A 72,089-nucleotide genomic window follows, 5' to 3' on the forward strand; every position below is an offset into this window, starting at 1 on the left:
CCTCTGAATGATTAACCCTGATGAGTAGCAATTGGTACTAGGTGGTAACTTTGAAGTTAAATTTGTAGAAGCCATCAGGTAGGGCTATTAGGATACCTGTCTTTTGTACTCCTGAACTTCTGTAGTCTCATTCTCAACTCTAGTTGAACATGCCATGATAATCTTTGTTAATGTTGTCCTTATGACAGGGGCTTTTTCTCATCCCCAGCTAAAAAAGCTTACTATTTTTAGCTGTTGTTTTAAATGAGGGTTGTAATGAGCAGAATCTAGAATACCTCATGTAATGAATGGGATTGGACTAGCTCCTATTTACCATTAGGCTACTACAAGACTGCCCCTCCCTTTCAGGCATTGGGAACTATCTTCCATGACCATTAAAGCTTAGGTTTCAGGATAGATCTTTAATGGGGTTGTATGGGCCATTTTGGCTATTCCTATGCCATCGTCATTACCTGACAACTTCTGATACTGTCAGCCAAACTGTTCACTGCCAGCACTGCAGTTCCTTTTGTAATCTGCTTACCCTATTATCAATTGCTCCCTTATTTCACCTGTCCTCTGTGCTTGTGATCTGTCAGCTGGGGTATTTTTGGACACAGATTTAACAGTATTTCAGAATGACACTAGGCCCTCAGTCAGAAATAGCCTAACAATTATTGTGAGTGGAGTATCTCTACACCTGCAACCTGTTAGTGTGATAGACTGCTAAACAAGCTGTTCTAAGTACCTGCCCTAGAAGGAGACCTATCGCTGATATATTTTTTTAACCATCTGTTGAGGCTTGATGAAAAGGGAAGCAAAACTTGTGGAATCCACCAGTTTCCTTCTTTGACTTATTCTGTATTAAAATTGTAAGGACACTGCCACTTGCTAGCCTCATAAGGTAGCTTTTCTAGTTGCTGACTAGATTGAGGTCTAGAATACCAACCTTTTCGTTTTCTCACTGGTTGGATGAACTTGTCTGTTTCAGTTTTGACTTTTTTTTCCTGTTAAGCGTTCTTGGTCTCAGTCTGACATTTTTGAAATAGTTTTCATGAAAATGGATATGATTGTTGTGCATATCTGTCTTAATGCTCATACTTATGTGCATGCCGTTATGTAACATTTGTATTTTCTGAAAGCATTTCCTGTACACACAATCTGGTGTTATTTCCTTATTTCTTCATTTAGCAATTTGTGGAGACTTGAAATAAAAACTCACATTGAATCAATTAGTAATTATATTCATACATGTTTATATAGTATTGTTATGTATTGTGGGAAGAATCCAGAGAAAGAAATATTTTGGGAAATATTAAAAAGGCAGAATATATTTCCCCAAAGGATCTTAAAGGCAGAACCCCTCCCCCCAAAGTCTCTCTGCCCCAAACAGAAACCAGGTCTGCAAAAATGCAGATGTGATAATCTTGTCAGAAAGATTGGAGCCAGGAAGCTTGGATTAGAAAAAGATCCATAGAATCAACAGTCCCTCACACCAAATAATCCAACAGTCATCAGCCACAGTCACAGCCCCAGAGAACCAGGATATGACCTTTGGGACATAATAGGATTAACCACCACATCAGAATACCAGAAAGGCACCCTCAGACTCAGGTCAAAGTTCATGCCACAGGAACAACTCCAAGAAGGTATAAAAACCCCAGACTCCCAGCTACATGTGGTCAGCTTTCCCAGAGCCATCTTTCTGTCTGGCTCTCCTCTTCAATAAAGTACAACCTTCTTTCTAAAGCAGTCTCTATTTTGTTTATTCCCAGCTTGGACTCGACTCTGATGAAGATTTTTCTTTCAACAGTATGTTTCTTTGTATAGACATATGTTTATAATGGGCAGCTTGAGCTTCATAACTATCATAAGTGTCTATTAGAATGGTGAAAATGCTGTTGTGCATAAGATCATGATGCATGTGACATCATTTTTCCCCTTGCAAGTGCTATTCTGCTATGCAAGTGCATATTAGAATTTATCCTAGTAAATAAAATCAGTACATCAAGGCTAACCATCTACCCTCACTGACAAAAAGAAATAAAGGGCAGAATGTCCAGCTAGAAATCTTTCTTCCATCCTATTCCCAAATTCAAAGTTCAAAGCACTCCCGCTAATATAAATTACAATGCCTGCAAAGCCAGTGAACATCAAGTCATTAGCAATAAAGGGAGAGGAAGAAAACCTTGCCAAACCAGTTCTACTGTTAAGGCCACAAAGACAGTATAAAATAAAATATTGTTAGATTATCATTTATATATGCTATTGAGTTCTATGTTTGATTATTTTAAAATGTCGAATAGTCAGAAAAATAAAATAGAAATATGCCTGGTCTATGAATGGAAGATAAATATGTAAACATAACTCAAGATTCAGCCCGATGTTGGCAAAAATAGGAATAGTAATGCAGATTGACCTTTTTCCTCACTAAATCTAGTGAAAGAACTGTCTGTATTTTCTAGGGTCTTGGAATGTCCTTCAGTTGGAGATATAGTAGGTTTGCATTGCAAGAGATAAACACACACTATTTTCAAATTCCTTGTTTGCAAAACTAAAGCACATGCATTTTTCCCTAGCATAAAATGTGTTTTTAGTGGACAGTGTTATAACCGGGACTGTGTTATTGCATTTAAAAATATATATCTGGACTTCAGTGGTTTAGGGATAAGTATTACTGCCTGCCCTCCCTGCCACTATGCAGAGTTTGGCAGCTATTGTTGTTACCTGCCACTGAGATGTGTACTTTTTATATACAAAAACAAAAGAATAGGATATATTGAGTGAAAAGAAAGAAAAAAAGCAACAAAAAGAAAAAGAGAACTACCAAACAGTTCTATTCCATCAAATCATTTTCTAACTAGGCTAGAAGTTAACTCTGAGTGCCAAAAAGCCAGGTTCACTATTTAAAGCATGCTTATACATTGGAGAAAACATTGGTGCATGCTTCTGCATTGGTGCTTGACTTCTGAATGAACACAAGATGACTACAATCTCAAAAGAACTGGATAGCCAGGACCACAGGAAAAACAAAAGAACATTGGTTAAATTAAAATTAAATCAAATCAAGCCATTATGTTTATTTCTCAGGCAATATGAGCCCCCTTCTGTCAGACTAACATTTTAAATTGGTGGCTTGGCTTGCGAAGATTTGAGAGGCTGCATTTAGGGCTTCCACTCTTTATAGGAAATCCTAGTCCTTCAGGTTGGGCTTGCCCTCTAGCCACAAGTTGTTCTTACCTATCCTTGAATAAAAATGAAGGTTTCACCTCATTCCAGACCCCAAACAGCATTTTTTTAAAAAAAGTTTTGCACTCTTATCAGAAGCACGAAGGCATTTCTGGGTTGAAAGGATTAGATGGTGACATCACTGTTGCCCAGGGGCACCCAGTTGGTGACTCCTTTCATGTCCCCGGCAGGAGATGGAGGAAAGGACAAGAGCTCGCCCTGCCCCATGGCAGCACTCAGATCTCGAATGCAGGCTTGCTAACCTCCAACCTAGCATCCTAGCCACAAGAGCCACTGTGCTCCCAACACCAATTGCCTGTCTATATACATGAAAATTAGCAAGAGGAGAATTCTCAATATAGAAAATGAGCTTGAAAGGTGACTATAAAAGTTAGGTCATTTAGAATAAAATTGCATTTGTATTTATCAAGAAGACACAATGCTCTAGATCACGGCATAGATTAAAATTTATACTGGCGCAGTTCTGCTCTTATAATAGCCAACAAGGGATGGAAGATAAATACATTTCCATCGTATCAAGTTTATGCCATAAGCAAAATGCAGGAAGGGTGGCGGGGGGAGTCCTGCTGTTCAAATAAACGGACATGAAATCCAAGAAATTACGGGATACTTTGAGGTTTTTATCATCTTCCTGGCTACCTTATTCATATATTGTGAGATCTAGATGTCATTATAGTCTTCACTTACTGATTGCCTAGTTCATCCACCATTGAAAGTTACAGGAGACCTGAAAAAATAGATTTATGACTGGTCTTCAAACTTGCAGTCATTGCAGCATCTCCATAGTCACAATTCATGCACTTGGCCACCAGCATGCATTTACCACAATTGCAGCATTCTGCGGTCACATGAACACTAGTTGCAAATTTCGCAACCAGCTTTTGACATGGAAATCAATGGGGAAGCCAGCAGGAAGTTTCAAACTGCAAGCATGTGAGATCGCATTTAATGACCAATGGAGCACTGGTGATCTGCTTAATGACCACAGCGGAACTGATATTACAAGTCAGGCACGGTGAAGAGGTTGCTTCACTTAACAAGTGCACCCATTGGTGACATAATTGCTGGTCACAATTGTGCTAAGTGAGGACTCTGTTTTCCATTGGTTACACTGTTGAATTGTCCGTAACTTCTGGTCTTTTTTTAATGGAAATGCTACAACAGTGCATTTTGATGTCTAATACTGGAAATAGCATTAATCTGCATAGCAGGACATACGTCTCGGAGACCTAAAACCAGCTTATTAAATTGTGGAACAAATTGTTATCAGAAAGGACAGTATGATATCTGAATTCAGGTATCATAGCTCAGTTCTAACTAACTGCTCTATCCTATATATTCCATGATTAGTTTCCCCAGACCTACCACTTTCTTAGATCTTTTTCCAAAAATACATAAATATGAAATGCAGAGATAAATCCAAACCTTACCTGCTTATGGAGATACTGCCAGAGGGTTAGTTCCTCTGTCTTTCTAAAAGCAAAATAATTCCATTTTCTAACTATTTTGCTCTGCCTGTGTCCTCCTTTCCTCATGTTTTTGTTTTTATAAATTAGTCTGAAGGTCAGAAAAGTATGAGGAGTGGCTTATGCTGGGAAGTAAATTATTACCCGGCTATTGGCTCTGAGGGAATGAAAATTGAAGATAATGGTGATGGAGGAGGATAGTTGTTCTCACTGGAAGATTAGAGGCCAACTCAGCTTTCCTGGGGAAATGAAAAATACTTAAGAAAGGTTTGCTTTCTGGAAGCAATTCACATGCTGGAGCTGAGCTATTAAGATATGTGCTTCTTTATAAATGTCACAAAATGGCAGTCTAGAACAGGGGTGTCAAACTCACCACGTCACCTGAGTCTTGCGACATATCGTGACTTTTTTTTCCTTGCCAGAGCTCGGGTGGGCATGGCTTCCACATGACACATCCAGCCCGTGGGCCAGCAGTTTGACACCCCTGGTCTACAGCAATGTTTCTCAATCTTGGCAACTTTCAGATGTATGCACTTCAACTCGCAGAATTCCCTGGCTTGGAGCTCATAACAGAAAGTTGCCAAAGTTGAGAAATACTGGTCTAAAGAGTCTGAATACAAGTAAGTCTCAATTAATGCAATTCATCCCATGAAACGTTCACATTATTCGAATATGTACTATAGGTTTTTGAGACAGTAATGGGTACAAAGGCTGTACCATGCCACCCTACAAGCAGAAATACTGTGTTATTGTTTTGACAAGCAATGATAAAATCATCCATACTAAATTGGCTTTATAATGTGTTGATAGGTTTTCTGTTTATTTAACCTGTGATAAAATTGAGTCCAGGTAAAAAAAGAAAGAAAAACACTTTCTGCCTCAGGTAAAGATAAATACTGCTCACACAATATCTAGAAAGACTTACATCTTGAGGAAATGTTGACGGTATCCTGTACTTCAGCATTCTAAATCAATACCTTAACTAAAACATATCATTTGAGATTTTTAAATAGAACAGAAATGTCAAGTCCACATTTAAGAATGAATTTGCAAATACTAGTAAAATGTCATCTGTATTTTATTGTCATTTGCTCTTCTTTCAATTCCTTACAAAATATGCATATTTGCAAGACTTGTAGCAAGTGAGGCCAGCAGTTCCAGGCCAGATATGACTATTATACCAACATGTAACAATTGCTTATTCTGAAAAGCACTAAGAAACATTCTGCCAAGTACTGTATCCATTAATTTGGAAGAGCAGAAGGAAGAAACCTCGTAATTTAAAACCCTCAGAATATGTGTCTATATCTCTGCACTAGCAATGGATATTGAACTGTTCTATATGGCTTCATTCTTGTAGGCAATAAAGTCTGTAATCTAGCCAAGTACTGAAGAATTATTTTAACCAATATCAAGGAATCAAGCTAAGTTTTTGTTGTTGTTGTTAGCTGCGAAGTCGTGTCCGACCCATCGCGACCCTATGGACAACATTCCTCCAGGCCTTCCTGTCCTCTACCATCTTCTGGAGTCCATTTAAGCTCACGCCTACTGCTTCAGTGACTCCATCCAGCCACCTCATTCTCTGTCGTCCCCTTCTTCTATTGCCCTCGATCTTCCCCAGCATTAGGCTCTTCTCCAGGGAGTCCTTCCTTCTCATTAGGTGGCCAAAGTACTTGAGTTTTAGCTTCAGGATCTGGCCTTCTAAAGAGCAGTCAGGATTGATCTCCTCTAGGACTGACCGGTTTGATCGCCTTGCAGTCCAAGGGACTCGCAGGAGTCTTCTCCAGCACCACAGTTCAAAGGCCTCAATTCTTTGGCGCTCAGCCTTTCTTATGGTCCAACTTTCACTACCATACATTGCAACTGGAAAGACCATAGCCTTGACTATACGCACTTTTGTTGACAGGGTGATGTCTCTGCTTTTTAGTGTGCTGTCTAGATTTGCCATGGCTTCCCTCCCCAGGAGCAAGCGTCTTTTAATTTCTTGGCTACAGTCCCCATCTGCAGTGATCTTGGAGCCCAGGAAAATAAAATCTGTCACTACCTCCATTTCTTCCCCATCTATTTGCCAGGAATTGAGAGGGCCAGATGCCATGATCTTGGTTTTCTTAATGTTAAGTTTCAACCCAAGTTTTGCACTCTCCTTCTTCACCTGCAACAAGAGGCTCTTTAGTTCTTCTTCACTTTCTGCCATTAGAGTGGTATCATCTGCGTATCTTAGGTTGTTGATATTTCTTCCGGCAATCTTAATTCCAACTTTTGATTCATCTAGCCCTGCCTTTCTCATGATGTGCTCTGCATATAAGTTAAATAGGCAGGGCGACAGTATACAGCCTTGCCGGACTCCTTTCCCAATTTTGAACCAATCAGTGGTTCCGTGTCCAGTTCTCACTGTTGCTTCTTGACCCGCATATAGGTTTCTCAAGAGACCAATAAGATGGTCTGGTACTCCCATCTCTTTAAGAACTTGCCACAGTTTGTTATGATCCACACAATCAAAGGCTTTAGCATAGTCAATGAAGCAGAAGTAGATGTTTTTCTGGAACTCCCTAGCTTTCTCCATGATCCAGCGTATGTTGGCAATTTGATCTCTAGTTCCTCTGCCTCTTCGAAATCCTGCCTGCACTTCTGGTAGTTCTCGATCCACATACTGCTGAAGTCTAGCTTGTAGGATTTTAAGCATGACTTTACTAGCATGAGAAATGAGTGCAATGGTGCGATAGTTTGAACATTCTTTGGCACTGCCTTTCTTAGGAATTGGAATGTAAACTGATCTTTTCCAATCCTGTGGCCACTGTTGAGTTTTCCAAATTTGCTGGCAAATTGAGTGTAGCACTTTTACTGCATTGTCTTTTAAGATTTTGAATAGCTCAGCTGGAATACTGTCACCTCCACTAGCTTTGTTGTTGCTCAGCTTTTCTAAGGCCCACTTCACTTCACATTCTAGGATGTCTGGCTCGAGGTCAGTGACCACCTCATTGTGATTATCAGGGACGTTAAGCTCATTCTTGTATAGTTCTTCTGTGTAATTTTGCCACCTGTTCTTAATCTCTTCTGCCTCTGTTAGGTCCCTGCCATTTTGGTCCTTTATCATGCCCATTTTTGCATTAAACGTTCCCTTCATTTCTCCAATTTTCTTGAAAAGATCTCTGGTCCTCCCTATTCTATTGTTTTCTTCTATTTCTTTGCACTGTTCATTTAAGAAGGCATTCTTATCTCTTCTAGCTATTCTCTGGAATTCTGCATTCAATTGGGTGTATCTTTCTTTTTCTCCCTTGCCTTTCGCTTCCCTCCTTTCCTCAGCTATTTGCAAAGCTTCCTCAGACAGCCATTTTGCTTTCTTGCATTTCTTTTTCTTTGGGATGGTTTTGGTTGCTACCTGTTGTACAATGTCGCGAACCTCTGTCCATAGTTCTTCAGGCACTCTGTCTATCAGATCTAATTCCTTAAATCTATTTGTCACCTCTACTGTATATTCAACAGGGATATGATTTAATTCATACCTGACTGGCCTAGTGCTTTTCCCTACTTTCTTCAGTTTAAGCCTAAACTTTGCAAGGAGAAGCTCATGGTCTGAGCCACAGTCAGCTCCTGGTCTTGTTTTTACTGACTGTATAGAGCTTCTCCATCTTTGGCTGCAGAGCATATAGTCAATCTGATTTCTGTGTTGACCATCTGGTGATGTCCATGTGTAGAGCCGTCTCTTGGGTTGTTGGAAAAGAGTGTTTGCTATGACCATCGTATTCTCTTGACAGAATTCTATCAGCCTGTGCCCTGCTTCATTTTGCACTCCAAGGCCAAACTTGCCTGTTATTCCAGTTATCTTTTGGCTTCCTACTTTAGCATTCCAATCCCCCATGATGATAAGAACATCATTTTTTGGTGTTAGTTCTATAAGGTGCTGTAGTGCTTCATAGAACTGGTCAATTTCATCCTCTTCAGCACTGGTGGTTGGGGCATAGACTTGGACTACTGTGATATTGAATGGTTTGCCTTGGATTCGAACTGAGATCATTCTGTCATTTTGAGGATTGTATCCCAGTGTTGCTTTTCCTACTCTTTTATTGACTATGAAGGCTACTCCATTTCTTCTGAAGGATTCTTGCCCACAGTAGTATACCTGATGGTCATCTGAATTAAATTCACCCATTCCTGTCCATTTTAGTTCGCTGATACCTAAGATGTCAATGTTCAGTCTTGTCATCTCTTGTTTGACCACGTCCAGTTTTCCTTGATTCATGGATCTTACATTCCAGGTTCCTATGGAGAAAAAATCTTTACAGCATCGGACTTTCCTTTCACCACCAGACACATCCACAGCTGAGCGTCCTTTCGGCTTTGGCCCAGTCGCTTCATTCTTTCTGGCGCTACTAGTACTAGCCCTCTGCTCTTCCCCAGTAGCATATTGGACGCCTTCCGACCTGAGGGGCTCATCTTCCAGCGTCATATCGTTTTGCCTTTTGGTACTGTCCATAGGGTTTTCATGGCAAAGATACTGGAGTGGGTTGCCATTTCCTTCTCCAGTGGATCACGTTTTGTCAGAACTCTCTGCTATGACCTGTCCGTCTTGGGTGGCCCTGCACGGCATAGCTCATAGCTTCATTGAATTACGCAAGCCCCTTCGCCACGACAAGGCAGTAATCCATGAAGGGGCAAGCTAAGTTATGATGCACCAAATTCATTATTTACTACCAAATCCAGATCAAGAAGCCTGACAGTATCATATGAAGATTAACTATTTGGTAAATCATGATTGCAATTCACTTTCAACTATTACTTTCTATTTGAGTGTGTGTGTGTGTGTGTGTATGAGAGAGAGAGAGAGAGAGATTCTTTTTAACCTTATATATATATATTATCAGCATTTCAAATCACTACCAATGGGAGATGAACTATTAACACAAATAAGCCCTAAGGATTTTACCTGGTTCAGAATGTTAAAGTTAAAATGAATGTGATTGAGTGCTGGTTACGTCTGTAAATTTTCCACCTTTCTGTTATGTTCTAACATTGCATTTGAAAATAAGTGCAAATGGGATTGAAATATGTGATCATTTCTTACTTGCAGGTCTAATTCCACCTAGTACTTCTAATATACACTCGTGGGATAACATTTCAAGACCACAAATAGACCTTGGATTAAGGCTATGTCATTTCAGATCATATGATGATCAAATATCGCATTGCTATTATTTCATCAATAATTTAACAATAGTTTAACAATAATTTCAAGAATTTCAATAATTTCAATAGTTTAACAATAATTTCAAGAATAGAAGTGCAGTAGTGTGTGATTTTATTGAAAGCATGTAGCACATAACCTATTAATAACTTTAAAATCTGATCAGACTCCATCTAATCCAGAAGTGAAAAATTTGTGGCCCTTCAGATATAACAGAATTATACTCAGCACTCTTGAATACTAATTATGCTTATCTGAACAGCCAGGAATCACAGTTCAGCTACATTTTGGTAGTAATAAATGTTTTCAGTAGTTGGCAGTGTAATTGATTTGCAGGCAGTCTTTGACATGAATTCTTCCAATATTACTGCTTTAGATTATAGGTGTATCTTGAAGATGCTGCCAGGTATGCAGATATACTAATATCCTTGGACCCCGATTGTATAATCTGATGGGGGCTGTCTGTCAAAACATAACTATGTCTAAGACACCTGCATGGTGGTACTGGCTCTGAAGAATAAAAATGCTGTCACCATTTAATTTTTATATACGGTAAATACAAAAATCTTTCTAACCCTCGTACATTCACTATGTAGCAGATTAGCTGAAATGGTGGTTGGCTAAAATGAGCTTTACATCTGGGCATATTAAAAGAAGTTTTCCCAATCCCAATACACTTATATTTGGCATTAAAGTCCTACTTGCTAGAATTCTCAAGTTGATTTCCATTCTGTAAGTTATCTTCAGTGAAAGCAATGAAGGCTTAATTTGAACCACCTGCAGAACAAACTTATTGTGCATGAGGCCTTGGACTCATTTTTATTTCTAATTATAGTTCCATAAGGGAAGAATAAACAATGTAACAAGATAATAGTATAGAAATAATCCTTGTTTCCAAAAAATATAGTCCATGTGAAATCAGAGGGTATTCTAAAGCTGCCAAATTTATGTATTATGTAGTTTAAGTTGTTAAATGATCAAACTTTGGAACTGCTACAAATCTTCAAATGCATAATAGCCAACATTAAATGTTCAAGGATTTTACTTTGTGTGTATGTCGAGATTCATACAGAGTAACATACAGTAACTTGGCAGTTTAAGAAAAAAAAGTATTTTATATTTTTGTTCATCTTGTTTTGTTTAGGGGAAAAAAACGTTCTCCTGAAAATGTTCCTTTTTCTGGCTCTTTGTAACTACTGTTTTTAATTCTCAGATATTTTGGCCTCCGAGTGGGAACACAGTAATTGAAGAATCATACAATGCAGTCTGCCCCAATCTAACAACCTCCAAGTCTTCTTTCTATAACCATAACTCCCACCTTTTCAGGCTAGCAAAGTCACTTGAAGGGTAATATAGTGCATGAAATCACAGTCAGATTTCACTTCAAGTTTACTCAGGTACATACACAACGTGTCTATTATTAAGTATGCTCCACCACATCTGACATGGAAGGCATGTTTCAAGTCCCCTTCTATCACTGTCAACTTACTGCACCCAGGAGTTGTACCTTTTGTATAGCAGCACTTCCCCCACAGAGGTGCTTCTTTTGCTCCAGTGAGCTGAATTCTACCCTTTTAAACATGTAATAATTCTATTAATTGTATTCATTTTGTTCGTTTTATTTTACATACATTATTAAATAAATGTTTCATAAAATCTGAACAACAAAAACATCCATTTGACATCATTTGAATAATTCCATAATAACAATAATATAATAAATTATTGTTATTGTAATACATTGACAAAACATATCACATCTTGCTTTTTCTTTTAGATTAACCTTCTGCATAATCAGGACACAGTGTTCCAGAATAGCTGCACTAGATACAATTATAGTTATTTCCATAATGAAAAGACAAAAGTGCAAATATCAAAAGACAAACTGAACAAGTGCAAATGAATGAAAGTGCAAAAAAGCTTCAATGTTATGAAAACATTTTTTCTAACAACATTATATTTGCCTATTATAAAGGCTACTGCCTTAAATAAAGGATTCTGCAGGATTTGCCATACAGTGACTGCCACCTATCTGATATTTCAACTTCTCTCATCTTTACAATAATTCAGCAGCCCGAGAAATATGAGAAAGCAAGAAGGTAAAGGTATTTTTTTAACTTTTCTGCTTTCCATTGCACTCAAGCCCAAAATAAGCCTAGATACAGTAGTAAAACTCACTTTGCAATTGGAATTTGGATATCATGTTTTAAAAGTGCTTAAGTTAGAGAGTCAAGACTACTGTAGATTAGAGGGATGGGAATAATGAAGATTGCAGGAGAAATATTTTTCTTCTATCTGAGACTCATATATTATATGACTCAGGCAAGAAAGCAAAGAATCATATGGTTAAAACAGGACCCTGTACATTCTAATGCATTATGACTCCTCAGGATTTAGTGGAAATGTAAATATCGTTATGATTTTTGCTATGTGAAATAAGTCTTAGCTGCCCCACATTTAAGATAAATGTCTGATCTCCAGATAAAGAACTATAAAGGAATGTCAGTGCGATAATTGCTCTTAAGAAGAGTTTCAGATTATCAGTTTTTTTTAATAAAGGTAATATATTTCTCAGTTTACTAATCTAACAAAACATTTTCTGAGTTTTTAAAGTAATTGTTTGTGGCTGACAACACTTAAGCCATTTAAACCCCATTTTTCTGTTTTTAATGCATTTTTGGGTCTGTCTTTTCCTCTAGTGAATAACCATGATAAATAGAATCAAGTTCCTGTACACTAGTTTGAAAAGGAAAAATATGAGTGAACAAGCACATGATAAGTTGATAGCCCAATTTTGTAATGGAACTACTCAAGTACCGACTTGGACAGGAAGCAGTAGATTGAATTTAATGCTCCATTTCTACAACTTGCCACATGTACTGTAAAGAGGGTGAAACAATTGCAAGGGCCCATACATGCTGTAATTACAGATGAGTAATAACATCACTCCAACATATGCTCAAACATTCATGTTGTGATGAATTTGTTACCTGTGGAACCTGTGCCATAAACTAGAGTGTTGTATTACCATCCAGTATAAAATAAAATCAATCCACTAGGTTTTAGTAGCTCTCTCTTTTAATTTATAATTTCTCAACAATTTATCCTAGTCTACTTTCCACAATATTTTAATTATGGAATTGATGCAACTTATGTTTGTACTGTACATCTCCAATTATATCCATAATTAGTTAAGGTGATCTGATCCCTGTTAGTTCCTAATAAACAAAAGACAAAGAAATTGATCTGTGATAAATAATTCCACCAGTAGCAAAGCAATGAAATAAGAAATAAATAAATAAGGTTGTTATGAAGCCTCCTGGTGGAATCAGTTAAACTATCATCACCACATATGGAAGATGGTCTCAGCTCTTGGGCCTGATGTCTGCTTGATTGTCTTGCCTGGTCTTAGAAGGTATGACCCAAAGCTTACAATGGAAGCACAGTTAGGAGACAGACATAGAATCTCAGGTTGCTGTGGAGTTACTTAGCTCGGGAGACATTTTAGCTGCCACTGGCTCCTTTCAAAAAAATAGAAGCCATTATTAAGATGCTTGAGACATAATAACTCCTAAGGTGCCTGATGCTGAGGAAAACATGGTCTATTGGAATGAGGTTTTTAAGAATTAGCCCGACACTTCGGTAGTATCTGGATCTGCAGACATCTCCTGATGCCTAACTAAATTCAACTGCCCAATGTTATTTAAGAAAAGAGTATGAAAGGACCTGCTAGACCAGTGATCATCCCAGCCTGTACGAGCTATTCAGAGTAGTAGAAGCTCTCCAAACCTTCTGGAAGAAGTCTTCATTGACCTTGCTCTTTGGCAATTCAATATAATTCTGATGAGGCCAAGCTATTTTTTTTACTGACATCTGCTATCTTTTAGAGCTAATCCTCTATAACAAAGTATATATAGCATAAGTAGGAAACCTTTTTGGACTGGGGGCTATATTTGGAATTTTGAGAAATGTCATATATAGAATCAAAATGGCTCAAATATATTTTGTGTATTCACAAAACTGCTGCCACAGCCAGCATGACTAATTACAAAGTAACCATTTGCCAGAACCAAATAAACCCTCAAAGAGGCTTTCTACCATACTGGTAGCATCCTGGATGCCGTAATATTACTTGTCTTGCTTAATAGTGCTCACCTCTTTATCAATTAAAGCCATTTTCTCTCTCCTGTACAATCACTCATGAAGAAAAGCACAATCACCTGTTAATTAAACAAAAATATTGCAGAAAGTCGAAGAGGAAATAGAGTTTGAAATCTAAAGACATTTTCCCTGAATCCAAACTCCAAGATGAAGAATGTTTTGTACCAAAAACCATAAGTAGCCATATATTGCAATTGATTATATACATAAGATCCATCAGAAACTGATTTCAACTGAAAACAATAAGATTTCAGGGTAAAAAATGGCAGATTAAAGATGGCTCTGTGAAAAGCAGGGCTGATGACACAGTGAAAAAAAGTCAGTAAGTAGACTGGCTGTTTGAAACCTCTCTGGACAAGGAGAGGATGGGAGATTGCCCACATGTGCTCTGAACAGTTGCTCCTCATGAAGAGACTGCAAGACAGCAGTTCCCAGTGGGTTTTTAGCAGTGGGAGATGACAGGAATAGCCATCTTGCTTATAATCAGAGTTGGTGCATTTTAAGTCCTAAATTTGAAAACTTCCTTTAGTAGTCACAATGAGAAATTGCTTGTTAACTACTTTTAAGCTATCAGCAGCATTTCAACTGAAAAGACTGAAAACAACAGATGATTCGTTCAATCCTTAATAAAAAATTAATAAGATTATGATTTTTTAAAAATTGAAATAAACAGCAAAAAGCTAAATAAGACTGATCCTAGAAAATTTTAAACAGGTTAAGGCTCCAGATAAATGTGGAATAAGATTTTGGAATTAATTATAAAGAATCGTTCCCATGGGAAATAGATTTGACTTTTCAGGGCAAAATAAAAATAAGCAATTTTAAAAATTGGACATTAAAAGGAACTAAAAATTTTAATTAAAAGAAAAAATAAACAAGCCTGATGAACCATGAATACTGGGAATGTGTAAAATGGTGCAAAATATTTCCACATTTAAAATACTGAAGCACACTTTTGAACAATGGAATCAGAAGTTAGTTATCACCAATGTCAATAGTGATGTTTGCTTTTATGGACAGGCTGTGTCCCGGAGATTAGTTTGGGGGCTGATACAGGCAAAAGAAGAAAAAAGACCCATATTTGGGTTGACACAGGGTGTTCAAAAAACACTTAAGACATATACGTATACGTATACATATACATATACATATATATACATACACACACACACACACACACACACACACACACACACACACACACATATATATATATATATATATATATATATATATATATATATATATATATATATATATATATATATATATAATTTCAACTGAGCCAAATATATCTAAAATTGTTGAAGAAGCAGAATTGGACTGCCTACATTTGACATCACTTTTGGTGGCACTATGGTAGTAATACCAATTCAATCAAAAAGGGCTTAGCATTACCCAAGCATTTTTGAACCAGCGTCCCCTTGCTCAGTCAGGTTCAAAGATGAATCCTTTGTCATTCTCAATAGGCCACCCATACAGTTCTAAATTTGTGTCTTGCTGTCAAATTCAGGAGAAATGCACTTAGAAATTTAACAACAGTTACTAAGAACAGAGTAATTGCTTTTTTCTTTTTTGAAGGATTTACTTCCTACAAATAGCTGCCTTATGTAATAGCACAGCAAACAAGATTTAATCATGATTATGTCAAAAACAGGACTTCAAAGTCTATATCCTTTGTTAACAATCATCTAGGTATTCCAGGAGGGTTCCCACCCCCACATGGATAAAAAGTTCTCTTTGGATATAGAAAGAGTTTGGCACATTCATCATTGGCATTTTTAAAAGGGTTTGATAAGAGATGCAAAACCTCTTTCTTCTTGGCATCGTACCTCTTAGAAACTAACACATGATGTTCCGAGTAAGTAAGTAAGTAAGTAAGTAAGTAAATAAATAAACAAACAAGCAAATAAATAAAACCACTCATTATGAAAGGGGAAAACTGAGACACATGTATGTTACAAACAGCCAATAGCCAATATTTAAAAGGAAAAAAGGCAAACATGTTTCATAAGTTTAAATGCTGCATTTCCATAGATATTTTGTGTTAAAATTAAAAAACTGATTTCAGAGACCGCATTAATATCAAGCCTGTTGATGGCATATACATGATTAAAGAAAATCTTCCATAAACTGAAGTGGAAGAAAGGGGAAAAAAAGTGTGTCCTTAAGGAACTTCATCAGATCTAAGAAGACATAAGAAATCTTACTTTGGCCACTAAAGCCTTAGTGCAGCCACCATAATCAGTGCAATAATTCTATTATCCAGGACCACTGACAAGTTCATACAAGACATAAAAAATTGAAAGGAAAAAATCCCAAAACACATCAAATTCACTGAAGTTAGAAGAAATCCAACAGGACCATTCCAAGATATTTGAGCACCTAACATGGAAAATTCGTATGGCTTTCTAACCTTCTTCACAAAAGTAAATGGAACAACAATAAATTAAAATCCTGTATTTTGATGAAATTTAAACTCTACTGTCTTAGGCCATCTTCTTCCCTTGCCCTAAATGACTGGCATTACAACTCCTACTTATCCATGTAAGCACAGCATAAATGGCCCAACAGAATGTCATATGTTAGTCATTATCAAGAGGACATAGAACTCTATGCAGTTAGCAACAGAATTGTTGATTAATTGAATGTTTACAACATACCTAATACTGTTAAGGTAAAACTATAAAAGTTTAAACTTTAAATAAGAGCAGTTTCTAATCTATGTTGTGAAACAACAAAATATAAATATTTGGCACATGTTGAATAGTGACTGATGGGACAAAGTGGATGCAATCAAAGAATCCGAAAATTGCATTGCACAATATTTTTTCTTCATTTCAAGTATCTCATGGCCAATATGACAGGATAAGGTCAGCTAGCTCACATAACAATTAGTTATTCTTTGACTGAGAGGAATGTTTTCACTTAGTGCAAAGTATTAATATTGTCATTTTGCTAATGTTTTCCATATGCCTTCTATCGCTCATAGTAAAATTTCTGATAATTAAGAAACTGACTTTTGCCCAGAAAAATCAGATTTCAAAATCGCTTCCAAATACTGTACATGATAGCAATATATTCAGAGCAGTGGGTATATTGCAAAACAATAAATACTAATCCAGGCACACTGTGTAATGTTCAAGCAGTCAGAGATGATAGGTGAAAGCCACAGTAGATTAAATTCAGTAGCAAATCTGGTCTCAAACCCATGTTGTGTGAAATCATAATCAACAGGAGAACTTAGCAGGTTTTCTGGCATCAAGCAAGTCATTCCCAGGAATTTCTCAATTAAACATTATCAGGACAGAATTCAAAAAGGCTGAGATAAGGAGGGAGGGAGGGAGAAAGGAAGGAGTTTTGCAGGTAAACAAAAATGAAGAGTCAGAGAGAGCAAGTTGACAGGATTTTACAACTGCAGCAGTTAAGAAGGTCTCTGTTCATCCAAGACAGACAGACAAAAGAGTCTGGCAGTTTCTGTATGGAGGAAAGTCAAAAGCTGTGCTGGCTAGTTCATTTTAAGGTATCATCAGCATTTTTGAACATAAGAATGGCATTGTAGATTTTAAGTGCTGGACCAAGTTTTACGCTCATGATCTTCACAATGTCAGCCTGAGTCAGCAAAAGGAAGGCTTCACCATCAATCATCTGTGGAAGAAATGTCTGTTTAAGTGTAATGCATTTACAGCAAGATTAAACATCCAATGATTTAATCTCATTATACTGTTGGCAGAAGATGCAAAATAAGACAATTCAGAAAGGTAAAGAAGTCCAAAAACTTCACTGCATTCAGATTTACTATAAGCAGATGGAAATGTAACAGTAAGACCTTTTAAATGCAACTTCAAAAAGGATTCAATAGTGAAACATTTTATGTTTATTCAAGATCACATCATTAAAAAGTTAAAACAACCCAACGCAATCTGAGAATACAGCAAAATAACTTCTGTTATTATGTTTAAACACAACAAAACTTTACTCCTGGGCACAGAACTTATGAAGTAAATAGGTGATTGCAGGTTCCTTACCTTTTTAAAAAAATTCTTTATATAGATAGTCCTCACTTATCAACCACTTGTTCAGCAACCATTTAAAACTGCAATGGCAGTGAATGAGTGATACTTACAGCTGATCCTCAATGTTCTGGTCACTGCAGTACCCCCTCCAGTCACATGATCACGTGCTTGGAAACCAGTTTGTATTTACCATGGCTGTAGCATCCTATAGTCATGTTAATACTATTTGTGACATTCTTTGCTGGCTTTCCACAAGCAAAGTCAATGGGTAAGTCAACAGGGAAGACTGCAAGTCATCCTGCTAAGTGCCCTCCAGTCTTCTTACTCCACTTGCCAAGGAATTTTTTATTTTATGAGAGTATAGAGCGTTTGATGCAGGGCTAAGGCATCAGGCTAGAAACAGTCCCTCATTAGACACGAAGCCATCTGGATGACCTTGGCCCAGTCACTCTCTTTTAGCCCTAAGGAAGATGGCAATGGCATACTACTTCTGAACACACACAAAATAGTCCATTACTCTACCTCATCTCTGAAGAGTTTTGCTTGATCCTCACAACCTGTTAATGTCTGTACAAAGCTGAAAACCTTTGGAGAAAAGACAAAGACAATAATTAAAGAAAAGAAGAGAGAAAAAGAAAATGGCAGTTTTCTCTATACCAACAATTCCTAAACCTTTCTTTATGACCTCCTTCACCATTAGAAGCTCCTGAATCTGACCTATTAACCAATAATTGGCAATACACTATCCCACCTCCAATGGGATCTGGAAGATACTGTACAAAGTTGAATACAAAATTATTTAAATTTATCACATTAAAATAAGGTTAAGGCTGTTTAAACAATATTTTGGACACGCTTACCTCATCAATTGTCCATTTGGCCACTGTGGATGCTGTGATCCCAGCTACTCCAGGCAGAAGCTTACAATGCTGTTCCCAGCAGAGGGATAAGGAACGGTCAGGATGCGCTGACAAGGCTGACATAAACAGAGACTGGTGCATACTATCTGATGAAATGGCTGATAATAAGATTTATGACAAGTCAAATTACATTGGGAAATAGAAAAAGAAAACTCAAAAAAAGGCAGGAGCAAATGTCTTCAGTAACACTGTCAAGAAAAATGTGTAGATGCAACAATCAAAGCTGAATTCAGCTCATGGGTACCACCATCATTCTGAAGTATGGTGAAACTGGCTTCTTGTCCAAACTCTATGATAACTTTCCCCTATCCAATATGTTGAAATTACACTACCCAGAATTCCTGATCCCCTTATATGATTTGTCTCCCCTTAGTGATATGTTATTTCTGACTTTTGATGGGATAATTAACAAACAGAGCTGATGAACAATTTTAAGGTCCTCCTGGACATTCGCCTCCTGCTCAGTAAGCTGATGGTAGTCTTGGGTGGGGAATATCTGTACAGATGTATCTGTACTAACTGCATCAATTCCTGAACTGGGAAACCTTGCCCACAGTCACCCGTTCCTTAGTCACTTTCTGCTAGATTACTGTAACATGCTGTATATGACACTGGTCTTGAAGACCACCCAGAAAATCCAACTTTTTCAAAATGTAGTGGCAGACACACAGTGTTGAATGTCATTCAGTTTGCCTATACTATACCACTGACTATACAAGATGCACTGACTCCCAATCTCTTTCTAGATGCCAATCTAAGGTGCTAATTATGACTTTTAAAGCCTGCAGGACACAGAATCTGATTATTTGCATAACCCTTCCCTGACTATTCCACCCGTTTGAGTAGGGTGGATATGTTTGGGTCCCCTTCTTGAAATGGCTTAATTGGTCTGCAGTTTCTGAGGCACTGGCTTAGAAACTGCAGACTGTGAGTTCTAGTCTCACTTTAGACACAAAGCTATTTGGGTGACTTTGGGCCAATCACTCTTTTTCAGCCCTAGGAAGGAGGCAATGGTAAACTACTTCTGGAATCTTGCCAAGAAAACTGCAGGGAGTAATCCAGGCAGTCACCAGTCATCAATGACTTAAAGGGACAATAAATAAATAAATAAATCAAAGTGGGAAGTAGAAAGCATGCATTTTTCACAGTAGCTCCTGTCCTATGGAATCCCCTTTCCTATAGGATCCATCAGGAACCAAACATTTTTCGCTCTCTCTACCCAGCAGGCAAATAGAAAGAAAGGGGCTCTCTCCTCAGAGATCAAAATGGATTACCTACAAACTCTTGAAACTAGCCAAAACTCCAGACTGCCCACCTATATTACAAAAGTGTCTCAATAGCATCAACATTTTTACATTAACAGTATCATAATCTCTTCCACATTATATATGAATAGGATTTCCATCCCTACATATATATATATATATATATATATATATATATATATATATATATATATGCAAATTATTCAAATTGCTAATAAAGAATTTGGGAGGCTAAGATGATCATTTCGAACTATTTATGTTCTCATCAGTTAGTCATACCCTTTATCTGAGATTCGAACCCGGGCTGATTATATATATCAGGCAGTGTTTTTTAACCTCCTGAGCCACGGGTTCCTTCTCTCTTATATTAGCTGGAAGGCAAGGCAAATGTATGTTTAAGTATTTGTCAAGGTTTTTTGAGTGGACCTTGCTAATTAACTCTTTCATTCCTGTTTTGGCCCGGCTCAGGGCTTATCCGCAGGAACTAGTCAACTTATGACAGCTCATTATTTGTGCAAATTATTCAAATTGCTAATAAAGAATTTGGGAGGCTAAGATGATCATTTCGAACTATTTATGTTCTCATCAGTTAGTCATACCCTTTATCTGAGATTCGAACCCGGGCTGATTATATATATCAGGCAGTGTTTTTTAACCTCCTGAGCCACGGGTTCCTTCTCTCTTATATTAGCTGGAAGGCAAGGCAAATGTATGTTTAAGTATTTGTCAAGGTTTTTTGAGTGGACCTTGCTAATTAACTCTTTCATTCCTGTTTTGGCCCGGCTCAGGGCTTATCCGCAGGAACTAGTCAACTTATGACAGCTCATTATTTGTGCAAATTATTCAAATTGCTAATAAAGAATTTGGGAGGCTAAGATGATCATTTCGAACTATTTATGTTCTCATCAGTTAGTCATACCCTTTATCTGAGATTCGAACCCGGGCTGATTATATATATCAGGCAGTGTTTTTTAACCTCCTGAGCCACGGGTTCCTTCTCTCTTATATTAGCTGGAAGGCAAGGCAAATGTATGTTTAAGTATTTGTCAAGGTTTTTTGAGTGGACCTTGCTAATTAACTCTTTCATTCCTGTTTTGGCCCGGCTCAGGGCTTATCCGCAGGAACTAGTCAACTTATGACAGCTCATTATTTGTGCAAATTATTCAAATTGCTAATAAAGAATTTGGGAGGCTAAGATGATCATTTCGAACTATTTATGTTCTCATCAGTTAGTCATACCCTTTATCTGAGATTCGAACCCGGGCTGATTATATATATCAGGCAGTGTTTTTTAACCTCCTGAGCCACGGGTTCCTTCTCTCTTATATTAGCTGGAAGGCAAGGCAAATGTATGTTTAAGTATTTGTCAAGGTTTTTTGAGTGGACCTTGCTAATTAACTCTTTCATTCCTGTTTTGGCCCGGCTCAGGGCTTATCCGCAGGAACTAGTCAACTTATGACAGCTCATTATTTGTGCAAATTATATATATATATATATATATAACATTAATGCCAAAATACACAGATCAAATTTTAACAAAGATGCTGTTTAAAACATAATTTAGAATTCTATCAAGTTATTCAGCTCAAGCTGTACTTTTTATATACGAAGACTCACTCAATAATTATTTTGCTACTCTTGTAATATTGTTCTTATAGAATAAGCCCTTTTTTGCTTGCCACTTATACAAAAAACAAACTAACATGCACTTACTTTGGAAATCTTCCTGCTGGATTTTCCTGTATTTAGGAGGTCGCCCTCTAGAGAAACAAGAAATGCTTTGTAATAGGTCATTGACTGGAAAATGCATTATGGTAAATCCTACTAACTAAACCTTAAATCATATATTGGTGGGGACAGAATCATGTGAAACAGACATCAGTGGAACAAAAGTAGCTTGGAAAATTGCTATTCAGATAGCCTTCACTTACTGACTGCAGTTGGGATAGACAAATCCATTGTTAAGCAGCACAGTCTTTAAGTAAAATGTCATGTAACTACATGGATTCATGATGTCAGTTCTGTCTGCAGTTGTGAAGCAAATCATTGAGGTAACGTACTGCCAGCTTTCCCATTGATTTTACTTGTTAGAAACTGGCAATTACATGACCATGAGATGCTGCAACCATCATAAATGTTTGCTTGGTTACCAAGCACCCAAACTGAATTACATGGCCGCAGGGATGTTGCAATGGCTGCAACTTCAAGGTTGTTGTTCAGTGCCATTGTAACTTCGAACAGTTACTGAATGAGCGGTCAGTAATCAAGGACTACTTACTGTATATTCGCAAATTTACTCCCAAGAATAAGATGCATGCATTTCAAGAATTTATATCTTTTATCAAAAAAATATTTCTCAATGAATTCACAAGAGAAGAATGTTGTGTTTGTTTTAAGATGATAGATCAAATATCATGTCCAGAAATTTGCCTGGAATATTTAGCTGATATTTTTATTTTTTGTTTAATTGCTGTATTTATTGCATTTATATTTATTTATTTATTTATTTATTCAATTTATATACCGCCCTTCTCCCGTAGGACTCAGGGCGGTTCACAAGGTTTTTTTTAAAAAAAAAAACAATACAATTACAAAACTTAAAATCAATTAAAAAGATTATATAGACCTTGCAATAAAACCCCAGTTAAAAAACAGTTAAAATCCCAATTAATATGCTCAGACCAGGCCAGAGAGCTCAAAGAGCCAGGTCTTCAGGAAGGTCAGGGGCAGTCCTAAGCTCTACAGGCAGCTGATTCCAAAGGGCAGGCGCACCCACAGAGAAGGCCCTCCCCCTGGGTATTGTCCGCCGGCATCCTTCCTGCCATGGATAGTGGAAGTATTAGCTGACCATAGTTTTGAAAAAATGCTGGATCTAGATAGTACCTGGGTGGGAGATAACTAAGGAATAGGCTAGACTGAGACATCAAAAAAGAAAAGACAAGGGTAAATCAAAATAATTTTACTGACAAGTAAATGAGTGCAACTACTATGAGTTGAGTTGAGTTTGAGTGTTTTTTTTTACTTTTTCTTTTGAGAGCTCGTGATGTATACACAAATGGGATCTCTCCCTTCATTTTCTCTTCAGAGCAACTTATGAGATATGTTTCAGCCCTACTAGGCAGATCAAATCAAGAAACTAACTCCACAGGAAGACTAAAACTATTTTTATCGAGAATAGCTACAATTACAGAACCTTGCAAATCTGACTGTGTTGTACTTCATCTTCCTTCAGTGAATAAGGGAAGTGTCTGTCTGTGGACAGCCAAGAAAAATAAACAAATGGATTATCAAACAAATCAACCCAGAGTTTTCACTTGAGGTACAAATAATCCAGTTCGAATTAATCAAAACTTTGGACACATTATACAAAAACTTGCTCTATGCTGAGAAAGGTAGAAGGAATGAGAAGAAGAGGATGACTAGCAGCAAAGTGGATGGACTCAGTTGCAGTGGATTTGGATGCATCATTGGAAAGCCTAAAAGACAATTAGGGATAGACAGTTGTGGAAAAATCTATTTATGTGACTGCTAAGAGTCAACAATGATTTGATGGTCCATATTTAATCACACTGAGAGCAAACTATTGGTATATGTTCAAGTGAGAACTTGAACCTGGATTTCCATTTATTATATTTCCATTGGCTATGTCAAATATTACTGTGGTGGAGGGTGTATATATTCTTTCATCATATTCAGTGTGGTTCTTTCCGAATGTGCCGCATTAAGATTTATGAAGCTAAATCAATCCCTTTGTTCTATGCCAGACATGTCAAACTCGCGATGTCACATGATGTCACGCGACGTATCAGAGATTTTTTGCCATTGCCGGCAATGGGGTGGATGAGGTTTCTTCATGACACGTCTGGCCCGTGGGCTGGCAGTTTGACACCCCTGTTCTATGCATTTCCTTGTACACAGCTTTAAGACAAAGTCACATGCCTGTTAATCTTCATTTTAAAGCATCTTTTCCCCCACAGCTGAAGGAAGCACATATAGGGATCATCTGCTGTTTTCTATCTAGCCTCTTCTGGGCTTAGATATGCTTAGCTTTTAGATGACGATGTATTATATTAGTTTAAATTTATGCCAGGATATGTTCTATTTTAATTTTTAATGCCACAGATGATTAGGACCCAACTCACAGATCTCTGCACTCAGAAGCAAGTTATTCTGCATAATATTAATAAGAACAGATTGTAAAAAACAGAGATTAGTTTAGAAGATGACTCACAATCCAACAGTCAAAGAGAATAATATATAAAAATAGATATAATACCTGAAGAAGCACAGGATTAGTAGCAAATCATGCACAAACTATGAGGAATAGACATAAGGCAAGTACTTAAATATGATTGGTTGTACATTACAATGGCACCCCTCAGTGTGATCATCCCAATGGAATAACCCTGGCTGTTCCTTTACCTTCCATGATGGCGAGACTTCTTCTTCTGGGAATAAACAATTAGGTTCCTCTTTCGAACAGAGTTTTCAGTGTCTGAAAGTTCAGCCTTTACCTTTCCCTGGTTTTTCTCTGCCAGGGGACATCCTGAGATGCAGTAATGAGCTGTAAATCTCCCAGTCACATGGCCTGAGCCATCACAACCAGGTGTTGGACACTTTCTGGAAAATAGAGATTTAAAAAGCACATGGTTATATATGTTAGCAGATGCTAAATAATAATGACATCATACTATCCTGCTCAGTATTTACCTACCAAGTCAAATGAAATGTAGCAGCTGTGAACTGAACCTGCTCAATTTTGAAAGTTTCAATTCCTTTTTCAGCCTGTTGCAACCAACAATAAAAACATAAATTGCCACAAAAGACTAGTAGCTGAAATGATCTTGATGAAGTGCATTTTATACAGGCTTCACATAGTATGTTAAATTGATTTATTCCAGGCAAGCTGCACAGACACTGAAGTAGCAGTTGTTCCTCAACAACTCTTAATGGAGGGTGGCCTATGACAATGCCCCGTGGCCAACTTGCCACGGCCAACTTGCTGCAGGATAATTCGCCACGGCCAACTTAACGCAGGAGAACTCGCTGTGGGACAAGAGTTACACTAATATCAAAGAAATGGTGGAATAGAGTCATTAAAGAATGCAAAAGGAGGGACAGAATGAAATGTGAATAGCAAAAATTAATTTTTTTAAAATAGTTAAATAGAATTGTTAAATTGTCCTGCAGCCAGCTGCCCTGTAGCAAGTTGGCCATTGCGCGTTGGCTGTGTTAAGCTGTCCCATTTTGCTTAATGGCACTTTAAGACCATAATCAACAGGATGTTGCACCTTATGATGAGAGCTCACCTATGAAAACTGTATTTGGAACTCTTGGTAGCTGGCAGTGTTTTACAGGACAAAGTTGGACAGCTTCCATTAGTAGAAGAGATGGGTTCCTTTGGCCCTGCTCAAAAGAGAAGAAATAATTTGAATCTCAGGCACTTTAATTTAAGACACAGGCAGTTTCCATCTTCATGAAGTTACAATTAATTTTCATTCTTTAAACAAAATTTGTATACTATAGGTTTTTCTCTTCCTGTCTCCAAACAAATATAGTTTAAAATTTGAGTTCTAATTAGTAAAATTTGCCTCCTTTCTATGTTGCATAGTGAAAATATTTTACAGTTGAATTTCAGAAATACCCAACTATACCAACATTCAAAACTGTTCAGTAGATATTTCTCAAAAGCAGGAAGTTGTACTACTAATCCCCATCTTTCATTTTCAATGGGTCAAAGGAAGTAGTTATGTATTACACATTTGGTTTAATGCTTGAAAGCCATTCTTATAATGTGGCTTATGTAAACATATTGAAGTACACTAAATATTTAGTTAAAACAATGAGTTAAAACAGCAACCTAATCCAACACTTTTACAGTAATTTATCGTTAAAAATCATCAGAATTATCTAAACTAGGATCCATATAGAACTACCCTAAACCTTTGAAGAAAGACTACTTGAAATAAATAGGTTTTAGAAGTTTTCATAAAGCTTAAATTGAGGGGAATAAATACACAACTGTTGGAAGTGTGCCCACAAATTTTGAGCAGTGGTAATGTAATAAACTGTTAAGTCATAGCCTTTCTTTTGGAAACAAAACAACTTTATAGATTCATAACTGCAAAAAAGAATACATGAAGGTCAAGTCACAGAAACCAAAGGAAGCCTTGGGCAAGGTTTTCCGGGGTCATGTTTTTATGTCTTCTTGGAGAACTAAAAGGTCCTTCACATATAAGCACTGTAGTTCCAAGGCAAAAGAATTAACACAATATAAAATGTTTGCGTTACATTTTCATCACCTTTTATAATATAAGCTAAAAGATGCTACCCTGTCTACTATTTCCCAGGGTCTGTCCTGTCTATTTCTACCGTCACTCGATTATCATGAGAATGTGGCAAGTATTTGTGCAACATGTAGTTATTGTTCTTACTAAGAGGAGGCTGCAATGGATGTCCAGTTTTTGAGCACCATCCTACAGGGTGGATGTCTGGGTGATCTGAGTCAATCCAGAAATCATAGTTATGACTCCAGCCATCGAAATGAATCTATAGGCAAACATCAATAGAATATAGTTAGATTTTGGAAATCATTCTTGTAGCATCCAACCAGCAGAGACAAAGCTCAATGCATAAAAGCAGTTTTGCATGGCACAGAGGGAGATGGTTCTCCATATTGTCATTTCAAATTGATCAATGATTTGAGGAACTTCATATCTGAAGACACACAGTAAACAGCTGGAGGCCCTTAGGTTATCCCAGCTTTGAGGGATGTGCCTCCAAACATACAGAGTAGACCTAGTCAATTCATGGTGGAAAGATGGAGATCCACTTTTCACTTTATATATATCACACACTTCTAAGGCACCCTACTTCACAAGTGGAAGTATGAATCTTTTAGGTGCATGCAACATTCTAAAAAAGACAGAGCATGAAAGCTGCTGAATCCCCAGATCTCACTCCAAATCCACTGGTGTGCAGGCAAAACCAGCATAGCTGGAATTCTGTTCATTCTGGAGTCTGCTTGGTCGATGGCAGCCTGGAATCAATGGGGAGTCTCAGAAAAAATGTTGTAAACATTTAAAGAACTCCTGCTCCTCGATTTACAGAGACCACTTTTCTATTGTCTGGGGATGGAAACTGAGTCCACACCTTCTGTTTCCTAAGTTATTGCATTTCCTATTTATCCACAAGTGAATGATGGTGCAGTTTTTATAATTATACCACTATATTTTACCTTCTGGCTTGTTCATTTGACCTCATCTCTTCCCTTGACAAATGCTTTTTCTTCTGTTATCTAAATAAAAAGTACTAGGGGATAGTATTATGAACACTAGTTGTGGGAAAACAGTGGCATCCCACTGAAAATAGAAAATTTTACTGAGTATTAAATACACAATTCTTAACCAGTATTAATAGAAGCATATCAGCTATCTATGACAGCATGCCTATGCGCTGTGCATGAAAAAGAACAGGAATGGACATTACTACAGTTGCTTGGCTATTGCCAAATCTTTCTGCATTAACTTCTGTATCTTCCATATTGGATTTACTGTTGGGTTTACTATTGCTATTACTATTACTGTTTACAGATGCTGACAACATTATTACCTGATACTATTTTCCATTTTTATAAATACCTGTGAGGTGACAACCATTAGCACAGAAGAACTTTAGAATTGGTGTGCCTATATACATTGATATCTGTTGCTGTAACAAATTAAACAGATGCTATGACATTTGGCAATATAGGCCCTGAAATAAGGGGGAAAGTCCCCTCAAAGTTGAACCAGCTAGTCTAGTCTAAAGTGACTAGTCAATTACCCCACGCTGCTTTTTCCAAAAGGCAACTGGATTTTCTTGGCTTTCTCTTTGAAAATGTTTCACTTTTCACCCAAGAAGTTCTTCAGTTCTTTTTTCAAAGAAAAAACCAAGAAAGTCCAGTTGCCTTTTGGAAAAAGCACCTTGGGGCAACCATGACCTGGATGACTGAGAATCTGCATAGACACTGGCCAATTATGTCTCCTTGCTGCCACTACTCCTTCACTACAAACCGGTTTCTCCCTTCCACATCAGCCCTTTGGGGCGGGGGCTGAAGACCTGTACTAGTCTGGGTCTTGTTAGGAATCTGTGTGGGTGGCAGGCAAGCGAGAAAAACTTCATTTGCACATGTGCAGGATCTAGGTTGTGCATGAAACCATACCACCACCCCGATCTGTGGGAAAATTGTCTTCCATGAAACCAGCCCCTGGTGCCAGAAAGGTTGGGGACTGCTGTTCTGAGGAATTAGGGAGGACTGAAAAAGAAATCCTCACCTCCCCCTGAATCTAGCTAAATACAGAAGTATACAGAAATACAAAACAAAAACTTTGAGGTCCGTAGCTCAGCCAAACTCAGGTAGGTGTCAAGAGGCAATGGTCAGTTCCAGGATTTAAACAAAAATCAACTTAGGTCAAGTTATAAAATAGGTTTTACACACATACAACACCCAGTTTAAATAATAATAATAATAATAATAATAATAATAATAATAATAATAATAATAATAATAATAATAATAATAATAATAATAATAATACCCTAATGCAATTCTATCTAAACTAACTGTCATCCTTGCCTGAGCCAACTACCTCATCCAACATTCCAGCCGACTCCTTCGCCCTAAAGCCACCCCAAACTCTTTCTGCCAAAACCTGACTGAATCCTTTCCTTTTGCTTTCTTAGCCTCTCAGGGATCATGGGAATCTCTCTGAGCACATCAGATTGGCTTTTGATTTAAAGGGCCAGCCATTCCCATTACAGGCTCGGTATGTTTTGCTCTGAAACAATCACAGTTATACATTAAGGAAAGCTGTATTTTACAAACAGATAACAATTATAGTAAGCAAATAAAGCTGCTTATTACTCTTGTTAAAAAGTTTATTCTGCTTTTGCTTGTTGTAAGAGCCAACACTGAAATATACATTAAATTCTCAGATTTCAGCAAGCATTAGAAGTTAAAGATTTTCTTTATAACCATAGGGCTATAAATGCTTTCTGTAATCTTAAGAATGCAGAATTTAAATCCATGCATTATTTTAGTGCATAATATTCTACATACAAAAACAAAGCCCAGGCTTTCCCAAGTTTTAGATGAAAGGCATAATTAAATGATAAAACAGGTCTTTATACATCATGCAATCATTTGTAATACGGCTTGTTCAATTTTGACTTAAATCTGTTGTATGCTTTAGTCAACAAATTATGGCTTAGTACGGTGTATAAATTCAGTCAAACTATTGCTTTGCTTATACAAAGCTCCAAAAGCCATTAGAAGGTGTATCTTCATTAGACCAATTCAGGGTTACAAAATAATATTTATACTCTTGTATTGTATTTTTATCACAAATAGACTTTGGTGATTTTTCCCAATACATTTCATTTACCATAAGTAAGGACATAAATTACTGGGCGATGCCATCAAAAATAAAGGCATAAGCATAGAGCATAAGAAAAGCCCACCTTTATCCTATAGTCTTCTACATCCTCTACACTAGCAACTCTGATTAGAGAGGGGGTCCTTCGATCCACTGCCTCCAGTTTCATGTTGATCAGAAAGCCATGCGGCTGTCTCTAGAGTGAGGCAAACCAAAAGTAAGGAAAACAAGGTGAGGAAGATGATATTTATGAGGTGAAATCACATCCTGCACAACTAACTTTCTCCTGGCCTGATTCATATTTTTATAGAGAGAGAAATAATACATGGTTTGTTTCTTATTCCTGCATCAAAAACTTTCATCATTCCTAGATTCTGAAACTGCATATTACCAAAATAGCTTCCCCTGAAAAGGGCAATCAGAGGAAGAATCACCACCTTTTGAACATTTATCTAAGTATACATAAGGTTTCCCTCCTCCCCTCTATACTTCTGGAAAACATTAAAGCCTGTATAGCAGAGATTTGGAAAAAAATACCAACGACTCACCACATTAAAAGCCCAAGTTGGCGCTGCAGAAGCACCTGTCTCTGACAAATATTTTTCCCAACAGAAGTTCTCAGGGTCAGGATAGTCTGGAAATGAAAATATCTGGGAGATGAAAAAGTTTTGCTGGAGTGGGTTTATTTAGAATAATGCACTAGTAGCAACAGACTCTGGGGAACTCAAATTGATCATCAGTGTTAGTTACTGCTAGAAACAAATCAATGGTCAATTCAAAACAGGGATTTATTATGCCTAGCATAAAAAATAAATCAATGTCTTACACCATAAATGTCTTCTCCAATACAGATGCCCTCAAAATGGAAGGACTTCAACTTCCATAAGTCTCAAAAATGGTCACTGTGCAAACCTCTAGAGTTGTGATGGCGAACCTATGGCATGCGTGCCACATGTGGCACACAGAGCCTTCTCTGTGGGCACCTGTGCCGTCGTCCCAGTCCTAGGCCTTCAGCTGGGTTTTATAAAACCTTTTCGCTTTAGGCCTCCGCTGCTGTGTGCAAAAAAAAAAAAAAGAAGATTCAACCAATCCATTTCAACTTCTCACGGGAAAAAAAAAGATCTCGCAAAGTTGGAATTGATTGATTGAACTTTTTAGTCCCACCCAGTCTGCTGTTACCACCGCAGCCACGCCCACCCAATTGGCCATGCCTACCCAATTGGCCACATCCACCCAATGGGCATGCCCACCCAGCACCTGACAATACATAAGTGGGTTTTGGGTTGCAGTTTGGGCACTCGGTCTCTAAAAGGTTTGCCATCACTGCTCTAGAGGTTTTCAGGTTGGGGAAGGCTAAGCTACAAGTTCATGACTGATTTATAAAACATTTTTCTACAGGAAGGTTGAATGCTATTTGGGGTCTATATTCCAAAACCTGGGCATACCTAAGGCAAAGAAGGGAGACAAACAAGGACAAAACCGTTTTATGTTATGTAAGTTAAGTAAAATACTTTTATTTCAGCATTTAGTTTCAAAACTTCATTTCAGGAAATCATGCACTGACATCTCTTTTAACAAAAATCCTTCCCATGATTTTATTGTACTTATTATTGTATGTAAAAGGGTTTGTGTTTTAAGAGTAAATAGCACTGTGAATTCCTATTTGATCACAAAGCAGTATCTATGATGAAAAGAGTAACCAACTAGATGGCTCATAGTATTTCCTGTATTGGAAATGCCCTTAGGAGCAGAGTTCCCCAACTTTTTGAGGTTGGCAGCCCGGAACAGTGGGAGGGGGGAAAGAAGGGATGGTTTTGGGTGTGTGTGTGTGAATGCATGTGCACGTGTGTACACAAACACCTGTTGCTCACACACATGGGGCCGCAAGCATCTGTAACACAGTGACGCGAATGTTTGCGCATGGGGCTGTGAACACCTGTGATGCCTGTGCAAAGCGAACGCGAGTGGGACTGTGTGAATGCCCGCAATGACACTTGTGTGAGTGGAGCCGTGAACGGCCATGGTGACGCTCATGCAAGTGGGGCTGTGAATGCCCGCAATGCTTGTGGCGATGTTCATGTGAGTGGGGCTGTGCACACGCACCAGCCAGCCACTCATGCAGCCCAGTGGACTGTGGCCCACAGGTTGGGGACCTCTGCCTTAGAGCATTCCTATGGCAAAAGATGGAGTAGACAACACTTAGGGATTATTCACCTTGTGGAGGAGTGAGAGGTTTTCCGTGTTCCTGACACCAACCAACAGGATGAATGTAGGGGCTACTGGGATCACACCTGCAATAAACATATGTGGCGTAGTGGTTAGAATGCAATACTGCAGGCTACTTCTGCTGACTGCCGGCTGCCAGCAGTTTGGCAGTTTGAGTCTGACTGGCTCAAGGTTGACTCAGCCTTCCATCCTTCCGAGGTCAGTAAAATGAGGATCTAGATCAGACATGTCAAACTCGCGACATCACGTGATGTCACGCAACGTATCAGGATGGTTTAGCCATTGCCGGCAATGGGATGGGCGTGGCTTCCAGATGACGCATCCGGCCTACGGACCGGCAGTTTGACATCCCTGATCTAGATTGTTGGGGACAATAGAAAAGCACTGTGAAGTGGTATATAAGTCTAACTGCTATTGCTATTATATAGTCTGTCTAAAGGTTGCTGGGGGGAGTGAGGGAATCAAGCATTGCTTTAATTATGTGCAAGTTTATTATTCATTTAAAAATAATAAGCAAAGGGTTTTTTTTTAAAATAAAGATCACATGGGATAAGATTTACATTTCCAACACAATCCTGGCAAAATGCCTATTCTTGCCCTGCACATAACAAGTAGCAATAGGAAAATGGTACCACTCCTTGACTGATATCAAGATTCCAGAAGCAAGGTACAATATCCTGATCATAGTGAAAACTCAGTGAAACAAGGATCATGACACAGTGGGAGATGGATAATCCCCACTTCCACAATTCCTGAGATTTTTTTTACTAGATAAATGTTTATCTTCTTCATCAAAAATCATTAAAAACGGCTTTCAGGTCATCATCCCATGACTTTCAATCATTGGCCACAGCAGATAGAGTATTATTGTTGGCATTCATCTCTCACCTACCAGTAGTCATATGTGTCATCCCAGTTGTCAAAGTGCACCAAAAAGCGATTGTCCACCACATCTGTCACTGTGGCCACGCATATCAAAGAAGGATTCATACGGTCCACTGCTTCAAGTTTCATCCCTACTTGGAATCCTATGGGAGCAGCATCCTACGGAATGAGAAGACAGATCATCAGGCACTTGTTACTCATGAAGCAGGTGCTGTAATCCTATAATGTAGGTGTGGCAGCATATGTATAGTGCAATTATGTATGCCAAACTATTTATGTGAGACTTTATCAACAGAAGTAGAAAAAGGCTACAGTGAAATGGGTGGCATATAAATTTAATAAACAAACAAATTACTTGGAAGTGTGAACAACTCCATGTAGTCCTAACCAGCCTATTAAAGGTAAAGGGTGATAGGAATTGTAATTCAGTAATATCTAAGGGATAATATATTCTTAACCCAAGTTTATGCTACCTGGAGATATAAAGGAATTTTATGAGGTAATCCTATGGTAGGTTAACAATTAACTGTGGCCAGAATTGTTATGGAATTGCTTGTGATGCAGAAAAGAAGTAATGTTTTCAAAAATAGTAAATTGGGAGATATAATGGTATTTTAATATTTCAATGAACTTTCAAATGGTTAAATATTAATCTGAATGAAATTATCTGTTAGCTTTAGAATAATTTGTTCCCCGCAGCAAATTCATCAATGTTAAAGGAGTCACTATTAATCATAAAGGTGTAAGTTACAAGTTCTGTGCTGCAAAAATCTGCATAATTATTACATGGCAGGAAAGGGATGCAGAAAACACTTGACTCTCTGCTGTCATCTAGTGATTCTCTCAATTTTTTTCTCAGTTTAGATATGCCAGCTCTAAGATATAATTTGATCCAGTAATTGATCAGAGTGCTACATTAATCTAATGAAATGATTTAATTAGCTGATAACTTTAATTATTACTGCAGATATGTCCAAATTGCAATTCTGATTCAAAAGATCAAGTGAAGTATTATTGTGGAATACAAGTCAGGCTCTCTCGTACTGCTATTTTAGGAATGAACAAAAGGAATTGATTTGTAAAATAAAGAAGCAGCCACTCACACTATCTGGACTTGCAAAGAGATGCTTGGGAGCTGCCTGAGCTTTGGTAATCTTCAGGTAATTGGCCCAGCTGAATTCATCTTCCTTGTAACCTAAACCCCCGTATATAAAAGAGACATAAGAGGAGACATACCAACAGAAATCAGTAGTGTTTCATTTTAGCTACAGAAGGGATCACCATCCCTTTTCAAGTGCCAAGCAATACTGCCTTATGGTATAAAATGATACTAAGATCATTTTTAAGTGATTACAATCTTGTGAAATTTCAGTAATTTCACAAGCTGTTACATGTTCTCACTCAAAAATTGATAATATTTCTGGTGAGAGCTTGAACATCTGAGATTGCCATTTGTATTCTGAAGTTAACATTTCATTGTGCACTTTTATGAATGTGACTTGGAGGGCTTGCAAATACCACATTGTGCCACCTTTGTTCTGTAGCAATAATGAAGACAGTTGTTTCTAAGGGCACCTTCAGTATATTGACTTTCCTTATCATACTACGAGAACCCCAGAAGACACAGTTTACAGTAGTAAGATATTCCAATCAAGGCCAGAGCTCTCTCACAAGATTAGGGTTAGGATTCTTCTGATATATACATATATAGCTTTCAATTACTGTATATGGATGCACACTTGCAATCCGTAGCTTTCATGATGTGGAGTTATAAGAAATTTGAGCATGTGTAGTTAGTATAACATTCCAGTTATCCTAATAAGGGTATTGCCTTTGTTGAATTTGTATTTGTGCTTCTCACAGGTAACACAGTTATAACTGCGTTTTATGTAGCACTCTGAATTCTATTTAACTTCATCTCAAGAATCTGAAGAATCAAAAATAAGTTATATTTCCTGATTTGTTGTTATCTCTTATTTTGGGTTGCAATTCTCCATATTAACTATATTCATAACAGAAGTTTAACCAAACTTAATCAAGAATGGTTCCCATACATAAAATGTATCATACAGCATGACACATTTATAGTTTGGCTTCTAAGGGGGCTTAAATGTTGATAAAAGTTGTAAATTAGCATAATCATTAAAAAAGGGAAATTAGAAACCAAACAGCCTTTATTTTCAATTATTTTTCCTTTTTTGTTTCTGTTGCCTATTTTCCTTTGTCTATTTTCTTGTTTTCTCAACATGCCTAAACAAGTAACAATACAATGGAGACCTTAGTATCTTGTAATCAACTGAAGACAGAAATCTTTATTGTATAACAAATATCCTGATGTAATATGCAGCTGCTTCTTAATGCTATATCCAGTTTTAGTTGTAAATGCTAAATTACCTTGTTTATTAATATCAACATTTTAAATCATAGTTTTTATTTATTTTATTTATTTATACCCCACCTTTATTGTTTTTAAATGACACAAGGTGGAGAACATATCTAACACATTTTCTATTTTCCCCACAACAATAACTCTGTGAAGTGAATTGGGCTGAGAGAGAGTGACTGGCCCAAGGTCACCCAGCTGACTTTCACAGCTAAGTTGGTAGTTGAACTCACTGATACTGATATAATGTCTTTTCTTTTCTTTTTAATGTTAATGATTTAAATTGCTTAAACATTAGAGTATTAATAGTATCTTGTCAACACTGTATAAATACTACTGTGTCAAAATAATGTATTACGCATGGCTTATAACAATATATACTGTATATATATTATTACAGAATAAGAATGACAGAGTTGGAAGGGACCTTGGAGGTCTTCTTTCTCAGGCAGAAAACCCTCCACCATTTCAGACAAATGGCTCTCCAGTCTCTTCTTAAAAACTTCCAGTGTTGGAGCATTCACAACTTCTGGAGTCAAGTTTTCCCACTGATTAATTGTTCCAATTGTCAGGAAATTTCTCCTTATTTCTAGGTTGCTTCTCTCCTTGAACATATTGCTTGCCAAAATATGCTGGAAAATTTTTCTTGATGTTCTTGTAGGCTTTTAAAAGAGTTACACAGTGATACAAAAACGGAATGAATCTGACTTAGCAATTTAGCTTTGGAAAAACTAGAAACTGAAACTTAGAGATTCGTTCACCTCTGCAAAAGGAAAACCTTTTGGACATGAGCCTCTAAATGCACTGTCCTAAACGACCTACCTTTGGGAGGTTGAAGTTTATGTCCCGTTTTCTCAAACCAGCCAGCAGGATGAATATTGGCAGAGTCAGCATTCAGCCAAAAATCATGGCATTCAGAATAGCCATCAAAATGAAGTCGCATCCTGTAGCCACATATCTGCATGCAGAAAAAGCAACAGAAACACATGGACTATAGTATTAAATCAGCATGTGCTGCTTTTCACTGATATTTTATGCTATTTTATGAAGATGACAACCTTTTGCCCCTATTTTTAGTTTTAGTGCTACCTGCAACTAGGTTGCATAGTTCACCCTAAAATGAATGGAGAGCTTTAAAGTACATAAATGAAAGAAACTGGGGCAAACAAAAAAATTGCTGAGCTAGAACGATATACAACAGTATAAACTCATCTCACCTCGGCTACAGTGAGAATAAAATACATTGAGGGGTGCTGAGGATCTATCCCTTCCAGTTTCATTCCCACTTTGAAACCATTCTTATTTTGGGTAGTCGACTGGTGCTAAACAGGACAAATCACAAAAAAATGTAAGAGGTACTTAATTTCTTCTAATGACACATTTATGTTATTAAATGGAAATTACTGCAATAAGACAACAGAGATTAATATGGCACCTTAACCATGATGGCAGCTCCCATATGATTACAAACTTTGCCTCATGTTTCTGCTTCTATTAGAAACAGAGGTTCAGTACACATGTTTTGAGGACTTGAAATATGTCAAAATAATAAACCTATCTCTGCACTTTTACTCTCTGTTGTGATAGGTTCAGCACTGGTACAGATGGTACAGGTGGTCTTTAACTTATGACCACAATCGGGACCAGAATTTCCATTGCTAAGCACGGTGGCAGTTAAAGCAGTTGTGCCTGATTTTACAACTTTTTTTTGTAATGGTTGCAAGTGAATCACTGCAGTTGTTAAGTGAATCACAGTCATTAAGCAAACCAGGCTTCCATCATTGACTTTGCTTGTTGGAAGGCCAGCTGGGAAGATTGCAAATGGCGATCACGTGATCCTAGAAGATGCAACCATCAGAAATACATGCCAGTTGCCAAGTACCCAAATTTTAATCACGTAATACGGGGATGCTGCAACACTTGTAAGTGTAAGGACTGGCCATAAATCATCTTTTTCCGTGTTACTATAATTTTGGCTACTAAATGAATGGTTGTTAAGTCAAAGGACTACCTGTAAAAGAAGAGAACCTGATTTCATTTTTTTTCTTCCAAAACAAAATAACCTGCTACCTTTAAATTTCACTTGACTTTCCAATGCTTAATGGCCCTAAAAAGAAAACTACCTTCCTTTATCTATATCCCAGAATGCATGCAGGTTTATTATTTTTCTTTCTGATGAGCATTACCACAAATGTTTTTTTTCTTTCCTAACTTTGCTTTAGACTGAAATTTGAGAAGTACATATGTGTTAAGGAAAATCTCTCTAGTAAAAAGAGGTTCCTATAGTAACCATTCAAACATCACTGGAACCAGAAAGAAGAATCAGATTCTCTTAAGAGAAAAGAATCAATGATTACAGCATAAATATGTTGACTGACAGAAAAATATCAAAACTTCATAAAGATAGCAGGTAAAAGAATACTGTAACTCACTTCTTGGAACAGATTTAAAGGGGCAGCTGTGGCTTTTCGTTCTTCTAGGTATGATGCCCAGGTCCAACTTTCTGCCTTCTCATTGGAAACTAAAAATATCAGAAAATGGAACAAATGAAATTTCTAAAACATTACGTTAAGTGACATTTAGACATCTAGGGCAAAGTTTAGGATATTCCTCTTTCCAAAATTATAGCCCTCATCTGCTTTCAGCTACTGAAGACTGGATGTTGTATTTTACTCAAAGGCATCAGGTTCTTCCTTTTATTCTGCACTTGTACTTTTTGGCTGCAGATACCAGCCTGTAGAAGGGTCAGGCATAACCAGACTGCACCTCAGAATGAACATATAAGAAAAACATAAACTCTGCCAGAACATACTGTTTCATATTTGGGGATTATTAAAGATATTATAGTTGCTCAAAGGAAGTCATGCTATATGCTTACCAAGCTGACTGGCATTCCATTCTTCGTTACTATTATTAGTAGCAGGAAGTTCTCCTCCTGAGCCATTTATTTCCTCCTGCTTTAGTTCCTAAGATACATAAACAAAATCTCTTACTTATGGGGATACCAGGACGTTTGAGGGAGGCTTTCTTAGAAGGGGAACACTACACACTTGGGAGAAGGGATAACATAATAATTAAAAGTGATTAAATTCCAACTTAATTACATTGGATATATACAAATAACATTATTCCTCATGAATGTTAATACTAAAGATAAACAATATTTGTGATATAAGCTCAAGGCATAAGCTTTTAAAATTCCCTTCATCAGATCTACAAAGTGTTATAAATGCCTGTGATGGATGACAGGGACTGCAAACAGGTCAGTGGAAAATAAAACACAGATGTGAGAATAACCTTATTACACTGGCATTTTCAAAATATTTGCTGGATATGACGCAGACATTCTCACATTAGTGAGTTGATTAACACAATGCAAAGTGTGAAAAAAATCTTGATTCCTCTTTAAGCCACAGAAGAGAGACATGTACCTCTCAATAACCCCAAGAAGCTTTGAAAGCACCAAGAAGAATATTGCTGACTTAGTGGTGTCTACAGGCTCCATGTATCATAAATTTGCTGTTTTTATGACACTACAAAACTCTGCTTCCATAAGATCAGTTCCATTGTGTTGATACAAAATAAAAACTTGTACTCCAGAAATCTTTATGGTTATAATGTATATATTTGTAAGTTTAAAAAGTTAAAAGAATTGTCAAGTAATAAATTATTTCAAAACCACAGATAGGCCTCTTTCAAATGACAGCTAGCTTTCACTATATCCAAAATTGCCAGCACTATTTTTATTTCTGCACAATGAAGCCTGACTGTCCTCACCTTCTCCCCTTGATCCTTGAGTTTTGCCCTGCTGGCCAACAGAAAACTATATGAAATGGTCTCTACCTAGCACTCTACCTTGTTTTCCCCATTATTTTTGTTTTTTGCAAAGAGTCAAACTATAACTACAAAGAAAAACCAACAAAAGTTGATGTCTCTGGTGCAGCAAAGCTGCTTCTCAAAGCATCCAGTAGAAAGTAGGGGAATAATGGCAAGGTGCCATGGCACATCCAACTTAGAAAAAGAATGGATACCCCAATATTCCGTACCAACCTTGTATCTAGAAGAACCCATATTTAGAATATAACAGTCACTTAGAAGCAGAATCTTGATCATTGAGGGAACAGAGGACAGATATTAACATCTTTTTCCTCTCTGGAAGTCCTATACGTTACACATGCAAATAGATATGCATATGTTATGTCCTGCCTACGCATCATTCTTTTATATCTGTGAGGCACCAAAGACTTTAAGGCAGCTGTACCTCCCTCCTGAACTAAAAAATAGTTGCCCATCCCTACTCTGTAGTGTCCACTGGTAACAGCTATGGCTCCATGGTCTAACTGGCTCTAATATAGGCCAGTCCAGTGAGTAAGGAAGCATGTATACCAGGAAAAATATGCCGCTATCAGATTCTACTGCAAATACATGCAAGAACATCCCAGTCACACCATTTGCTCTGATTCTTCCTCTTCCTCCTCTGAAGGGCTTTGATAATCTTTCCTCTTCCGTTTCTTTACTGGCTTGAGAAGTTCAGTAGTGTTGGTGATGCCAGCAGAATTCTCCACAATGACAGACCTGCAAAAACAACACCCAAACTTACAGATTCTCCAGATAATGTTTCTCAAGCAATGAGAGTTGGGTTAATACCAGAACATGCTACTGCAACAACATTGATATAATACAATAAATGTATTTTTTCAAGAGACACACTCCAAGGTTAACATTTTTAAAGAGCCTTGGTGGAGCAGTGGGCTAATGCCGCCTTAAATAACACCAGCTGCCTGCAATTAGTGCAGGTTCGCATCCCACCAGGCTCAAGGTTGACTCAGCCTTCCATCCTTCCGAGGTAGGTAAAACGAGGACCCAGATTGTTGGGGGCAATTAAGCTGACTTTGTAATAATGCCGCTTGGGGTGTGTGTGAAAGCCCTAATAAGCAGGCATATACATAGAATGAAGGCTACTGCTAAGCTTGTAAGCCGCCCTGAGTCTTCGGAGAAGGGCGGCATATAAATGGAATTAAAAAAAGCAACAAAACATTCATACTACACCTACCAACAGCATTTCCACTAGAGGATGCTGCAATAAACCTTAGATAAAATTGATTCATGCAATTTAATTCTGTTTCTCAACTATAATTTTAATTGGAAAATCAAGACTAATAACACTGATAGTAAGTCCATGCTTGACATTCATCACTACAAAGCAATTTTGACATCATATTCTTATACTTACACTATCCCGCTTCTGAACAAAAAAAAGAAATCAAAATGCCTCAATCTAGATGAAAAATATTTGGAATTGGGAACATACATTCTGGCAAGGTTGATGAGATTCCTATACAGACATTCCTATACCCCTTGCAAAATCCTTAGGTCAAAAGACCTACGGAGAAAGTCCACTTAATATATTTGCAGGTTGTCCTTGTCTACAGAGTTCACTAACTTCTGGGAGTTGAAATCCATACATCTTAAAGCTGATAAGGTTGAAAAACACTGATGTAACCTAAGTTACATAAATTTGTCTATATTAATTATTCAGCATTAATAGATGCTCTTTTGCCCAACTGCTCCTTTAAAACAAGATTTATAGTATTTCTTTCTGTCCATGGAAGAAAGAGAAAAACAACAGAAATAAGACATAAAAAGGTGGATTAATTTTTCTTCTCTCCCTAGTTCCTCTCCCCACCCCCTTTAAAGACAACATCTTTGTTACCTTTCTTTGAATTGCCGGTGACAGTTCTCACTACAAAATGCCCGGCCTTCCTGGGTTGATCCAGAGATATTTCTTCGGCCACAGGTATTGCAGTGGTATAGGTTGTCTACCGTTGGAAGTTTAAGAGGCTCTGGAATATCTGATTCTACAGAAATCAGAAAGTGAAAAGCTCAAATAAGTCACATCAATATTACAATAATGAGAACATTTTCTGGGTCAGGCTAAATTGCAGAATTACAATCCAGTAGGCTGAGCTCCAGGTATGTTCTGTGTGCCAATTACTCAGACATATTTTAGGCCAAGGATGCAGAATGAAAATATACCAACCTATGTTTCACAGCTCAGACCATGATCAGAGTAGCAGAAGCTCAACATTTGGAACATCTCTTTTACATTTTTCAGTGTTTGTGGGGCTTTAAGTTTCAGAATGACACCTTATGCTTTGCAAAGGTTTTAAGGAAATTAATTTTAATTAATTTTAATTTTAATTAAGGAATTAATTAATTCAATTAATTAATTAATTAATTAACTGGAAATTCTAAAATTCCTCTCTACAAACGGTCCCTGGAATCATCCATTCTGAAATGCATCCCTTTGCATTTTGTACAAGGTCTGGCGAAGCCTCAAGCAGATAAAAAATATGTGGGCTTATGATTAATAGTTATAAAGATTATCATATAGAGAAAGTAGAAATATTATGGATTCTGGAATACTGTCCAACTGTTTAATAGCAGCTCCAACTTGACTATGAGAGATGAAGGAGGGGCCTTAAGAATGAAGCAATTAGCAGCATTCTAAGTTACTGTCTGATTGCCTCTTTCCTAACTGTCTATGAAGATTCTCAGTCATCCAGGTCATAGTTATCCCAAAGATGTTTTTTTCATGAGGCAACTGGACTTCCTTGTTTTTCTTTGAAGATGTTTCTCTTCTCATCCAAGAAGCTTCTTCAGCTTTGACCCTGAAGACACAGATAAGCCTCCAAGTAGCTGTAATGACTCGCTAAAAGAGTGCAAATGAACAGCTGTCTGCAGGAGTATAAAATCTTTCCAGACTGAAGCTTCTTGGATGAGGAGCAAAACACCTTCAGAGAAAAACAGGAAAGTCCAGTTGCCTCATGAAAAAACATCTTTGGGAACCCTTTCCTAACATTTTTACATTAGCCATATTTTTATGGATTTATTTTCCTTTGCAACCCCTTGCTGAATCCAAACTAGTTTTAAAGTCAATCCTCTCCTGCTATATCAGTTTGGTACATTTTTCTTTGTTTTTCAGAGAGTAACCCTGCTGACCAATAAAATGATGGATAGGTTATCTAAGACATACACAAAATTTATTTGCAACATTCCTTTGGGACTGGAAAGAACTAAATGATACACAAACACATGTTATCCTGGGTAACACAGAATGATCAGGACTAGAGGAAAAGATTGCTTGAGGAATTATAACTAGAGAATTCACACAGGAAATCATCTATGAAATTCATGAAGTATTAAGAGCAATTAGTTATAACTTTTAACAGGCTCCACATTGCCATGGTTTAGTAGAACCTACTCTTGTGGAAATGATTACCGTATTTTTCTGTGTATAAGATGCTATTTTTTTCCTGCAAACACCCTGTTCAAAAATCAGGTGCGTCTTATACAAGTGCAGCATCTTATACACAGAAAAATAATGGTAAACTCCGCAGCCCAGGGCATGCCTGTGTGAGTTGCCATGCCGCCTGGTGCAGGTGTCAAGCCCCTGTGGGCTTGCCACTAATGGGAGGGGGAAGGGGGCAAGATTGTTGGTCGGCTGAACTTCCGGATTTGCCGGCTCAGCTGTTTGGCACTCCACCGAACAGCTGATCGGCGTGGAAAAACTTGCCTACCAGAGCATCTTATAAAAGGGTGCGTCTTATAAAGAGAAAAATACAGTATATAAAGGTTTGTATGCTTTCCCCCCCTTCCAATCCTCACCTGGAGTCCTGATGGGATTGCCCTTGCAGGTAAGTACTACCCCATCATCCCCATTTCTTTCTGGCTGACACTCTTGTAGGGGCTCTGCAGGTGAAGGTTTGTCAGCACTAACTACTTTCACTGTCCCATATTCATTTATTCGAAACTGTGTTAATACAAGATGGAAAGAAAAAGTTAATGGAGGAGCAAGCAGAAAATCTGGGGCATGACAATATTGTGATGGAGTGAAAACTCACCTATTTGAACAAGCCAGCCTGGTCTGATGGGTTTGGGGTATTTTAATTTTAATTGTAATTTTAATTAATTTTATTGCAATTGGGCTTTTCTATTTAATTCTTATCTTAACTTTTGTATATTGTATCTTTATTGCATTTTATTGCCCTGTACACCGCCTTGAGTCCTTCGGGAGAAGGGCGGTATAGAAATTAAATAAATAAACAAACAAACAAACAAATAAATAAATAAATAAAATAAAAATAAACTGCTCTTCTTTCACTGAGTGTAGGAAAACATACCTAGAATCATCTTGGTTTACCTTCAGAGAAACTTTGTGAAGTAAGCTGGACTGCAAAACAGCAGCTAACTCAATGCGTGCTTTGGGTAATATGCATGACATCAGGAGTTCAGGAACAATGGGGATACTTGCAAGAGTATAGATTTAGTAAAAGAATGTTGTAATGGATGATCACTAGGTATACTGTATTTAAGAGGCTGGCCTAAATTCCTTTTAAAAATTTTCAATGATAGATTCTAGATCTCAATTAAATAATCAATCTCAAGTTGGAATTGCAATTTTCTTTAAGTATATAAATGCTATTGAGGGTACCTAGGAACAAGCGTCATTCTTCAGCAAGACTCTGAATGCCAAACCCAGGTTCTCATCATGTTTTCCCTTTTTGTGTGCTACTGAAAGACCTAGTATAGATAGACCTTGACCTATGAACATAATTGAGCCCAGAACTACACTCTTAAGTTGTTGCAGTCATTACATCAGTCATTTTATGACTTCTTCTGTGCAGTGGTCATTAAGCAAATCCATTTTATCCAATAGGCATTTTTTGTCAGAAACCGGAAGTAAACACCAAATTTTTTTTTATTGAAAAGTTTTAACATACATTTTATCTTTAACAGTCCCCTCTCCCCCTCCCCCCCCCACTTCCCAGAGCTAAGTACAAGGTATAAAAACAAAAAAAAACCAATCATAAACATCCATATGCTAACAACCATAAACTCTAAAATCTATCACTCTCTGGCTCATATAGGATAATACAAACACTATTAATATTAAATATATATAGAAAAAAAAGGGAAAAAAGAAAAAGAAAAGGAAGACTTATTCAAATGCTACATGAAACTTTTTAGTCCTATATTTGTTCTGGATATACTCAATCCATTTTCTCCATTCCATAATATAACGTTCTTGCGAGTGATCTTTCAAATAAGCCGAAATCTTTGCCATCTCTGCCAGGTCAGAAACCTTTAAAGTCCATTCTTCTATGGTCGGCAGTTCCTCCTTCTTCCAATACTGACCTATTAAGAGTCTTGCTGCCGTAATTAAATTCAACATCAACTTAGTGTCCACAACCGTAGCATCTGTAATTATTCCCAACAAAAAAAGTTGCGGACAAAACTTTATCCTTTGCTTGAAAATCTTCTGCATATTCCACCAAATTTTTATCCAAAAGGCCTTAACCTTTTTGCAAGTCCACCATATGTGAAAATATGTTGCATCTTCATCACCACACCTCCAGCATTTTGGCTGATAATTAGGGTACATACTTGCAAGCTTTTTAGGATCTAGATGCCATCTATAAAACATTTTATAAAAGTTCTCTCTTAAATTTTGAGCTTGTGTAAACTTTACGTTCCTCACCCAAATCTTTTCCCACGTGTCCATTGTAATAACTTCTTGGATGTTTTGGGCCCATTTTATCATACAATCCTTAACAAGTTCTGTTTCTGAGTCAATCTCTATCAATGCAAGATATATCCGTTTAATATGTGCTGGTCCCTGATTTCTAATTTGCTTTATCAGATTTTCATCAGTCATTGTAAAACCAGTTTTCTGGTCTTCTTTCCACCTGGCCCGTAACTGAATATATTGAAACCAAGTTTGAACAATCTTCTCATCTCGCAAGAGGCTGTATGGTTTCAAACACCAGACATTTCTTTCCAAACTTAAAATCTCCTTATACGTAGTCACATCATGTTTAAAACCAACATTTATATTTTCTATTGCGTGTTTTGGAATTGCCCACAAAGGTATCTTACAGTCTAACTTATGTCTATACTTCTTCCAAACTCTCAGCAATGCCTGTCTTAAAATATGCACTCTAAACACATTATCTACCTTCTTATCATACAACAAATATGCATGCCAGCCAAACAGCAAACCTTTTTTTTTTAACTACAATTTTTGGTGGTGTAAACACCAAAAATTGTAGTTAAAAAAAAAAGGTCAAAAATTGCATTCATGTGACTGGGGAGATGCAACCAGCCATAAAAATGAGATAGTTGCCAAACACCCAAAATGTAATTGCAGGTGTGTGTGTCTGCATAGTCAGTCCCTGTAAGTTCAAAAGTAGCTTTGGGGGGAGGTGTCTGTCATCACTCTGAATGGTTGGTAAGTGGCTATTCGTAAGACTAACTTGTATACTATATATCAATCGAGTCCTACTCCTGAAAATTGCCCATACACACCTGAGAACAAAAAAAAAGAGTCTTCATTGATTTACCCTTAGGTTGCTCCCAGGGAGAGTGGCAATCCCATCTTTCCATTCCAGATCCCGGATGGTGTTGCAAAGCTGCACTCCGCTGATCTGAGGGATGACCGTCGCTGTGATGGGCTCATTCCCCACACCCTCTCTTGGCCTCTCGGTCCCCATGTTTTTCTGAGCTTCTCGGGGGAATCGCTGGATTTCTAAGGTGTTCACTGGAAGGTTTATAGTAGTTGTGGTTGCTTATGAAGAAAAAAAGCAATATAGTATACACATACTGATATATATACAGGCAAATAATTACCTTTGAGCAAAGGTCACCCCATTTTATTGCAGAGCAATATAATCCAGATATAGGTGAGTGCTGAAAGGGAATATGAATGAAAGTGGAAAATTCCTAAGCTTTACAAATAGTAAAAAATCAGTGAGCTGCAAATATGTGTCTTGAATAATCCCCAGCATTCCATTTTGGCTACAGAGTCTTCCTGCAGTGAGGACAACACTTCTGCCTGCTGTTTGGCATTTTGGGGAGGCTGGAAGCTTTTATCCCTTAAAGCCTCCCTCCTTCACCCAATAGAAATGATTTCCCTTGAACATTTTCTCTTTGTCAAATCCAGTGTGTTCTGATATCATGAGAGCACACCACATTCTTGTATGGCCTCTGCACTCTCCAAAAAGCACAGGAAGTTCTCATGATATCTTTGGATGCTCTGGAAGCACAAAAGAATGTGGTATGCTCTCACTGACCTCCAGACTCTCTGGAAGTTGTGTGAAAGGTCATGTGGCTCTGGAGCTTCTGAAAATTGTGCAAGAATTGAGTATGCTTTCCTGCTCTTTTCAGAGGCTGCAAGGCAACACAAGAGCATTCTCTGAAGATCCAAATCTTGTGTGACCCAAAACTGTCTTGGATAGGCAGTTTTTTTCTGAGAGACAAAGACAAATAGAAAAATATTTATAATTATGTATGTTTTTTTAATTTATTAATTTTTTATGCTGCCCATCTCATTATCCCAAGCAGCTTTTTGTTATAAATTGTTTATTTTGTCTGGAGTGGGGTGACAGTTAAGTTAGGTATTTTCCGGATTTTTGACACACCGAGCCCCCTCACTGTCCTAGAGTATAACCTCATGATTTGTGATAGATAGAATAGATGGAAGTTGTAATCTAACATGTCTGCAAATGTTAAGTTGTTTAAAATCAAGATATATAACTGCAACATACTTCCTTCTCCTACAAATGCTGTAATAAATAGGGGATCTTTGGCTTCAAAAGCAAATATTTGTAATATAATGATAAAATAACATGAATGCTGAAACTCCTTAGGTCTGCAGCCTATAATTGTAAATAATAATATTAAAATATTTTTAGTGTAATTATGATACCCATTGTTTAAAATGTATTTGCAGTTTGCGAGTGCATTAATTCTCTGTACTTTATGTGATATATACCTGGGCTTATGTGAAAAAGATCAACATTCAAGCAAAATATATTGTTGCAACATCTTACAACTTTCTAGAAATGTCTTTTACTAATGTATGATCAACTTGAAAAATATAGAACCAACTAAATGAGGAAAATCGACTTAGCTGTGTATATGATCTGGCATTATAGGCATAAAAATGGAAAAAAGGAACTCCAAAAGTACTAGAGGCAGAAAATTAACAACCTTCAGCATTTGAGCACTCACCTGGTATGATGAAGGTAGTTGCTGGTAAGTGGGCATTTTGCACAGTATTTTCACTGGCCACCAAATGAACGCTGACTTCCCCAGTTGTATTTCCTTTTGTGCTTCTTATCACCTCCATCTCTGCTCGCCCATCCATCACTTACCTAAACACACAGGGTATAATTGGAATCAGCAAGTATAGATCCCATGAAACCAGCGGAGAATTAGTACATACCTTATGCCAGCCTTCTCTAATTTTGTGACCTCCATTTTATTAAGACTGCAGATCCCAGAATTTCAAGCTAGGATAGACGACAGGGAACTTCTCTATTAGAAAATAGCTGCCAAGGTGAACATTACCAATCATGATAATTGAGGGGAGGGGAGGGGTGCTTCACTATCTCTTCTAGTTCCACATTTCTCCTTCACCTTAGTTTTGTCTCTCCTGGACAGATGGGTCTACTTTTAAATAAAGAATTAGGCTTCAGCCCACCCACTAGTTTTGTTTTCTGTGAATGCCTATAAAGCCATACTTGGAAATGAGACTGAAGCCTGGAACTTTGTAGCACGTCAATTTTCTCCTATTTTTAAGCATCTAAAATAAAAAACATAAATAAAATTGGGGGTGGGGGCACTCTAGGAGCACCACGTTGCTCACTCCTATCATAAACTGTCTTCATAAAGGTAAAGGTTCCCCCGCACGTGTGTGCTAGTCATTTCCAACCCTAGGGGGCGGTGCTCACCTCCGTTTCAAAGCCGAAGAGCCAGTGCTTATCCGAGGACGTCTCCGTGGTCATGTGGCTGGCATGACTAGACGCCAAAGGCGCACGGAACGCTGTTACCTTCCCACCGTAGTGGTCCCTATTTTTCTACTTGCATTTTTACGTGCTTTCGAACTGCTAGGTTGGCAGAAGCTGGGATGAGTAACACAGGTGCTCACTCTGTTACGCGGCACTCGGGATTCGACCCGCCAAACTGCCGACCTTCTGATCGACAAGCTCAGCGTCCTAACCCACTGAGCCACCACGTCCCTAACTGTCTTCATATGTATGCATAAATTACTGTATGTGACAACCCTTATTTTTTTCCAGTGGAACAAGACTGCTGATGAAGCTTCTGAGAAACTGACTCCATTTCTCTCTTCCAGAGAGACTTGAATAGATGCAATGCTGGTTTTATTTTTCAAAGCGCTTCCCCCACATTTATTCAATGGTACAACTGATGAAAACTTTTGTTGCTATTGCAATGTTAATGTACAGTTGCTTATTATTTCTAACTCCTCATAACCTACTGAACTGGGAGCTCACAATTTAATATATTATCTGTCTGTAACTATTCTGAATTCTTGCAAGCTCCTTCTTATCTCTTTAGCTACCAAAAGAAAACTAAATTGTATCTTTATCATTCCAGCAAGGCTCATTAAGAAGGGTTTAATTACCACTTAATATCTGATTAAGACATAGCACATCAGAGATTTTCCATGACAGGGCAAAGAAACAATGACTCTCTTCAAAAACGCTGCCTTTCACTTCTGTTTTATATTCTGTTGCACTGAGCATAGTTCTGAAAACAAAAATGTTCAGGCAGCTGTTCTCTCTCCTGCTATCCTTTCTTCACTTCGATTGTGTGCTAATCAAACACTTTATTTAAAGAGGTAATAAATAAATAGTGACTTTAGCTAGGATAAATGTACTGATTTGGAAATCACTTCATGTGGTAGTTGCCCTCCCTTGTTTTTCATTTTCTTCAATAAATTCCACTTTTATATTTAGAGATTTGGCTTCGTCTGCCAAGGAAATTTCTCATTAAAATGTTGCCTCTATGCAAAACTGCAGGAATACTCAACTTTTGTGTTTTAGGATTGGCACAAGGTTGGTTAAATTCTGTATTGCTCAGCTTTGGCACATGATTCAAACACTGCTCTTTCCCAGGGCTGGGTTGAAGGGTAGAGTCCTAGATGAAAGGACTAAAAAAACTCTCTGGAGAAATCTGGATGTTATGGAAAGTTCAACTCACCCGTTGGTAGCCTATTTTAAGTAACTTGCAGCACAGAATTCTTAAACAAAAAAGTCTGCAAGTACTTATTTTTTTTACACACTCCCCGATTCCAATTTCTTACTCTATTTCTTTTTTGTAATTTTTTTTTCTTTTGTAATTTTTTTTCTTATCCCTATTTGTTTTTGTAAATTAGACTCAGTTGGAAAGGGGTAAATAACAGGTTTCCTAACATTTAGGACAAAAGCTCCATTGATAACTTGTCCAATGGACAGAACAACATGTTATAAAATAAATGAAATAATACTTTTGGACTCAGGAACACACAAAGAATAAATCAGAACAAATGATCATCAAAATTATAGCGTTTTTAAATTTTTCCTATAATTAACTTTTCTACTGATGTTGGTATTCTCTTTGGCATTTTTAAATATAATTTTATTAAGAGATTTTTCCCTTAGTAAAAGATGAATATAAAATATTCAGAAAAAGAGGAAAGAAAGAAAAGAATAGAAAAAGGAACAAAAGAAAAAAATATTTTGAAAAGCAACTTCTGATCTTCTTTACAACAGTTACAAACTTATCACGTCACCTCCTTTAAAATTACATTGTATAGTTTCTCTAGTTTCTCTCTGACATTGATTTGGATTCTCATCATACAAACTATCTGAAAAGACAAGTCTACTGTATAAATACAAACTAGCCTAAACCACCTCTTAACTCAGAGGCAACAAACTGCTTTGCATCTGTGTGCAGAGCTGAAATTGCCTGACTTTAATTAAGAGCATTTGATTTTAGAAATGTAAACAGAACCAGACTCCCTGTAGTGCCCTGACTACATATGCAACATGACATCTGGATTTAACAAAGCTACAATCATTATTATTAACACCTCTTAAATCAGTTATTCTATGGTCCCTGCATGAAACATAAAATGACCCAGTACCTATTCTGAGGTTTCTAAATTTCTCAGAAGCAGGGACCAAGCTTTTATGTGGGTGTCATATCAACTGCTTTAGTAAAAAATCTCACAGGTATACATATCACTCAATGAACCTTTTTGCAGGAGCCTCATAAAAGCGGCTATTTTGATAGAAAGAGGTTCATGCTATGTTATACACCCATCTGTTAGTAGGATCTAGATTCTGAAAAATTTGTTGCATTTATCAAACTGATTTAAAATTAACATACAATATCCGACACATTTCCAAATGGATATTTTGACTGTTCCAAATAAAGTCAAGATGAAAGAAGATGGCCATGGAGTAGATTCAGTTTAGTAAAGTATTATAACTGTCACTTGTATTCTTCATTCCTTGCTGCTCTACATAGACGCTTTCTAAAAAGAAATTGTGTCAATATTTGCTCCCTCAAAGTTATATTAGTTGATATTTATTATATTGTTTTTATATTGGCTAATCGTTTACTCTAAACATTTTAATTGGTTTTGTTGATTATTATTTAGCATGAATGTTTCAAGTTGAATTATGACTGCAACCACCATTCCTCGTAGATTTGATGGTATACAAGTGGTTGAAACAAGCCAACCAATAAATTATATTGTGCCTCCATAACAAATTTGGAATAAATATTTATATGATTCATGTTGCATCATAGGGCACTCAAAATGGCTAACAAGAAACCACTACATACAGTAAAATATCTAAATTATCACCAAAACAATAAAATGACTTATCATGAATAAAGTGTCCTTTCTTAGCAAACAAGCTCAGTCACTCTATACATCCACAAGAGATCTCATTTGACTTCATCCTCTCAGCCTCTTTGCCCAGGATTTGAGATACACCGTTTTCTGTTTGAAGACACTATATCTCTACAACAGGCTGAAGGTACTTTAAAAAGGATGATCTGGCAGGAAAGTGGCATTTTCCATTGGCATTTTCCATTTTCCATTCCAAGTCTGTCCCTGCCATCCAGCTGTGACTTTCTATGCCTCCAAGGCTACTGCTCCTTTGGCAGCTCATACTAAAACAGACATGTCAAACACAAGGCCCGCGAAGTGGTTTCATGTGGCCCACGAAGCCATCCTGGAAACAGTGAGGGAACAGCCCCCACTGCCTTGGCCCTGGCCCAGAGACCCTCCTCCTGCCAGAGACCCTCAGATCTGTCCCATTCCTGCCCAGGCCCCCATAGGCACCCTTGATGCGAACGATGTAGAGCTGGCAATGCCCACCCAGTAGGCCATATGCACTTTAGCTACGCCCACCCAGTAGGCCACACCCACCCGGCCCCCTGAGGGCAACCGCAATGCTGATGCGGCCCTCAATGAAATTGAGTTTGACACCCCTGTACTAAAAGAACTGGAGAAGTTTCTTGAATGAGAAGCAAAACGTTTTCAAGGAAAAACAAAGTCCAGTTGCCTTTTGAAGGAGCACCTTTGGGACAACCATGACCTGGATGACTGAGAATCTTCATAAGACACTCATACAAAAAGATACCTGAAAATTCATTAGCACCCATTTCCATACTACTAGGAGAATTCCCAACCTGGCAAAATTTTATTCACCACAATCTGCTTATTTTATTTATTTATCAAATTGAGAAACCGCCCATTTCCCTCACAGAGGGACTCTGGGAGGCATACAAATAAAATATTAAAACTTAAAAACTGTACATGAAATTTTAAAAGAGGCAAAGATGGCTAAAATTCAATATTAAATGTTAATTAAAAGATGGGAGAGGGTCTTCAGGGTGGTAACCAGCCCCATAATTGCATGCTCCTCTGTGAGCCCCAAACAAGACAGCAGAGCCATGTTTTCAAGCCTTCCTGAAAGGCCAGGAGAGTGGGGGTCCGCCTCACCCCCAGAGTATATTCCAAAGGGAGGGGGCAACAGGTGAGAAGGCTCTCTTCCTGTTCCAAAAGATTTCTTAAGTATATGATGGCCAAGTGGCAAAGCAAAGTACTGGATTCTAGCCTGGAGTCCACCAGTATGAACAGACAAAATGGTAGGAACTGTGCCAATGAAGCTCTGCAAGGGACAACATCAGCAATTCATCCCAAAGCCACACCAGCCCCCTATACAAGCAGCAGCAGCAGCAACTACCTCCCTCACACAAGGACAGTGACTTATCAGCTTTGTTCCAGAGAGGTGGTATTAGGAGGATTGTGGGTGTTTTCAGACCAACATTTTCCTTCATCTTGAGGATGGAAAGGAAATACATACTGTACTTGAGGGTTGTGTGGATTAGCCCTTAGTTGTATATATATATAGAAAGGCATTAACTTGCCCCTCCCTTTATGGAGAATATAAGGATATGAGTTTTAGTACTTGAGGCATATACCTCCAGAGAAGCTACATGAAGAGTCTAGATAAGGAACAGGGACAACATGCTTTTCAGAAAAGTTTGGAATCTCCAAGAAATGGAAGTAATGCACACACCATGAAACAAATGATCATTCAAGAAAAAATGACCTGTCTGACCAGGAATATTCCATTCAGATTCTAATTTCTGTTTACTGTGTGCTAAATCTATTTATGTTTCTGTACAAACTATGGAATATGTCAGCCTCACAACACACCACAGGATGTGAATTACAGTTCTGTCAAAACTCTTCTACCTCACCATCCCAATCCTCTTTGCATGGCATTTGAACACTTTCTGTGGAGAGAAATTCTCCATTACTCATGGACATCTTTGACACACAGACAAGGCCAGGAGTAGAAACATAACTTTCATATTTACCTTGGTTCCCTTAGGCTGTAGTTTGTTCTGTTGTTTTTTTTACATACACATATAGTGAAACCCGATTCTCAAACTTGTTTCATAAAAATCAATTATCCCAAAATATTATACTGCTTGAATGTACTGGGCCCAAAAAGTCATTCTTATAGTATTTCTGAGATCTCTTCTGCCTTTGTTTTTGCAAGAATTGGCCTGCACACAACTCCGGGTGCAATTCTAGGTGTATTTATGTGGAAATAAATTCCACTAAAATCATTAGGATATATTTTCTGCTTAACATTACACTGTCAGGTTAATTCCTTACGAGGTTGCTGCCATCTGAGCAGAGAGCTAAAAACTAGCAGTTTGGATAAAAAGGGAAGCTGAACATAATCTGTTTTAAAATTTACAATTTGTATGCCTATCATGAATGTCTTAATACTAAGATCTAGAAAATTCTTTTTTTAAAAAAAAGTTTTGTCTTGCCTACTTTAAACAACTCTCCAGGTCACCTTTTCCCTTGAAATCAATGCATTGTAGTGAACAAAAAAGGAAAATTATCCATTTGCTCTCAATATATTTATGAGCTAGCATTTTGGGTAGCACTATTCTGCCATAGGGCACAGCAGCACATAATCAGCTCATTACCCTTTAGTAAAGTGCCAAGCACACTGAGTGAGAAGCCTGTAGCAATTCTGGACAATTCCCACAACAGGAATTCTGCATATTTAATATTATGTCCTACTTTATACACAGAACAGTCCTAGCTGAAGGACTGTCCAGTTCCCCCTGCCCCCCCCAAAAAAAGAACATGGGGAAGGAGAGAACGTGCTTTGAAGTTGTTCCATTAATTTTTAGGAATAGATAAAGCAAGCATAAAGATAATTGTCTTCTTTATACTAACTGGATTCATATGTCCTACCAAGCCCTATTTAATCAATAAACCATAAATAGCTGAGTTCACACAACATGCTACAGTAGAAGGAATCCCATCATATACACTACTTGCTTTAGTGTGAAGTGCCAACCAGGCCCTTTTAGCCAATTTCTACTTGAATTACATAGTTCAAGCAGAAATTGAATTGTAGTTGCATATTTAGAAATTTCTAAATATGCAGCTACATTTCACTGATATTTATAAATGCTATGGAAATCTGTATTATCTTTTTGTCTTCTTCTGACAATGTCTAATTCCAGCAGAGGAATAGCGATTACAGTAGGCTACATGTGCCTAGTTTAAGACTATTTCAAGGCAAAAGAACTATCCAGTAATCCTGCTCTATCAAGAAAACAACAAAAATTACAAGTCAACACAAATATTAAATAAATATTAAATAATATTAAATATTCTCATCTCCTAAAAAATCATGTTTGTAGAAATGCAATGATATTTCAAACCAGAGATATGAAGTGTAAAGTTGTTTTGTTTCATATTTGTTCTTGTTTTGTTTTTATTTTTGTCCTCTGATTGGGCTAGCCTAGACCTCTTGTAAAATAAGTAATAAAGTCCAGCTAATTTGCCCCAGGCGTCTGTCCCAGGTCCCTAGAGTTTGATTCTCACTGCTGTAGGATTTTGATTATAAAAATTAGAAGTGTTCAAAAGATTTGCTGCCCCAGATAGGTTACCTAACATGGATTTTTTGCAAGTAAAGTGCCTAATCCTGGGGACTATGCAATGCGTTATGGATGGTGAAGAATTTTAATTGCTGCTCTACCTATAATCATGGAAGTACTCCACAGATAGTCCTTGACTTAGGACCATACTTGAGCCCGGAATTACGATCGTAAGTCATGCTGGTTATTAAGCAGGCCATATTGTGACCTGCTTAACAAATGTCATGAAATCATTGACTAATTTCTTTCTTTATGGTGGTTGTAATGTGTATCCCCATGGTCACTATGAGAATCCATTTTAGCCAGTGGGCCCTTTTTGCTGGAAACCAGAAGTAAATGCTAGTTTCCAGCAAAAAAAAGTAATAAATAAAATCTCCTGACTGCGGAATACTACAAACAGCAGTAAATGTGAGCTGGCTGCCAAGTGCCCAAAATGCAATCATGTGACCATGTGAGGAGAGCAGCCATCAGAACTTTGAATCTGGATCATAAGTACCTTTTGGGGGGCTTGTTGTAACTTTGAAGGGTTGCTAAGCAACTAGTCATAAGTTGAGGATCACCTCTATCCCATATTTAGACAGCTAGGACTGCTGCTGAAGTGCTGTTATTCTAATCATTACTCCTATTCCATACCATGTGTATCATTTAACACTATATGTGGGATTCCAAGAAATCACATCTGAAACATTCTTTAAAAAACATTCCTTGAAAGATTCCTCCCCTCCATTTTTCATATCAATTGAACCTTTTGAAATTTACGTTCTACATCTTAAATATCTTTATTTAAAAGCAAAGCTGTGCTGCTGATTACACCAAGATTCACTTTCAAGCTATAACATTGGCACTGTGACCTTTACAGTTCCTCTCTCTAAATGTTCATTGCAAATTACTGACCTTTTGCATTTTTAATATTATTCTAAAAATTAAAACAAGTATGTTTAAAAATTAAAACAAGTTTTATGAATTATCCTTTTTTCTATTCTCTGCTAAACTGCTTTACTAAAATCCTGTGATTTATATTATTATTACAGATACCTACTTAGTTATGTCAGTTTACCTTTGCAATGACTTTTGAGTGACAAGTCTGGATGCTCCCTCTGGATGCTCCTTTGGAGCTCCCTCTTTGTTAAATAATAATAATAAACCTTTATTGTCAAAGTACAACATGTGTACATTGAGATTAGCTGAGCCTCATAATTAAACCTCATAATTATGTGAATCCAACATATTCCTTCTACACAATTCACTCTACATGTCTTGTGGACTTTCTTGAGTGTTCATTCTACCCTAGGAAATAAATATATTCTGTAAATCATTTTCAGACATGGCAGACTATCAAATCCACCTTTTTTCTGCTTCAAGGTAAGATTGTGGTGCTTTTTCCATTTTCACTTACTTACAATACCACTGTCCTCTAGTAACATTTTTTCTGCCAAGTTCTTCTAACGTTGTTTTCATCTTGTCCCCAATCCATAAATGAGGCAGGTTTAAATTGCCCTTCAATGTACAATTTAAAGTATTATCTTTTAAAGTACTATCTTTTTCACTTTTCTGACACTTTTCAAGGGCATCTTCCTGGTATACAAAATTTTAAGTTTAGAACACATTATTTTATAGTGACACCAAAAGAGCGGAGAAGGACTTGGAATTAGGAATAGCAAACTTCATGCTTCTGTGGTTTTCTGTCAATCCAAGGATGGGCAGAGAACAGTTGAGAAAGACAGTCTAGTCGTGGGAGCTTTCAAACGTTTCAGAGAAGCTCACATAGCTGAACTCAAATTCTGCATCTATCTGCAACTCAGTACACAAATGGTAAAACAAATCTTGTGTAATCTAATTATTATGTATTAAAAGCAACTGAAATTCAAATCACAAGAGTCCCCATATAATACAGTTGATGAAAAAGGGACATACACATTAAGTGTAATGGAACAATGACAACCTGCAGAATTGTAAAATTTTCTGTATAACCAGAATATCTAAAAGTATCTTTTAAAAATACAACACATGCTTTCTCATAATTCTAAAAATACAGTGTTACTTCTCTTTTTTCATATCCTTCTTGAATCACATTTTAGTAGAATAAACATTGAATCCGAATGCTTCCCCCACCTAATTCTCATCCATCTGGGTTCCCATCTGCTTGGAAGTCACATCCTCTGATCTTGAAGCTTTTAATTTCCAATTCCAGAGGTGTGAGACTTGGTTGTACTAGATCCTCAGTAATTAGAGAAAGCCATGTTCCTCTGTATATGCTCAACAGTTCTTTTCCTTATTATGTCAGCTTTCTAACTATGTAAAATAATCAGCATTGAATGCCCATCTGGTTTTTCATCCCCACCGTTCACAAAATCAAACCAGTTCAATTTTAATACACCCAGATCAAATCTCATGCAGCCTAAGGCTATAACATAATCTATCTTGCAAATTTTCAGATTTTTCTCTTGCAAAAGAAACTTCTGCTTTCTACCTTATTCTCAAGAAGCTTGAGAATTCCTTTTCAGTTCTCTTGATTTTTTTTTTTCAGTTTAACATGTTGGGAAATATGGCACATCTTTTGGTCATTCTGAAGACTCTATGACTTCCTTAGGAATTTAACTAGAGTGTAGACAGTGTGGAAAGCCAGGAATGGTAGCTAAAATGATTGTATGATAAAACACAGGACATTCACAGGAACCCTCCCCCCACTATCTAATAAAAAAGTGGAACACTGCATGCTTCACATGAGAATTTTACCAGAAGTCTGAAAAGTTATAAAGTTTTATATTATATTTACAATGGAAAAGTGCAAAATGTGGATTGAGTCTTAGTCTATTAATTTCTGCTCTATATTTGATTCATAATGCCTTGCAAAAGAGAATTCTATTTATATTGTATGGTACAATACATGACAGGCAATAAATTCAAATTATCAAAAGACGGAAAGGAATCCCAAAAATAAGAATATTAGTTTTATTTTCAGCTAGAGTCACCTTAAAAACCATGCAGAAATCTCTTTTCCAAAATACTGAAAAAGTTGGGTGTGAAATAATAAATAGCTGCATCTTTTCCACTGTATAATAAGTATAACCATCACTATCCATACAGAAACCCAATTGTTTTTTTAAAAATCTGTGGGGGGGGAAACTCCCAACCTAAGACACTTTTTAAAAATAGTTGCAACAGTCAATGTCTATTAAAATTCTCTTGCAGGTGGTATCCCTAGGGGAAGGTTAAAAAAACCAAGTAGTGTCCAAAACTGTGCAATCATGGCCCCCCTTTTCATTTTTTTGAACCCTCCATCCCCAGAACTCTGAAGACACTTTTATTAGTGGACTTTGTAGATACATTATTAATCTAGTAATCTATATCATATTTACACTATTTCCCTTGACTGATGGTTATACACATAATGTATTTAAATGTCACTGCACTAAAATGACTCAACTGAGCACTATACTTAGGTTTGTGATTTATATACTTGTGTTATATAATTTAACACATAATTCCCAGTTATTAAACAATGAGCATTTCATTTCTTAGCGTATGCATAGAGAAGTGACAAAAATGAAAATATTACAGTTGGAGCAGACAGATTCTTATTTCTATTGATTGGGGATTTTTTTAAACTTAAACTTTTGTTTTGTGTAATCTAGATACTAATGTCCTCATTACATTCTTATCAAGTTCAGAACTATAACATCATCAAATTAATGTTTAATCGTTCTGTAATTATTTTTCTAAGTATAACAATAATATATTTAATTAGCTTTTCAGTTTCCAAAAAGCTTTCTAACAATTATATACATTATGTTCTAAACCTAAAACTTATATAATTAATATTGTGTTGTCAAAAGGAACACCAAAATCTGAGATGGATTTTTGGAATACAAATTAAAAAGTACCATTGCTGCAAGCAACAAATCCTTTTTATTTCATACAAAGGGATGTTTGTGTACTTGACTTTTTCTATCTGAATAACAAGCATACTGTTTTAACATTCAAACCATCAGCATCAATGTTTCTGGTACAACATATTTTAGCATTTTAAGATAAATCCTGACTCATTTCCTTCCTTAGCCCACCATAAAGGGATATATTAGGGGACAGGTTATAAAAGGAAAGGGATGGAGGATGGAGTCAAGTGGCTTAAAATTGCACAACATAATGGATCCATCTGCTGGAAAGAAGTACAGTACAAGCACATACATTTCCAAAAAGCAAACACATAGGCAAACAAAACTTGGACAGAGTCTTCTAATCAAGCCCACCCCTTATTATCCCAAGTGACATCCTATTACAACTATTTGTATTAAACCATAATAAAATACTGGGCTACATAGTTATTCTGAGCATCTTTATAACGCATCAGAATCAAAATCCTGAATAACCAGGTGGGGAAGAGGCTGGCTTTTTTTTTTCACTTCGCTGCACACGCACACAGACACTGAAAAAGCGTGAGTTCTGGCCGCCCGTAATAACGAGACTACTATAAATCCGTCAAGCCACAAAAACCTTACTTTTTTAAAAACATCAAAATGGCGGAATCCTCTATTTTTATTCTGTTGTTCTACCAGATATTCCCTTTATCTGAAGAGAGGGAAGAACGTTAAATTAGCCCTAGGAGAAAGTTTGTGAAAACGATCTCCTTTCTTTCCCTCCTCCGTTGCAAGATGATTGTATACATCTCTGCTACTATCTCGCCCCCATCTCTTTTTTTTCCTGCATCGCTTGGTTCCAACTCTTGCATGTCATGTTTATGGAAAAGGGGCTTCAAATTCCTCTCCCCCACCTCCAAACAACATGGAAACTTCAAGAAAAAAAATATATATTTAAAAAGAGCTTGGGATTTTGCATTTCCCGAGCGAAATTCCAGGGACCAACTGTTTGGATTCCATCCCCCCGCCTTCTCTCTTTCCCTTACCTAATCCTCTCTCCCGACTTGCTTTTTTTTTTTTTAATTGCAACTAAATTGCAATTAAATGTCAAAACATACAACTGAAAGGAATGTGTGGATGTGTGGAAAAAAAAACAAAAAACCCCAAACGCTGGCACATCTACTTGCGAAAGCAGGCAGGGACAATTTTAAATGAATGCACAGCATGCAAAAGAGAGCAAAGGTCTGCAGAGCAGGGGAGCAGAACCTTTCTCAGCTGCATTTTGATGATTTAAAGAGGTTTATAAATTACTTTCTTATCTGATTCCTTACCTACAATAATCAGCCTGTGGTCACTGAATGCTGAGCCTGCGGGAACCTAAGGCTGGCCGCGCCTGCGCGCAGAGGGGGCGGGGCTGTTTCCCTGCAGAAATTCACAGGGCGATGAAATTGACAAGCGAAGCATATTTAATATCCAGCGGGGGGGGGGGGGGGAGAAGTAGACGTACTATATCATACGCGCTGCAAACCCCATATTTACATAAACATATGATTAAAACAATAATTAACCCTTATATTTTCCCCCGTTTGGCTGTATAGCAGGCTCTCTCTGCCGGGAGGGGGTGCTTCCATATTTTCTTTTTCCTTCAATACAGCGCGTCGCTAAAATAAAACAAAACACAGGCCGATTTGAATATGTTTACGATTTTTAATAAATCTTCCCGACGGTAATATATATTTTTTTTCCTGCTCGGGCAGAGGAGAGAGACAGACAGAGGAAAGAATGAAATACGAATGCTGCTGATGAATAAACCCAGAACTGGACAGATCCTGATTCCCCCCCCCCCCCCCTTCTCAACTATGCTTTTGAATTCCACCCTCCAGATTGAAGTCGTTGCCTCAGGGTATCTTATTGTGGTCTTTCTTCTGGAAGGCTGCTGGAAGCCTTCTTCCCTTGGGGGGGGGATGCACACTTTTTACCGCATCGCCATCCTCCTGTTGCCCCCCCCCCTCCCAAATGCTACCTTATGGTTCTCGGTTTTAAGGGTTCTGCGCTCGCCTCGCGTTCCAGGACGGAAACCTGTGCAAGGTGAAGGGGAGGGAAGGTTTCAGATGCTGAAGCAGCTAGAAGTCTTTCGAGAGATTTGGTGTAAACACGAGTAGATATTCTTAAGAAAAGGGAGGAGTTGATCTTCTCCATGCTCTCGGACAAGAGTCGTTTTTTTGCCCGGATCCGAACAAAAGAACCAATCACGTGCATTTCGCTTCAGGATGGCTCCTGGGTGCGCTTCTCGCCTAAGGAAGCGAGCTCTGTCTGGCACAGAACCAACCAGCATCAAAGATGCAGAGTCTTGTGTCCATCCCAGTATTTCTAAGCCGTAAAAAAAAAATCACTCCCTATCAGACACTCTGTCTCTGGGGTTCCTAGCAGCTCCTCTGGATAATACCAACCTGCCCCGTGGAGCTTGTCCTTAACTCTCCAACATTCATGCACAAGCTGATTGTTTTCTTTTTAAAAAAATATCACTCACTTTTTGTTAATGTTAATTTTTGCCTCCACAATGGCAGGCAGCTTAGTGTCTACTACTTTCTCTCAGATTCCAAATGTGTCCACTAGCCAAAAAGATTGGGGTGCTTTGTTAAATGTTTGGTAGAAATAAGCAGTATCTATTGAGGAGATAAGAGGCAATAGTTAAATCAGTAGCAAACAGTGGTCCAGTGCTAAGGAGCACGAGTGCCTTTTAGAGTCTCTGAGAAATTCACAGCTGAATTTAAACAACTTACTAAATCCAGGTTAATAAAATACAATTCCTGTATTCCTATGGTCAAACAAGTAAGTCATACTAAGGAAATGATTGCTGGGTTTACACATGCATGGTTAACTATTAAGTTACCATTATTAGATTATTATTATGACTGAACCACTAAAATTAATTAGCTTTTTAACGTGTACAAATTCAGCCCATGTGTAAGTTTCAGGGCGTTTCCCTCCTTTGCATCATCAAAAAATCTCTGGGTATCCTAATTTTCTTCTGAATCTTTCCAGCTAGTTGTTTGCTAAGAAAGAGCCATAGAGTGAGTTTCTACTTTTTACTTCTTAATCATATCAAAGTGGAAATTGTTAAAAAATGATACATAAGTGAATTGTTTGCTTGCCCCATGACTAATATACATTGCTTGCCCAATGTATGTCAGAAATGACTAAATTAAAGTTATGAATGGACAAAGAATAGTAAAATGAACATAACTTTCCCTCTTCCGCCTATGGTCCATTACAAATCTGCAGGTAAATGATAGAATAGAAATCAGGCAGAACTACAGTCTGCCCAAATCTCAATCCCTCAATCCCCCCCCATGCTTATTAGAAACATATGCACGTACTACAAAATAATTATTATAGTCCAATCTAAAGCTTGCTTTTTTCAAAATATTTTTTCTCGAATAAATATACTTCTAGTCTCAAACCAACAACTTTTGAATACTCATTCCTATTCAGGTATCCCAGCAAATTTTTAAAAATACATATTATTTCAGTTATATGAGTTATCTGAGCATATTATAAGAGTAAATGAATAAAAAAATAGTAAAGTAATTCTAATAGCACAAGAAAAATAAATACAATGAAGAGTTTTTTTAAAAAAAATCCTGTTGTCCAGCACTGATTTTATAATGCAATAAAAATTAATATTTCATTTAACCCCATTCATCATAACTCTTTTTAAAAGTTGTGTGAAACTTTTGATATACTGAGTAACCAATGTTCCTGCATTTTTTTATTATTGCATATCAAGAAGATTCCATGCAACTTTCAATGTACTGAATTTTCAAATGAAAACAATTCTGAATGCAAACCCTTCCCTCACCTTCCCCAAAATTAGATTAAGCATCTATTTCCTTTACCATATTCTTGGCAAACTGAAGAAAATCTTTCCATTTTAAAGGAACATATGTGGAAAATGGTAATCTTGTCAAGCAAATACATGAAATAGAGTAAATGGATGGTGCAATTCAAAAGACAAGCACTGAGTATTTATTTTACAAATGCATATGCTGCTCGCCCTACAACATTAAAATCTCTGAAATCTCCAAGTGTCTTGGGTAACTCTGTCATCCTTAATTGTAATAAAGAACTACCTGAAATTCCATGAGATGTTTCACAATGAAGACCCCTCCATGTAAAAATAAAATTTACTATTATTATTTGATGAATCCATAATGGGGCTGTAAAATGTGCCCTTTAAAAATCTGAGAGCATAAATATCTGGTAGAAACCATAAAGTGTCATGATTACATAACATAAATGCAATTCATTTGTACATTGATGTCAAGGCATACAAAATATCAATTAGTTCCTCTTCTCCCATTCAGACTTCGGTATCTGACATTCTGGTACAGATGTATTAGAGAAATTCTGAAAATACTAGGTGTGGGTATGTTTGGGGGGGAGGGCATAAAATTTGTTTGTTTTGTGTCTTCAAGTCAGTCTTGATTCCTAGCAGCTGCTTTGAGTTTTCTTGGCAAGATTTCAGAAGTTATTTGCCATTGCCTTTTTCCTAGGGAAAGAGTGAGTGGTCCAAGGTCACCCAGCTGGGTTTGTGCCTAAGATAAGATTGAAACTCATGGTCTCCCAATTTCTAGCCTGATACATTAACCACTACACCAAAAAGGTTCTTATTAGGTATGTACACCATATAAAAGTCTGTATATCAGAAAGTGATAGGTAACCAGTGGAACTTTTTTAATACAGAGGGATGATGAAGCATCTATGAAAAGTGCCACTCACCATTTATACTGCATTCTACATCAGCTGTAGTTGTCCGCCTCTACCTCTGCCTCCTCTGGAATCTGTTCCTCTGGGCTGGTATGTGACGGGTGCTGGAACTCGTTGGGGACAATCCCGGGTGGCATGTCCCACACGATTGCAGATGTAGCATCTTGGCATTCTTGGAACGTAGGTCCTTCCACGGAAGGCACGCCTCGCTGAAGCTCTTGATGCAGGTGGTTCCCTTAAATGTGACGCAGCTTGCATAAGTGCCTCTTCTTCGGCTAAAATTCTGCATACATGATCCACTGTGCGTTGAGCAATAGGCACTTGATTAATCTTGGAAATAGCATCTTTCCACTCATGATTCAAAGAATTGATGATAATGCTGATCATTTGAAAATCATCAATAGGATAGCCTTTTTCACCCAGTTCTTTTCTAATACCTTTCATTTTATTCAAATGTGCTCCAATATGTTCACCAGGTTTTAATCTGGAACCATGGAACTCAGACAAAAGTAAACATGTAGACTCAATTGATGTAGGCCGATAACATGCCTCTAACTGAGTCCAAATTTGTTGGGCAGTTGCATCATGTGAAAACGTGAGCTGCAATTCAGTGTCCATTGACATCAATAATGTTGTGCATGCTCTATTATCCAAGTCCCATATGTCAGGAGTCCATGGCTGGGCAGGAGGATTAAACACCATCATGTGAGTACCTTCTCTGCGTAACAAAAGTCCAACCTCACTGACCCATGCCCTGTAATTCTGTCCTGACTTCTTTAATTTTGAATCACCAGCCAGTGGTACAATGGAAGGTGTTTGATGAGGAAAATACAATTGAGGTACTGGCTGTGCAGGTTGTGCAATCCGACCATAACCTGCAGGGGGCACCAGTGGCGTCTGTGCCTGGACATGCGGCAGTTGCATTGAAGCTGCCGGTAGTCTTGGTGCTGGCTGTGACTGTCTTTGAGCTGCTATTCCACCCTGGCCAGCAGGAGGCGCTGGCGCTGGGGCTGGTGCATTAGCATAACCTGCAGATGACACTGGCTTTCGCATATAAGAACCCGGTGGCAATTGCATGTGGGTTAAATATGGCTGTGTTCTGCCAGGTAGAGGGGCTTGCATAGAAGCAATATTAACAGGAGAAGCAATAGTAACAGGAATCCTAGCACCATCAGAGACTGGAGCCTCAGATAACGGCAGAAATCTTGTATCTCTGAGCAAAGACTCCTCCATAGACAATTGCGAGAGTGAGAGCTCCAATTCATGTCTTAATGCAGCTTCACCAGTAGATGGTGCTATAACATTTGCTTCAGGCATCACTGTGGCTCTGTATGTCCTTTGGGACAGCCCATAATCATGTGACATAGGAGCCTCCGGTTCCCATTCGTCTTGCATGACACTCAATGATGGGCGTGACTTTGGCTTTGGGGAAGAAGGAGGCAATATGGCTTCTCCTTGTGGGTGTGGCAATATGGCTGGTTCATGCTCATAATTCCTCTCATATTGCTGAACCATTGACACATATTTCTTTGCCTGCTGCAAACGCCTTTCAAAAACCCCAATTTGTTCACAGTAGCCTTGCATAGCCCTATCTCGCATAGTTTGCTTGGGGCTTGAAGGAGCAGAAGGAATTTTCTTCGGCTGAACTTTAAGTTTCACTCCAAGCCTTTGAAATTCATCTTGAGCCCCTGGAGTGTGAACATTTTCAAAAGCAGCTGCCAGGGAGCTTGGAAAAGTAGAAAAAGGAGTGACTGACCTTGCATCGTGGACAGGAGCAGGTGCGTCTTCTCCAAGGCGTGTGGCCGAAGCTATCGGAGTTCTTAAGGTCGAAGGGAGCTGCCCCACAGAAAGACTCCTTTCCAGCCGTGGCTTCCTTCCTGACATGTTTCAGCAGTTAATCACCGCTGCCTCACTAGCACTAACTAACTGATAACAGCCGCAGAAACATGCATCTCCAAAAACATAAATCAAACCATTCTCTGCTACCAAAATGTCAAGGTAAAAATCACCTTTGTAGAGGGCGACGGACCGTGCTTCAGAGAATGCATGATACACTTGCAGGAAGGCAAGAAAAACACGACGCATAATCTTACTAAATACCTTTTACTTACAAAATATAAAAACTAAATATATATTATACAGAGCTAGCTCACTACATCTTAACGTAACAGACAGTAACAGCAAAGTGAAAAAAGAACAATACAGATAATAACTCTGGGAACTTCTTCTAGACATGCGCACTAAACAGACTGAAACCATAACATAGCTAGTCATATGGGATTCACTATGGTTACCAGATAAGTTATCACAACAGGTGCAGAGAACAGGGGAAATGTACAGTTAGAAATGAACTTTTCTGACGAACATAAAAAAAAACGTGCAGTGACACAGACTACCTTCAAATTTTATTCTGTAAAAAGCATATTATATAATCCAGTGAATATATTCACTGACAAGTCTTTGAAATTGATAACTCCCCCCCTCCCATTTTAATAAGATCTGTCATGGATGTCAAACTCGATCACGTCACATGACGTATAGTAACTTTTTGCCTTTAAGGAGCCAGGGTGGGCGTGGCCTGTGCATGACACATCCGGCCGGCAGGCCACCAGTTTGATACCCCTGATCTATGTGCTTGTACAGGATTAATGTAGATCTAAAGGATTCCCATTTGGTGGACCTGCTTTTTAGGGACAGTACAGAATAGATGTGACACTAAATTGGTTTCATCCCCTGAAATCATCAGCTAGTCTACTTGTCTGAATTTAACTTCATCTTGTTCCCCTATATTTGGCCTCTTACAATTCAAAGATACATAAAGCATCTTGAAGCACCCAAGTCTGACTTTGATGGAAAAGAGAACTTCAACTAGCATGGCAAATAGGTTTTGTCAGAAATATTAAAAACAAACTAGACAGTAGTAGTTTTATAGGACTACATGTAATCAAAAGCATACTTTTCACCTTATATACAAATGAACTTTACAAAAAACCAAAAACCTAAGGTCTTTATGGTGTTAAATGAAAAGCACTACTTGGATTCATTTAAACTGTGAAGCAGCTATATCACACTCCCATTTTTATCCTTCATGTAAAGTCAATACATTTATGATTTGCTAAATAATAAACCCCCTTCATAGATTACTGCCTTGTCGTGGCGAAGGGGCTTGAGTAATTCAATGAAGCTATGAGCTATGCTGTGCAGGGCCACCCAAGATGGACAGGTCATAGCTGAGAGTGATCCACTGGAGAAAATGTGATCCACTGGAGAAGGAAATGGCAACCCACTCCAGTATCTTTGCCATGAAAACCCTATGGACAGTACCAAAAGGCAAAAAGATATGACGCTGGAAGATGAGACCCTCAGGTCAGAAGGCCTCCAATTTGCTACTGGGGAAGAGCAGAAGGCTAGTACTAGTAGCGCCAGAAAGAATGAAGCGACTGGGCCAAAGCCGAAAGGACGCTTAGCTGTGGATGTGTCTGGTGGTGAAAGGAAAGTCCGATGCTGTAAAGATTTTTTCTCCATAGGAACCTGGAATGTAAGATCCATGAATCAAGGAAAGCTGGACGTGGTCAAACAAGAGATGACAAGACTGAACATCGACATCTTAGGAATCAGCAAACTAAAATGGACAGGAATGGGTGAATTCAGATGACTATCAGGTATACTATTGCAGGCAAGAATCCCTCAGAAGAAATGGAGTAGCCTTCATAGTCAATAAAAGAATATGAAAAGCAATACAACCCCCAAAATGACAGAATGATCTCAGTTTGAATCCAAGTCAAACCATTCAATATCACAGTAGTCCAAGTCTATGCCCCAACCACCGGTGCTGAAGAGGATGAAATTGACCAGTTTTATGAAGCCCTATAGCACCTTATACAACTAACACCAAAAAATGATGTCCTTATCATTATGGGAGATTGGAATGCTAAAGTAGGAAGCCAAAAGATAACCGGAATAACAGGCAAGTTTGGCCTTGGAGTACAAAATGAAGCAGGGCACAGGCTGATAGAATTTTGTCAAGAGAATACAATGGTCATAGCAAACACTCTTTTCCAACAACCCAAGAGATGGCTCTATACATGGACATCACCAGACGGTCAACACAGAAATCAAATTGACTCTGTGCTCTGCAGCCAAAGATGGAGAAGCTCTATACAGTCAGTAAAAACAAGACCAGGAGCTGACTGTGGCTCAGACCACGAGCTTCTCGTTGCAAGTTTAGGCTTAAACTGAAGAAAGTAGGGGAAAGCAGTAGGCCGCTCAGGTATGAATTAAATCATATCCCTGTTGAATATACAGTAAGGTAAGGTAAAGGTAAAGGTTCCCCCGCACATGCGTGCTAGTCATTTCCCACCGTAGTGGTCCCTATTTTTCTACTTGCATTTTTACATGCTTTCGAACTGCGAGGTTGGCAGAAGCTGGGACAAGTAATAGGTGCTCACTCTGTTACGTGGCACTCGGGATTTGACCCGCCAAACTGCCGACCTTCTGATCAACAAGCTCAGCATCCTAACCCACTGAGCCACCGCATCCCTTATGAATATATAGTAGAGGTGACAAATAGATTTAAGGAATTAGATCTGATAGACAGAGTGCCTGAAGAACTATGGACAGAGGTTTGCAACATTGTACAAGAGGTAGCAACCAAAACCATCCCAAAGAAAAAGAAATGCAAGAAAGCAAAATGGCTGTCTGAGGAAGCTTTGCAAATAGCTGAGGAAAGGAGGGAAGTGAAAGGCAAGGGAGAAAAAGAAAGATACGCCCAGTTGAATGCAGAATTCCAGAAAATAGCTAGAAGAGATAAGAATGCCTTCTTAAATGAACAGTGCAAAGAAATCGAAGAAAACAATAGAATAGGGAGGACCAGAGATCTCTTCAAGAAAATTGGATAGATGAAGGCAACGTTTAATGCAAAAATGGGCATGATAAAGGACCAAAATGGCAGAGACCTAACAGAGGCAGAAGAGATTAAGAAGAGGTGGCAAAATTACACAGAAGAACTATACAAGAATGAGCTTGACGCCCCTGATAACCACGATGAGGTGGTCACTGACCTCGAGCCAGACATCCTAGAATGTGAAGTGAAGTGGGCCTTAGAAAAATTGAACAACAACAAAACTAGTGGAGGTGACAGTATTCCAGCTGAGCTATTCAAAATCTTAAAAGACAATGCAGTAAAAGTGCTACACTCAATTTGCCAGCAAATTTGGAAAACTCAACAGTGGCCACAGGATTGGAAAAGATCAGTTTACATTCCAATTCCAAAGAAAGGCAGTGCCAAAGAATGTTCAAACTATCGCACCTTTGCACTAATTTCACCTGCTAGTAAAGTTATGCTTAAAATACTACAAGCTAGACTCCAGCAGTATGTGGATCAAGAACTACCAGAAGTACAAGCAGGATTTCGAAGAGGCAGTGGAACTAGAGATCAAATTGCCAATATACGCTGGATCATGTAGAAAGCTAGGGAGTTCCAGAAAAACATCTACTTTTGCTTCATTGACTATGCTAAAGCATTTGATTGTGTAGATCACAACAAATTGTGGCAAGTTCTTAAAGAGGTGGGAGTACCAGACCATCTTGTTTGTCTTTTGAGAAACCTATATGTGGGTCAAGAAGCAACAGTGAGAAATGGACACGGAAGCACTGATTGGTTCAAAATTTGGAAAGGAGTCCGACAAGGCTGTATACTGTCACCCTGCCTATTTAACTTATATGCAGAGCACATCATGAGAAAGGCAGGGCTAGATGAATCAAAAGTTGGAATTAAGATTGCTGGAAGAAATGTCAACAACCTAAGATATGCAGATGATACTACTCTAATGGCAGAAAGTGAAGAAGAACTAAAGAGCCTCTTGTTGCGGGTGAAGAAGGAGAGTGCAAAACTTGGGTTGAAACATAACATTAAGAAAACCAAGATCATGGCATCTGGCCCTCTCAATTCCTGGCAAATAGATGGGGAAGAAATGGAGGTAGTGACAGATTTTATTTTCCTGGGCTCCAAGATCGCTGCAGATGGGGACTGTAGCCAAGAAATTAAAAGACGCTTGCTCCTGGGGAGGAAAGCCATGGCAAAACTAGACAGCACATTAAAAAGCAGAGATATCACCCTGTCAACAAAAGTGCATAAAGTCAAGGCCGTGATTTTCCCAGTTGCAATGTATGGCTGTGAAAGTTGTACCATAAGAAAGGCTGAGCGCCAAAGAATTGAAGCCTTTGAACCATGGTGCTGGAGAAGACTCCTGTGAGTCCCTTGGACTGCAAGGTGATCAAACCGGTCAGTCCTAGAGGAGATCAACCCTGACTGCTCTTTAGGAAGCCAGATCCTGAAGATGAAACTCAAATAATTTGGCCACCTAATGAGAAGAAAGGACTCACTGTAGAAGAGCCTAATGCTGGGAAAGATTGAGGGCAATAGAAGAAGGGGATGACAGAGAATGAGGTCGCTGGATGGAGTCACTGAAGCAGTAGGTGTGAGCTTAAATGGACTCCAGAAGATGGTAGAGGACAGGAAGGCCTGGAGCAATGTTGTCCATGGGGCCGCGATGGGTCGGACACGACTTCGCAGCTAACAACAACAACAAAAAAAATAATTAACATCCAAGATAAGCATAATATTACAGAAAGAAATAAGATTTTTGCACAGCTTTTCTCTCCTACTACCCATAAAGATGTTAATTATATATTTAGATCCAACTTTACAAAAGCCAAGGAATATTAAAATATCCCTCATATTAACAGATGATTGTAGAGTGATATTGATATATATGATTTTTCACTCTTGACAAAGTAATCCTAATGAATATCAAATCTTAGTTTTAGAAACATACTATGTATTTTATATTTTCATGAAGAGTAAATATCATGTTTCTCTCAAAATAGTGTGTCAGGAGAGTTTGAATGGCAAATATTAACTGTTTCAACAATTGTTAAAGTTCAGCAAAAATTAATTCAGCAATTAACTTGCAGCAGTTGTGGGCAACCAAGGATGCTTATGCATCCATTATGTCATTTGGACTTCCACACACACATACATCATTTTCAGAGGCTTAAAAAGAAGGAAAACAAAAGACAAAGTGCCAAGGTACAGTCTGTGCATACTGTCTTATTCCCTAGCCAGTATCCAGTGGAAATGGAAATAGTCTTAATTTAATCTTCTTCAGTCAAGATGCTAGGATTTTTTTCCTAATACAGCAATCCTGCCAGTACCAGGGGAGAAAGCATATGGTTAACACCTATGGAATGCTTGGCAAAAAGTAGTGGGACTTTAGCAGAGAGTAGGATGTGAGATGTATGGGCTACAGCAAGAAGCATACTATCTTGGCAATCAACCCACAAGATTTACACCTGACACCTTATTGTTACAAGCTTCAACTATATGGGCTAGCAAATACTTTGTTTAAGAGAATCTCTTTTGTGTTACCTAGCTCCCTTCCACTTGTGTTTGTAATACCTATGATTTTATGAACTGTGATTTCATTAATCTAAAACCACAGGCAAATAAAAATCACCTGTTCTTGATTAAATTGGTTTGCTAATCTGCAACAGCTGCTATAATTTATAAAGAAGTTTAATTTTTAAGACCTTGAACATTTTGCTAGAGGAAGCTGTTTCATTAAGGAATAGCAGAATTGGAGTTTTAGATGCCACTTGTGGTGTTTCATTTCATTTTGGAGAAAAGATTCTTCTGAAATATGCCTACAGGAGGAAGAGGAAACAGAAATAGCCTCACAAATAAACTGTAAAATAATCTTGGCCTAGATATTTAAAAAGATCATCAGTGAATGTCAAGAATTTCAGAGTAAAGGATTATCTGAAATTCTGCTTTCTGTGTTATTGCTTTTTTTTAGTCACAATATACAAAGAATTTTAAATATAATGACAGGCTCTACAAGACTGTGAGCCCCCCAAAAACTCCTTTGGGACCATGTTTGTTAATATAATGATCAGTCATGCCAGATGTGTTTTCCTAAAAGTGACTTTGGTTCATTGTCAGCCAGAGTTCTACAGGGGGAGAAATAAAAAAAAATGGAGGGGGGAAATGATGGTTGCAAATGAATGAGTGAAGGGTCACTTTTTCTTATATTGATTACAAATGTGGCTGCCATTTTGATTTTTCACCTTTCTTCAAGAATTATCTTGCTATTGATTTTATATGTATTTCCCTGAAATATGCAGCCAAGAGGGAAGGCCAGTGAGAAGCCCAATCTCCTGCCAACATCCTGTGTAAAGTGAGCATATCCCCCAGGACACATAAACACAATTCACAATGCAACACATAATAATTCTTTTAGGAAAAATACAAGAGTCACTTTGTAGACTAATCTGCCTGAAAAGAATTTTACCAGTATAGAAATCTTGAAAGCAACTAGACCAAGGTCTATAACTTTATTAGGGAAAAAATAAGGACTTTATTATACTTTTTATCTGGATCTCCAATGGGGTTTCCTCAGATGGGATCCAAAGATGGCTGCTATGTGTATGAGATCAAAGCTCCACAATTTTTATGTGCACTGCATAGGAGAAATAATTCTGCTAGGTGATTTGTATCAATGCATGGAAATAAGAAGGTAAGGAAAAATTGGGCTATTGGAGACCCAGCAATTAATGAAAATGGTGAGCAGTGAGTATCAGCAGAGAAAAAGTTAAGTTTGTTTCAAATGCATGATTTAAACAAAAATCTATTGCATCTCATGGCAAAGGGATGATGGTAAATCTAAAAGTACTGTATACATTTGATAGTTTGCGATGAAAGATTAAGGAAATAAGCAAACATTTTGTGGAAACGAACATTTTTCACTTCTACATTCCACTTTTCACAAAGTAAGAGATTTAATCTGCATTCTGATATATTTTTTTTTTCAAACAGAACTTTTACTTCCTGCGGTCACACTGCTTCAGTGTGATACAAAAGCAATGAGAACTTCAGACCATTTCATAGTAATGTGAAGAATAAATTTTGAG

General features: G+C 37.8%; 1 protein-coding gene across 1 annotated transcript; it reads right to left on the reverse strand.

Moving 5' to 3' along the window:
• Positions 1 to 17,550: 17,550 nt before the first annotated feature.
• Positions 17,551 to 47,367, reverse strand: L3MBTL1 (L3MBTL histone methyl-lysine binding protein 1; the record flags this gene model as incomplete). The annotated part of the gene is made up of 21 exons (XM_083361062.1): positions 47,221 to 47,367; positions 45,552 to 45,775; positions 42,817 to 42,961; positions 40,862 to 41,006; positions 39,597 to 39,723; positions 38,027 to 38,114; positions 37,581 to 37,669; positions 36,366 to 36,470; positions 35,971 to 36,106; positions 33,869 to 33,960; positions 32,773 to 32,924; positions 31,869 to 31,945; positions 30,203 to 30,288; positions 29,740 to 29,850; positions 26,673 to 26,787; positions 25,548 to 25,644; positions 24,661 to 24,858; positions 21,952 to 21,998; positions 18,914 to 19,071; positions 18,576 to 18,638; positions 17,551 to 17,685 (listed from the first exon to the last, which is right to left on the reverse strand). Exons 1-21 carry the CDS (start codon positions 47,354 to 47,356, stop codon positions 17,551 to 17,553), a joined length of 2,526 nt encoding a protein of 841 aa, XP_083217188.1. The 5' UTR covers positions 47,357 to 47,367.
• Between the last annotated feature and the right edge of the window lie 24,722 nt (positions 47,368 to 72,089).

This window comes from Vipera ursinii, assembly GCF_947247035.1.
Source record: "Vipera ursinii genome assembly, chromosome: 3".
NCBI classification, from domain to species: domain Eukaryota; kingdom Metazoa; phylum Chordata; class Lepidosauria; order Squamata; family Viperidae; genus Vipera; species Vipera ursinii.